This window comes from Equus quagga, chromosome 16 (genome assembly GCF_021613505.1).
Source record: "Equus quagga isolate Etosha38 chromosome 16, UCLA_HA_Equagga_1.0, whole genome shotgun sequence".
NCBI classification, from domain to species: domain Eukaryota; kingdom Metazoa; phylum Chordata; class Mammalia; order Perissodactyla; family Equidae; genus Equus; species Equus quagga.
The window spans coordinates 2,987,344-3,057,424 of record NC_060282.1 but is presented as its reverse complement, the minus strand read 5'-3'; positions in this window follow the sequence as shown (position 1 = coordinate 3,057,424).

Here is a 70,081-nt window from a genome sequence, read left to right as displayed (position 1 = left end):
CCCACTCAGGCTGGGGCCGAGGCACCAGGCGGGGGCTGCCCGAGGGCTGCGAGGGTCTGCAAAGCCCCTGTGGGTCAAGGCCACCTTTGTGGGAAGCCTTGGGCCAGGCCCTGGCTGGCACTGATGCCCATGGCCGTGTGGAGTAGGAGCTGTAGAACTCAGGGGAAACTAGGGGACTGTTCTGACCCAGAACGTGGAGCCGCGCAGGCTCCTTATGGGGAGAAGGACGGAGGACGGGGTTCTGTGCTCCCTGCCGACAGGGGCCCTCCCTCGATGTTGACACTGAGAAGTGGAGGTGAGGGCTGGGGTGTCATCTCCAGGGCAGACAGTGTCCTCCAGGGGCTGACGGTGGGGGCCTGGGCCATCCGTGCCCTGAGAGAGTGGGAGGGAGGGTGAGAGGCAGAGACAGAGACAGAGACAAACAGAGAGAGATAGAGGCAGAGAGACAAGGAGACAGGGATAGAGAGAGATGAAGAGACCTGGAGACAGAGGGAGGTGGGGACAGCGATAGAGAGGGAGGCGGAGGAGGACCAGCGGAGGGAAGGCCCGTGGAACAGCGAGTCTGTGCGGCTCTGCCGTGAGCTGGCCGAGTGGGCCTTTCCCACGAGCTGTCAGCCCTTGCTGTTTCCACCTGAAAACAGGCACTGAGCCTCGGGGATTCAGAAGAACTCTCCTTGAAGCCCAGAGTGTGAGGAGCAGAGCCTGGGTCAAAGGGTGAGGGAGGAGGGCAGGCCCCAGAGGAAAGAGGGGGCTTCCCCAGGGCTCCTCTGGGGCCCTCAGGGGCTCTGCCCTCCCAGCCAGATGTGCTGGTTCTCTCTCTCCCCACCCTACGCCCCGCAGCTCCCCCACTGCCTCCACCCCGCCCCATGGCCATTGTGAGCACTGGCTCTGCTGTCAGACTGCCTGGAGGCAAATCTGGGCTCTCCAACCTCCCAGCTGTGTGACCTCAGGTGCCTTAATGACCTCTCTGTGCCTTGGTCTTTGAATCATAGCTATTTTGTAAGCGAGGGCAGAGGCCGGCCGTCCACAGTCGCCAGCGCCCTGAGCCCCCTCTTGCTGGCCTCCTGGCTCCTGGCCCAGCGGGGTAGCTGTCTGAGGTACTGATCCAGCTGTGTTTGGCTCTTCTCTATCTGGCCTCACGTCTGGGGACCAGGGGCCTGTCTGCTCAGCTGCCTCCACCTGCCTGGAACCTCAAAACCTCGCCTCCCTGGCCTGGCAGAGCCCCCAGCTCCGCCCGTCCAGCCCCAGAGACGCAAAGCTGCAGCTAGGGCGGGAGGCCTCCAGCCCTTACCTGCTGCCTCCCCCTCCGTGAGCCGGTGGGGGGCCGAGGGGTGCAGGCCTGGGATGGAATCCTGGCTCCCTTCCTGGCTCTGGCAGATTTGGAGAGCGCTCCCCCTCCCTGGGTGTCAGTTTCCCCACCTGCAATGGGGCAGTTGGACTCAGTGACGTTCAGCCCTAGCATTATTATAAGTTCTGGCATCTCCTGGGTGGGGTGTGCACGGGGTGGGTGTCATCTGCCCCAGGCCCCACCACGGACCTGAATTCCCTGAATGGTACCCAGAGCTGGCTCCATTCCAGGGTCCAAGCAGCTGGGAATGTTGGCAGGAGCTGCAGGGCCGGTGGGCTGCTCCCGGGACCAGCCTCCTCGTCTTGCTGCCCCACGTGGCACTGCTGCAGGGCCGTCCCGGGGCTCACCGCTGAGCCGTCAATGCAGGACCTGTCAGGGAAGAGAAATGCTGCGTCTGGTTTCTGAGACTTTCCTTGATCTTACCTTGCAAGAAAAATAGAAAGAAAGAAACAGCAAAGGGGGGCTAGAGAACGGCAGATTTGGGAAGGGGATTTCTGAGGGGACAGCATGAGGCAGGGGACGGGGCCTCTGCTCCCACAGGATGCTCTTTCTGGAACATACCGCTAAGCGTGACCCCGTACAAGTCGTACCAGCCAGCTATGGCCCCGGAACACTGTGTGACAAGGTGCCCCACAACTTAGCGCCTTAAAATAGCAGCATTTATGATTTCTCGTGAGTTGAGGGTGGGTCTGATGGGTCTGCTGATCTGCTGGACTCTCCGTGTCAGTCGTGTCTGACGGCTCTCCCTTCTCCCTATAATGACACGTGTGTGTGGGACGTTGATGGGGACGTGAGTGGAATAAGTCAGCTGTACACTTACCCACACAGCATCGACACACAGGAGGCGCTCAACACACGTATGTTGAAGGAACAAGTTACTCTTTTCAGGCTCGGCCCAAGTCTCACCTCCTCCAGGAAGCCCTCCGTGATTGCTCTAATTGACACGGAGCTCATCCACCTCCCGAGAGTCAGGGCAGCATGGCCATTCAGAGCACAGACCCCAGAGCCGGGTAGCCCGGGGTCAAATCCTGCCTCACCCCTTCGCAGCCTCTCTGTGCCTTAGTTTCCTTGTCTATAAAATGGGCAAAAATATAGCAATCCAAGAGGGGCTTAGCACGTGGTAAACGCTTAGGAAGTGTTAGATCAAGTGAACGAAGCCAGACACAAACGGTTACATGGTCCACTTATAGGAAATGTCCGCAACAGGCAAGTCTGTGTGGACAGAATGCAGACTGGTGGCGGCCGGGGGCGGTGGGAGTGGGGAATGGGGAGTGACTGCTTAGTGGGTGCAGGGTTTCCTCTTGGGGTGATAGAAATGCTTTGGAACTGGGTCGAGGTGGTGGTTGCACGACACTGTGAATGCGCTAAACGCCACTGAATTGTCCACTTTAACATGGTTGATTTTGTGTCGTGTGAGTTTCACCTCAGTCAAAGACAGTGGGCTATTCTTCCTCCCCAGACACCCCCCAAACCCTGATGGAGCACCAGCACTGAGCCGGGGAGACAGGGCTGGACAAGACAGATGTGGTTCCTGCTCTCACGGAGCTGACGTTCTGGTTGTTCATTTATTCACTCAACAAACTCCTGGATAGGTTTAAGAACGTGCCAGCTCCCGAGGTGACGCCCTAGCCTGACCCCTGATTGCCCTCAGCTTACCGCTGACTCTAAGCTTCACTGGCCTTGAAGCCGCCCCTGCCTGGTGTTTGTGCCCCTGGACTGTGGCCCCAGCAGGACCCAGGTTGTCCCAGGACACATTCCCTATCTTCCCCTCACTGGTCCTGCTCAGGCCCGTGTGGCTGGATCCAGGGGACCCCAGAGCTCACCTGCTGGATTGCACTGAGCACGGCTTACCACAGGCCTGCTGGCCAGGCGGGATTCCCAAACCCGGCCCATGGCTGCCCTGGCGCCTCCTAGTCCCGAAATCCAGGGTGGTCCTCGGGGCCCTCCTGCTCCACCTCCTCTGGGCCTGTTCCGCGGTTCATGACTCAGCTCCGCGATTGTGCTGAAGTGTGCGGCGTTCTATTCTGGGCGTCTGGGATCCTGTTCTGATTATACTACTCGTTCCTGTGATCCCACTATTTTACTCCATGATCCGGGCATGCTATTCCGTTATTATCGTCCATGAGTCGATGATTCTCCAGGGCCCGGGGAGAAGCGCTCGGAAGCGGGGGCTGCAGGGAGAGGAAGGGAGGGATGGCGTGTGCAGACGCAGCCCCGTCGACCAATCCTTGGGCAGTGTGCCTCCCACGGGCCGGGTCTCCCGGCCTCGGACAGGCTCTGGGCCGTCAGGGGGTCGTGCCATTGCCTCCTGCCCAAGGAGGCCAGCAGCCTGGGTGGCGGGTACAGATGAAGCCTCTCTGGTGGAAGTAAGGGGTCTGCGCCCCTATATGGTGCATGTCTGTGGGGTCCACAGAGTGGCCTCCCGTGCCTCCTCCTCTGTCACCTCCCAGCATCACCCCTCTTCCTGCTGGGCACAGGGCCCTGCAGGCTTGTCCCACCCGGAAGCGATAAAGACCTTCGGGTGCATTTTTCTGGCTGGTCTCCCCTCCCTGGGCTCTCCCAAGGCGTTAGGAAGAAGAGCGAAGCCTGATGGGAATCTCTTGCAGGGTGCAGGCTGGTCCAAGCAGCTGGGGCGACGAGGGGTGGAGATGCCTGGGCAGGGCCCTTCCTTGGTGGCTCGGGAAGGCCGAGTCTCAGCTCCCAGGCACAGCTGGGTGTCTCGCCCCCCTTGGCCAACACCAGGGACCCCAGCCAGGACTGGTCCTCCCACTGCAGCCCGGCCAGGGCTCTCTCTTTCTCCCTGCCTGCTGAGGCAGCCTCCTGGCTGCTCCCTGACCTTGATCCCAGTCCGGAGGCCACAGCTGATGTTTCCTGGGGGGTTTTCTTGGAACCCAGAGCTTCTCTCCAGGGGGAGCTTCAGGCTCGCCTGCCCTTTAGATCTCTGCCCAGTCTCCACTTTGAGCTGTCTCCTTTTGGATTGACAGGCGGACAGTGTCAAGGAAGGTACGGGACTAGGAGCTTTAAGAAATAGTCTTGTCCCGGTTCCTCTGGGGGCTAAAGTGACGTGACTTCCCTCTCCAGCCTCGGTCTCCTCCCCTCACAGAGCTGGTGCCCGGGCGCACGCTGCCCAGCGGTGAGCGAGGCCGCCAACAACTCCTTCGTCTCCCCTTGGGGGTCCCGGCCAGCGGCCCTCCTCGTCTGGGAGGCTGTGCTGTCCTTGCATGGGGACCGATGGACACGGGTGGACAGAAGTCTGGCCTCTGCATCAGGGTGGGAGCTCCCATGGGACGAGGCTGCCTGCGTGTCTCGCTCCTTCTCCTGAGAGCTCTCCTGCGGGAGGCCACCACACAGGGATCCCTGTGCCAGGGAACCGGCCTAGACACTGGGACCAGGAGTGGCCTCAGCAAGTGGACCAGCAAGTGGACCAGGAGAGAGGGGCTCTGGAGGCGGCTGTGTTGCCCTCTGAGGGCAGTGCAGGCCCCATCGCTGGGGCAGGCCCAGCGTATATGGTCACCAAAGGCTGTAGGGGTGGGACAGCCAAGTGAGTGAGCTGGAGGGCCCAGGTGGGAGGGGAGAGGTGAGTGAGCGGGAGGGCGCAGAGGAAGCGGGTGCTGGAGCTGACGCAGCGTCCCCGGCATGGAGAGGTAGGGGGAGGAGTCAGCCATGAGGACCACGCGATCCGGCAGCTGTTGCTAAGAGCCACTGACGTGTGGAAGAGAGACAACGGCAGGCTCAGGTCTGTTAATCATCAATTTAACAACTGTTGTGAGGGTCAGAAGGCGTCCTTGGCAGCATCTGAAGAGAAGCTCGTCTCCCGTGGTCGGGGGCGGAGTGAGTTTGGAGATGAGGCACAGAACTTAACCACGAGCAGGCTGCATTCTCAGGGAATAGTCCCCGCCCCCACTGGGGTCTGACAGGGAGGCAGTGGGCCCAGAGACTGGGGGCATTTCTGGGAGAAGCACTGGAACCCCAAGCCACGGGACGCCCCTGCTGGAAGATGACTCAGAGGCGCCAAATGAGGCAGGTGCATGGGAGACCGTTTGTCCTTCCTGGATCTGCCCACCATCCCTGCGCGCGGGTCAAATCTCAGAGAAGCTGGCCTGGGGGAGTGCTGGGCCTGGTGGGTGGGTATTGATGACATGACCAGGAGGGGTGGGGCCTGGCCAGGGTATTGCAGGTCTGGGGAGAGTGCCTGGGCGAAGTGGAGAGGGTGGGCATGGAACTGGATAAAGGGGGCTTGCCAATCTGGGGACACTCTCCCGTGACACTGGATTTCAGCCCCTGGACAGACTGGCCTCCGACATTCCCGGATGGTTCTGGAAGCTTCCAGTTAAATTAAGTGGAGATGCCAGAAATGCCATGGCAATCTGCAGAGGATGGATCAGAGGCTCAGAGAAGCAGGCACACCGGGACGGTTCCACTGCACACGACCGGAAACCCATAGTCTGCTCCCCAAGGGCATAAGGACTGCACTGGTGCGGGCACGATGTCGTGGAGGAGATGGCGGTGGCCGTCCTCGGTAGCCGGGCGGATGGTGAGAGATGCTGCTGCAGCCCAGGGTGACGAGGTGTGAAACTGCAGAGGCCGGAGCAGCTCCTCCCTACAGGAGCGGGTAGGGGTCCCCGTGGTGGGCTGTGGGCGGCCGGCACCCCCTTGCAGGGGACTGTGACGGTGGCTCCCAGAACACAGTGCTCTCGGGGCAAGAAAATTGGGCAGCCAACAAGAAATATGCTAATATATAAAATCTAAAGAGGTGAAGAATGGACAAGCAGAAGCTGACGTCAGCTGCCCTGTTACCAGACGAGAGGAAGTTCTCAGACCCAGAACCCATCCATGCGAGCGGTGGGCACTGTGACCCATGGCCCGTGTCTACAGCTGTGGTGCCCGCCATTCCCAGAGGGGCTTGGCTGTTCCCTCAGGAAGCCACTCCCTGGGGGGGGCACAGGGTTGGGAGGGTGCTGGCGTAAGGTTGGAAGATGCTGGTTTCTGGGTCTCCGAGGTGCCGTGCTGATCCCTGTTGAGAAGTTAAGAAGGAACATGTCAGGGCAGGTGCTGAACATGTCTGTACAGATGTCCACTGGGCCCACACGCCTGCCCCCTGTGGTCCTCCCCTTACTCTGAGCGTGGATGGCAGGGGTGTGCGTGGTGTTGGCAGAGTCTGACATTGATTCTTTGCCCCGCAGAGCATGCGCCTGCCTTCTACACCCTGCCCCTAGTCCTCTGACCCTTGGAGACCCCGTCTCGATGGCCCCTGTTTGAGTCCGCTCTGCCCCTCTGTGCCCCGCCTCTCTCTGTCACCATGTGTTCAGGAGTCTGCCTCTGCCGTCCGCCTTCCCCATCCCGTTATCCTCAGCGTCGACGCTGTGTGGATGCTGCAGGCATCACGGAGCATCTGTGGCCCTTCTGCTGGTCTTCAGACTGTGCTCGTCCTGACTCCTCCCCACCAAGTCTGCATGCCCTTGGGCTGACCTCTCCCTCTTGGACGTTGCTGTCCAGGGCAGGACACCGCCCTCAGGACCTCTGACCAGAACAGAGCAATGGTACCATCCCGGCACGTCCTGGACACCACCCTCTAGCTTCGGCCACTGTCTGGCCCTATTGACTCCTGAGCAGCTGGCAACGGAAACCCTTAACATCTTTTCCCTCACCGAAATTGGGGTTGATTCAGTGCCCTGCTACAATTTGGCTGGGGACCCCAGGTTTAGTGCACATGTTGGGGTGCACGTGTGGGTGTGATGGGCATCTATCTGGCCACTGTGTTGGGGTGTCCCCCGCTGTGGGAAGCATTCCCCCACTCTAGTTACCATTGTATTGTGACAAGGTCTGGCAATGGAAGGAGAATCGTGCAAGGCACTTCTCTAGGGAACATACTTCTTTAAGCAGAGTCCTTTGTCCTCCTTTCTAAAGCCTATTACTGATTAACGTCTTCCCTCTGTCCTGGAAACATTGTAAAAACAGGCAGAACTAGCAATAAACATATTTCAAAGAACAAACAGCAGCCCCCAAGGAGGTGGGGGTCTATAGTCCGTTAATTATGCTCGCTGTCCTCCTAACTTCTTTGCAGACCCTGAAACTGTGTAACCTCTTCCTAAACAATCGATATGTCTGCTGCACATCTGGATGTAGATGACCACCTTTGATTATTACCTTTAGTCACGCCTGCCCCTCATCTATTGTTCCCATGACGACAATAGTTAGACCACCTCGTGTGATTTTTCCCTATATAAGTGTACGCTGTCCCCGAAATAAATTGGACTTGCTTGCAACTGCGTCGAGTCTCATGTCTAGCACCTACACTTTCGCCGACGCCGTCTCTCCCGCGGGAACCTGGACTCTGCCGAGGCTGGACCCCGGCACCCCGCTGTGGTCACCAGATGACGGGGGGATCTCAAGAGCATGGTGTCCTAGTCCTCGTTCAGCCCGAGCGCCCGGCCCTGTGCGTACTTCTGTGGGAGCGAGGACGCACGGGCTGCCCACCGAGGGCACGCATCACGGGTGGGGCCCTGCTCCCTCTTTCCTCTCTCCAGCTGGGCAAGCAGGTTCATCCCCTTTATTGGCAACCCGAATCCAAAACGTGCTGAGGACAAACCCACGTGGTGGCCTGCACGGCCTGAACTGACGCATTCGGGGTCTGTCTCTCCCGGTAGGAATATTCCCGGGTTTGGTGTCAGAGCTCTCAGTGTGTGTATCCACGGGGCTGCTGTGTGACATACCTGCACCATATATTTTTCTAAAATCTAAAACATGCAGGATTCATGTTCCCTCTGGCCCCGGGGTTCAGATCAGGGATGACGGAGGTGGAGGGACAGCTGTCCTCCACGGGTGGCGGGGCCGCTGGGGACCAGCAGAGCTGGTGCAGGCGGGCACCATCTCAGTGACCGCCCTTTCCCACGTCCCTGCTGTCAGACCCAGCGGGCCCCTCCTCAAGGTTCTCGTGTCCCGGAAGCTGTCTCAGCCCCTGGCTGCCTCCCACAGGGGCCTGGGCTGCGGGTGAACAGCCGGTGCCCACGTCCACGTCCCTGGGGACCTGCAGGAGCAGGGATGGAAGTTTGGGGGGCTCAGGGCTGTCGTCCACGCTGGTGGCCCCAGCTCCCCGTCCTGCGGGTAAACTCCGGCTCCCTCCCAGCCCGACGAAGAAGAGGTGATCTGTTCGCTTCCCCGGGGGTTTACAGCTAAGGAGGATCCCCCCACTTTCCCACGGCCCCCTCCTGGCAAAACTGAAGTCCTCACTGGGTCCATGGAGGTTTCATCCTTTGCTGGTCACCGGCACAGAGGTAACTTTTGTCATTTGCGGTCACGGGGGTGAGTCCTGCCATGGTGGGCAGACCCTCGAGCCGACTGCAGTGCCAGTGGCTGTGGGTTTTTGCCTTGACATCTCTGAGCCTCAGTTTCCTCGTCCGTACAATGGGGCCCACAGTATTTCTCTCCCCAGAGGGTGTACATCCTGAAAGAGCTGCATGTACAGTGTGGGCCCCTGTGGGACCCCGGGTGGCCCGCAGCACTGGCTCCTGGTCCTCCTCCCGCCTCGTGCCCGGGCCCGAGTTCTGCACTCCTGGCATGTGCTGTGCGTGTGGCTGGTTCAGCTGAGCGTGTTTCTGTGCGAGGCCAGTGCTGGGCACAGGTGAGTGTCTGAATTCCGGGGACCCGTTGTCCTCCCGTTTCGGTCCCTCCACTTGCCAGCTCTGTCCTCTCCCCACCCAGGAGCCCGCGCCCCTGCAGAGACGGGCATTTTCCCTTCACACAGCCCCTTTGGTGAGATCTACGGGGCTCGAGCCTACCCGTGCATCTCCTGCTCTGCGTCTTCTCACCGTCTCGTGGATCTGATTCTCTTTCCCTCGGCTCAGGAAGCCTTGCCGCCTCCGTGGTGACCTCCTCTCCTCGGAACGCTGGGGACCCAGCCCATCACTAATCATCGGGACCAGGGAGGTGCCACCAGGGAATGGGCCAGTCTCGCAGTGACCACACTGCACATCCACACCTCGGGGTGGACGGACGAGGGACGTGAGGTGGCAGCCTGTACTGGTGGCCATGTGGGCATTGCCACTCCTGGGTGCTGACTCAGGGCCCCTGTGTGCCACGCTTGGTCCTGGAGGAGACCCCAGCTCGTGCCCTGATGGCTCCCGTGCAGGGAGTGCAGGCTGGGAGAGGGGCTCAGGGCTGTGGGAGCAGCTGAGGACGGCACCTGTCCCCGGCACCCGGCAGGAATTCAGCACTATGGGAACTTGGGCTGTCAGGTGGGAGAGGGCCCTGCAGGTGCGGGGACCAGTGTGAGCAAAGGCAGGGAGGGGGCGCCACTGGGCGCAGCGTGTGTCCATCGGCAGACACTGATCCAGTGGCCACCGCAGGACAGGCCCAGGGGGTTCAGTGACAGAGCAGAAGGCCTGCCTGTGCGGGTGGACCGGAGTGAGGGGAAGAGCTGCCCTGGGGAGGGCAGGGTGTGACCCCCTGGCTGCTGTGGGGAGGGGGGCTGTGGGAGGTGAGGGTGGGGCGGAGGCTGCAGGAACCCAGCTCCTGGCTCCCCGGTCTGGGTCTCAGCCTGGCCTGGCCTGGCCCACCCTCCTCAGTCTCTCTGTCCCCAGAAGTGCCCGGAGGCCAGTTAGAAGGCAGTGTGCGCAGTCTGGAGGGGCTGTGGAGGGAGAGAGCCTCCGACACCAGGGCTGATGGCACTGGCGGACTCGTTTTCTCATCACAAGATGCTCTCCACCACCCCAGCTGGAGTTTTCGGAGCCCTCCCTCCCAAACGGCTCTTTCCATCACTAAGGTTCCAGCATGCCCATCTCACTGAGTCCTCACGACCGCCCAGGGCAGTGAGCACCTCTCTCACCCCATTTTACAGATAAGGAGCCTGAGACCCCTTGGACTCAGTGGCAGAGCCGGGATGGGGCCTCCTGCTGTCCGACGGCCAGTCCTGTGCTTGGCCTCCCCCCTAGAAGAGGCTGCTGGGGCCCCGCTCAGGCCAGCGCACAGGAGGTGCTGGATCCCGTCCTGTGGGCCCGTGTGCCCACCGATCACGGGACTCCAGAGTGGAGGGGGCCATGGCCCTGACCCCAGAGCACCCCAGAACTCAGAGAGGCAGCCCTGGCTCCTGCACATGCTCTGGTGGGACCCGGGGGCAGGAGACCTGGTTCCACTCTCAGCTCTGCACATATTCTCTGTGAAACCTGAACGACCCTGAGCCTCGGTGTCCTGGTCTGAGCAGTGGGGCTGCTGGATCTGCTGGGGATCAGGGCCACTAAGCACCCAGCCCGGAGCCGACCAAGCAGGCGCCTGGCGGGGTTGCGGGCTCTGTCAGCGCCCGCTCTCCTGTGCCCTAGATGAAGATTCATCATTCCTCCCATCTTTTCGGTGACATTTAATCTATGCAGGGGCTGGCGGATGCTTTATTTTTGGCCCTGGCTTTGATTAACAATACCCTTTGGGGAGGGTGTTGTTAGCTGCGTCCCCTGGGAGTGGACTTAAGAGCAAATATTACTGTTTCTTATCAGAGGCATCTAGGAGCTTCTGCAAAGCCACCTCCCTCCCACGGAGAATTCCAGACCCTGGCTGCTTGGCGCCCCGCCAGAGGAGAGCCTTGTTCCCTGGGAGGAAGGAGGAAGCCTGGCCTGTGGGCGTCCCACCGGTTCCGCCTGGACACGCTGGGTGACCTCGGGCAGGTCCGTCCCTCCCTCTGGCCTCGGTTTCCCCATCTGATGCTTGCGAGGGTGGATGACAGGGTCTCTCCTGGCCTGACATCTTCCCAGCTGCTCCGGGAAGCTGACCCTCCTTCTGCCCCAGGACCTCCAGCTGAGCTGGGTGGTGGTGTGATTTGCATAGGATTTGCATAAATTTGCACGCAGATTTCACGAAGGCCAGGTCTCCAGGCATTTAAGAAAATTTCAACAAACAGATGGGGCAAAATGCCTGTGATCGACCTGGACCCCAAAGGCAGTTTCTATGAGGATTGTCCTTCTAGTGTCCTGCAAGCTGTGTCCCCTGCATTTTGTCACTTGGGCCCCTCGTCAGGGCATCAGGAGGGGTGGGGGTGGGGTGTCAGTGTCCCCTGGCCTGGCTGAGGCTGCTGGGCCTCTCTGATGGGCCTCAGGACTCCCCGAGGGTTGCCCAGCAGGCCAGGGTGGAGGGGGACTCCTGGGTCCCGAGGTCAGGACACCCCGGGGGAGCATCCAAGACCCTCCCATTTCTGCAGAATTCCTCGCTCAGCGGCCCCCAGAGTGGGAGAGATGGGCCCAGTAATTCAAGTCCAAGCTGCCCCCGGCCCCCTCCCGCCCCTCCTCCCCGCTCCCCACGGGAGGGCTCCCTCCTCTGAGCCTGGAGTCTGGAACCTCCCGTCGTCCGCCGTCCCATCTCGTCAGTTTTACTTCCTAAATGGCTCTCACACTTCACATTGTGAAGCTGAGCATCACCCCCCCACCCAAAAAAAACCCAAACAAACACAAACCCGACACTCCACTGGCTTCTCCTTGCTCTCAGAATAAACACAAAACTCACATTGTCAGCAGCCTCCTGCAAATGGTGGTCCCCTTGGTGGGCAGTCTGAGTTCTCTCCTCCCTCGCCTCCTCCCCAGTTCAGCCGCTTCCTCCCCTCGTGGGGCATTTGCACGCGCTGTTCCCACTGGAGGAATGAATGAATGAATGAATGACTGCGTGCATGATTCCCACCTTAGTGTCAGACAACCCCACAGATGCTGGCTCCCTTCCCCTCCCCTGGTGGCCCCCCGCTGCACAGAGCAGGTGGCACGGCCTGCCCCAGAGGGACCCAAGGCTCTGCAGACCCTGCCCCCAGGGACAGCAAATACGGCCACGTCAGGAGCCTCCTGTTCCGGTCATTGTGGGGGGCACATGCTATTAGAGGCCTTTGTTTTGACAGCCATGTTTGGCTGTGTATGGTGTTGTGTTCACCACTGCTGGTGGCAGAGCCGTGCTGGTGGATGACATGACACTGCTCCAGAGACCTGCCCCCACCGGAGTGGTGGCCGTGGAGCTGTGGCCTGGCGTAGGGATGGGGGCAGTTGGCTTCTGGGTCTCTGACTGGGCCAGGCCGTGGGCGGCTGCCATCAGGGGCAGCACGGCACCCTTGGCGGCACGGGCTGCTGGTGCCGGTCCCCTGGCAGGTGCAGAGCCAGGGCCAGCGTGCCCCGTGGTTCAGTGTCAGCAGGCACCTGCCCACGAGGCTCGCATGGGGTCAGACAGCTCCCTGAGCAGGAGGTCTTTCTGCAAACGGTAGCGGGGGACCCGCAGGCTCCCTGATCATGTGGAGGGAGCTTCCAGGTGGCAGCAACCGCAGCTCAGAGGTCCCAGGCTGGGCCATGGGGCAAGCTTGGTACTTTCAGGGAAAGACCTTTCAGGGTGCTTTCAGGGGTCCGTGTGGCCATCCCTGCTTCCCACCTGCTCAGGTGTCCCGTCCTGGCGCTGGGGCTGCCCCCACACCCCTCCCTGGCCTTGGCTGAGAGCAGAAGGGATGCACACTCCTGCCGGCGAGCACTCCCCTCCCCCTGCTGCCTGCACAGTGCCACGGAGCAGCCAGCGGTGAGGTCCAGACGCACCCAGTGTGCCCTGAGCGCGGGAGAAGAGCCCTGGGGCACAGCTGGGGCTTGCTGTCGCTGCAGCATTGCCCAGCCCACGCTGGCCGGGGCAGGGGACAGAGGAGCATGGAGAAGGGGAGGCGCCAGGCTGGGCGAGCTGGGGACTCGAGGGTGGGGGTAGGGGGCTGAGGCGTCTTCTGAAGGTGACAGGAGCCACTGGAGGGTCCCGAGAGGAGGGGGATGTGCTCAGACGTGATGGTTTGGGAAGATCCCTCTGACTCGTGCTGCGGACTGGCCTGAGGGGCAAACAGGAGCGAGACAGTGGGCAGGCGGTTACCGCAGCCCCGGAGGGGGCAGGAGGGGCGGGAGGGCCAGGTGGGAGCAGGCACCGGGGCGGGGCATCTGGGGTGCGCCTGAGTGTGGGCTGCGCAGTAGGTGGCTGGACACACCAGCCTGGAGCTCAGGGTGCGGGCGACAACCCACTGCACCGTAACTGGTCCCTTGGGCTTCTGTTGGAGGCCTGAGGGAAGGAAGGGACCTTTCAGAGTCTCCCCCTGTCCATCAATCTCCCTCCCCTCCCTTTGCCAACCGCCATTCCATCACCTCGATGTCCACATCCCGGCACAGAGTGGGCGAGCGTGGTCCGCTGGACTCTGCTCCCGGCCCCTAATTCCTCCTCACCGGCAGCCGGTTGAGCGGGTCCCGGAATCTGAAGGATGGAGATGAGCTCACATGGGCCGTCCGTCTGTCTCCTGAATCTGGCTTCTCCCTCCCTCCTGCCGTGGGCCTCTGCACATGCTGTTCCCTCTGCCTGGAATGCTCTTCCTACCCCCCATCCTGGCCTCCTAGTTCAGGCCTGACTTCCGCACAGCTCTGGGCTCAAGCATTACCTCCTGAGGAGACCTTCCCTGCCCTGTCCCGTCAGGTGCCTCGCTCGTCCCAGGCCGCCGACCCCTTTCCTCACTTGCCTGGAGGCAGGCTCGCTCCTTTCGCTGACATGATCTCCTAGACTGTGGGCTCCGTGGCGGGTGGGGGGCTGTTTTCTGCCTCAAAGGTCCAAGCCCCCCACCTGGCTCTTCTTGCCTTGGAAGAAGGGCTCTTCACGCCTTCCTGCCTCCCTGCATGAGGGCTGGGGTTGGTCCTCTGGGAAGGGCGAGGCTGGGCAGGGGAGGCCTGGGGAGTCTCCCTCCGGCTCACCCTCGCTTCTGCTCAGGGGTTTGGGGTTTGCTCTGCACCTTGGGAGCCGTACTCGCTGGTCCCGGACGGGCGGGTGAAGCCAGTGTCAGAGCCCATGGGGGCCTTGGAACACGAGCACACGATGTGGGGCTGGCACTCCTCCCCCATCCCCTTGCACTGTGCCCCAGCCCCCCAGGCTCCCTTGCCTCTGGTTCTTGCTTAGGTTTGGCCCCTGGGCGCCCCAGGCCCCTGCGCCTCTCTGCTGGGCTGCCGTTCGACCACGGGGGGCTCCTCCACAAGGCCTCGCTCCCGCCAGCGGCCCTCCCTTTGGCCCTGGTGACTGCTCTCTCTCTGGTCCTGCCCCACGGGATGGGCTCCACCTCCCGAGCTGGGGTCCTTCCCCCTGGCCTCTCCTCCGGAAAGGGCCCTGCTTTAGACACTCTTGAGTGACTTCGAGCATGCCCTCTCTTTCCCGTCAGGACCCCGGCCCACGTGCCCACCGGTGGCTCTGTGACCCGGGCTCCTCCTCTGAGCCCGAGCCCGAGCCCGGTGCTGGGCCTGGAGCTCCGCCGGAACCCCCTCCAGCCCCTGCTCCTCGGGGCTCTGCAGGGAAGCGGCTGCCAGGGAGGAAGGTGGTGGCTGCTGGGGGCTCAGAAAGCTTTTCCCCAGAGGAAGGGGGACATCAGAAGATGAAGGGCCAGGCCGCGCAGCCAAGGCCTCAGTGAGCTGAGATCCGAAGTCTGGGATAGGAAGAGAGAGCCGGGAGGCCAGCCGCCGCCTTTCTCCAAGTACAGTTAGCCGTCAAGGTCAGACGCACAGGCCCTCTATGAGGGGCGCAGGGGAGCAGAGCCCCTGATCTAGCCTTCTGCCTCCAGAACTAGCTGCTGTGTGCCCTGGGGAGAGCCCCTGGCCATCTCTGAACCTCATTCTGCACCAGCAAATGGAAAGAGGGAACACTCCTGGGGTGGCAGTCAAGGTCAAGGTCAGGGTCAGGGGTTGGAGAATCTTTCTTGTAAAGGCCAGACAGTCAATATTTCAGGCATTGTGGCATACTTAAATGAATGGGCATGACAATTTCAGTAAAACTTCACTTATAAAAACAAACAGTGGGTCAGCTCTGACTCGCAGGCTGTGGGCTGCTGACTCACAGTCAAAAGGACAGGAACTCCTTTGTACGTGCTCCAATCCTGGAGAAATAAACACCATCCTTCAGTATTCCTGCCACGACCTTGTCAACAGCATCCCCCAATTCATCTCCCATGAACAAACTTATCCTTAGTGGGAATATTGAGGAGGGCTTCCTGGAAGAGGCGATGTCTGAGCTGCCTGGAAACACAAGAAGGCACACTGCAGGTTGGAGGGAGGGGAGAAGGGGATTCCAACTGGAGACGTTTTCTGTGCTAAAAGAAGGTTGGTGGTAGAGGGAAAGGGTCGGCAATTTGCAAATTCGAGAGTGAGCAGGCTGTCAAAGTCCCCGAAACCGTGATGAATGCGCCCGGGCTTCCAGAGCCGGCCCACGCGCTCCTGAGCGATGGTGATTTATGACGGCTGAGATTTTTCTTAAGCCAGTGGTTTTCGGAGAAAAAAGAAAGGTCACAGTGAGTTAGGCCTTACATATCTTATCTTGTTCTCCGCCAGCCGGCAATCCTGAACTTGGCGGAGCCCGTGGGAGTGTGGGCTGCGGGAACGTTATTAATACCCAACAAACAAGTGCAGGGGTCCCCCTGACGGGTATGTGGCTGGGCGGGGTGCTGCTCTTTTTCTCGGCGTTGGTGATGGGGGCAGGCAGTGGGGGTGGCTCCCCGCAGAGCCCAAGGGCTGAGATGAGCAAACCCAAGCTGAGCTGGAGGAGGAGGCCGCTGGGCTGGGGGTCCCGGGCTATCGTGGGGAAGAGAGAGGTGAGGTGGCTGTGAGTGAGGAAGGCGGGCACTGCCTCATGTCCGCCAGTGGTGGGACTTGGTCCTGGTCCCTGCTGCAGCCAGGCTCTGGAATAGCTGTGCCAAGCCCTCCACACTTGACATGAGTGGGCGGGCTTGGTTTGAGCCCTGGCTCTACTCCTTTCAGGCTGTGTGACTCTGGGAAGCTTGCTCACCCTCTCTGGGCCTTGGATTCCCTGACCACCATAGCACTCATTGCTACTCGTTCCAAACAACGTGGTCTGTCTGGTTATGGGTTGTCTCTCCCACCTGTTCTCGGCTGGATCCAGTGCCCAGAATGTGCTGGACGCGTGGTAGGTTCTGGACATTTCTCTGTCGTTAGATGAAATGGAATGAGTGGAGGTGTGAGGGTGAAATGAGGCACTCCTGGAGTTCGGAGGACAGTCAGGAAGGCTTCCTGGAGGAGGCGGCCCCCTTTGGTACATCTTCTCCCCATAATATCCGCTGCCTGCCCAGAATGGGGCTGCAGGAGGACACCCAGCTGGTGTAGAAAGAGGGGTCTGCTTAACCGATGGTTGGGGGCTGGCTTCTAACCAGCCCGTGGGGCGGCGCAGCAGCTTTGAAGGTGGCTGTGAGAGGAGGGAGGGGCGCCCCACTGGCCTGGACCCCTGGACAACACTCGGGCTGTGGATGCCCTCGCTCGGTGCAGCACTGGGTCTCCGGCAGCCCCTGGCATGCTGAGACCGGTGGGGCTGGGGTTGGACTGTAGGTTATCTGACTGGAGGGCCCGGAAAGAGCAGCCCGGGAGCCTCGGAAACAGGCCAGGGAGGGAGGAGGCCCGGCTCTCAGGAAACAGCTGGCCAGCCCCCCTTGCAGGCGCTCCCGCACTGCTCAGCCGGGCTTCCCACGGAATTCTGGGGAAAGGCCCCTGGGACCGTCGTGGGGAGATGGCCAGCCCTGGTCCAGGCAGATGGGGACCCCCAGGCCTGTGCCTGCCACGGCCCTGTGGGCTGTGCCTGGGCCCTGGTAGGGATGGAAGATGTTTGTCCTCCTGGTGTCTGGAAACATCTCTTCCTCCCAGGCCCGGCCCCGGGGCCTTGGCACATCCTGCTGTCTCCTGCTCTCCTTGGCTGCCGTCTTCAGCTCTCGCCCTGTGTCCTGTCTGCTCTGGTCCGCCTGCCTGGCCTGGTCCTGTCCTCTTATAGTGCCCTCCCCCCAAAAGGGGTATGTCCACCTGGGACCTCAGAATGTGACCGTTTTTTGGAACAGGGGTATTTGCAGATGTGATGAACGTAAGGATCTCGGGATGAGACTGGCTGGGAGCGGCGTGGGCACTAAGTCCAATGACGGTATGCCCACGCGAGAGGCAACAGAAGGACACAGATGCCCAGAGGAGAGGCCACATGAGGACAGAGGCGGAGGCTGGACAATGTGGGCACAAGTCGGGGGACGCCTGGAGCTCCCCGAAGTCGGAAGGAGCAGGAAGGACCCTCCTCTGGAGATTTCGGGGGGACAACGGGCCTGCCTGTACCTTGATTTTGGAGTTTTGGCTTCCAGAATGTGAGAGAATATGCTTCTATGTTTTTGTTTTTGAAATATTAATTCTGGTAAAATATACATAACATAAAATTTACCATTTCTAGGTGTCCAGTTCAGTGGCACTAAGTACATTCACATTGCTGTGCAGCCGTCCCCACCAGCCATCTCCAGAACTTTCCATCTTCCCAAACTGAAACTCTGTCCCCATTAAACATGAGCTCTGCCCCCCCTACCGCCGGCACCCACCATCCTACTTCCTGTCTCTGTTGGTCTGACCGCTCCAGGGACCTCACGTGCACAGAATCACACAGTATTTGTCCTGCTGTGACTACCTTCTTTCACTCAGCCTAACATCCTACAAGCTTGTCCGGGTCACAGCAGGTGTCAGAATTTCCCTTTTAAGGCTGAAGAATATTCGGTGGTAGGTATATGCCACACTGGTTTTATCCATTTGTCTATTGATGGGCGCTTGGGTTGCTTCCACCTTTTGGCGATTGTGAACGATGCCGCTGTGAGAGTTGGGTGTGCTGCTACAGATCTGTCATTTCCGGCTGCCCGGGCTGTGGCGGTCTGCTCAGTAGTCCTGAGAGGCGGACACGGGCTCCAGGTGCCCACGAGCCATCCAAGACCTGGGTTGTGATGTGGTGGAAAGGGCATGGGCTCTGGTCCGACCCTGCACCTTGGGGAGGGGACGCTGAGCCCCGTGAGCCCTGAGCGCTGAGACGCGGGTGTGAGAATGGATGTGATGAGGGCTCATGGGCAGCCGCGGGCTCATGGAGGGTGCCTCCAGGCACCAGGAGGAAGACGACAAAGGAGGAGGACCGGTCCCCGCTCAGGAGGCTGAGCTTCATTGGGGAGCGCAGGAATCCTGACCGGGAGGGCGAGGGGAAGGCGGACAGGGAGGCAGCGGCCCAGGGCCAGGCGGGGAGGCCTCTCCTGGCCGCACCCAGTGGCACCCGGGGCTTCTCTCTGTTGGGAGCCTCGGGCAGCAGGTGAGGAAGGAGGAAGCGCGTTCTCCACGCCTGGAGCTGACGGCTCACCGGGTCTCCGTGGGGTTGGCATCTCCTCGATGGCACCAGCTCCTTGGAACCGGAAAGGCAGTTTCCATCGGGTCAGGGAAGTTGTTCCTGTTTTCCCGACCAGGGCTGAGACTGGGGTGAGGCGAGCGAGGCACCGGGGGAGGCGTGTAAGGTGGCTCAGTTTCAGGTGCCAACCTCGCCTTGCCCGGCCCTGGGAACCAGCGCGGCCTTGAGCTCCAGCCCTGGCTGCCCTCCCTTGCCCTGGAGCGCCAGCCGGCCTGCTTCTCTCGCGAGGGCAGCCCGCTTGCCGTCCGACAGGCTGTGCTTATGGGGCGTAGGCTCTTCCGCTGCACAACTCATGGGGCCCCAGTGCCTCCCTGGCTGCTGCCCTTGGGAATGCGGCCCTGGGTCTTTCCTCGCTCATCGTCTTCCCCCCACTCATGACAATCGGCCGTGTTTCCTGCTTGCAGACTTCATCCACATGGGTCTCTCGATCAAGCTGAGATGCAGATGGACCCCCTCCCCTTTCTTTCGACAGGTTTGTCCTGGCCACCCACCCAGGGAGACGGAGTCTAGCCTGGTTCCCAGAGTTTGGGCAAAGACCGATCAGTGGCCTGGCGTCCGAGCGAGGACGTGCAATGCATTTTTGGAGGAAAAATGCCTCTTCCTGGATCTCCCCCAGCAGAGCCTTCCCCATGGGCGGGTTGGCTGTGGAGCGAAGGTGCAGGGACCTGACTCACGAGGATGACGGCAGGGGCTAGGCTCCGCAGGATGACAAGTGGGCGGGGACCATGGGGGAGGAGAGGAGGGCAGCCTGACCTGCAGGCGGCGGGGTGAGGGGACCTGGGCCGGGCGGGCAAGGCAGAGCTGTGGGCTCCACCAACCAGTCTTGGTCCCATCTGTGTGACCGCAGAGTGGCTGTCACTGCCGGTCAGTGCAGCTCAGAAACGAGATTCCAAAGGAAGGGGTCTGGGTCTGGGGGCTGGGGGTGGAGCCGAAAGATGGAGACCACGGCCTAAGTCCCTCCGCCCATGGGACTTGTCAGGGACGTCGGCCACCTGAGGCCGGCCAAGCGGGTGGCGGTTATCCAGCCAGCCCAGATTTGTTGAGCACCAACTATGTGTCTTCAGGCCTGGTGCTGGGTGCCAGGTGACAGAGCGGACCCTCCGGACGCCATTTCCACATCCTGGAGCCTCCGTCCTGGAGGGGTGTGTGTGTCCTATGGTATGGTGACGGATGACCAGAGACCGAGCGGCTTAAACCAACAGACGCTCCTTCTCCTCCAGCTCTGGAGGCTGGAATGTGAAATCGGGGTGTGGGCAGGCCCAGCCCCCCGGAAGCTCCAGGTAGGAGCCTTCGTCCCCTCCCAGCCCTGGGGGTCCGGGTGTTCCTTGGCTTGTGGCCACATCCTTCTTGTCTCCGCCTCTGGGGTCCCACGGCCTCCTCCCTGTGTCTGTGTGTCTCACTCTCCCCTCGCCTTCTCATAAGGACGCTTGTCCTTGGATGGAGGGCCCACCCAGGTATTCCAGGTGGGAGAGCCAGCGTAGGCGGTTGCGGGAGGCTGGAGGCTGAGCCTGGGGGCCTCGACATTCTGGGGCGAGGCTGGGTTTGGGGTTGGAGTTGGGACTGAGTGGATGGGTGGTTGGGGCGCAGTTGGGGTGTAGGCAGAATCAGAGAATTCAGGCAGGACATCTGGGTTGGAGACAGGCCTGGTTGGGGGGAAGTCACAGGTTGGGGGGACTGGGGATTGGCTACGGTTTTAAAGTTGGGGTAAAGATGTGTCCAGGTCGATGGGGAGGCAGAAGTGAGGAATTAGGCATGGTTAGGTCAAGTGCCATAGAGGCCTGAGTTACAGATGAGAATATGGATTCTGATTCAGTCTGTCTGTACTGGGTTGGCCCTGGTGTGACAATCAGCCGCTGTGGGAAGCCCTGCTCTCAGCCTGGTTAACACTGGCCTGCGAGGGTCCTTGGACATCCTGAGCTTGCTTCTGCCCCAGGGCCTTTGCACTTACTGCTCCCTGACTAGAGCACCCTTCCTCAGCTCCTCACGTGGCTCTCTCCTTCACCATACTAGGTCTGAGGGATTTCCCGACTTTCCTGCCCAGATGGCACCCCTCTCCTCGTGACCACGTTACTCCACATCTCTCAGCCCTCTATCTCCACCTGAGATGCCTGGTGTTTGGCTATATTCATCTATCTCTCCCATGGGAATGTGAGCTCCTTGGGGGCCGGGGCTTTCAGACAGTGCCAGGCACCCGGTGGGCACTCAGTGTCCACTTTTTGAGTTAACGAACGGAGAATGACTTCCTGCATCACTCCACAAATGTTTATCGAACGTCTCCTATGTGCCAGGCACAGCTCTAGGCCCTGAGATGAGACACAAAGACGAACAACGCCAATGCGGCCCCTGACCCCGTAAGATCACATCTTAGCAGGGAGGGTCAGAGGTGAAGAAATGAGTAACTCCTGGTGCCAAGGTCAGGTGGCTGGAAGAGCTGCAGAGAAAACCAGACCTGGGGGGGAGGGCGGGGTCAGCGGTTCCCGGAGGCTGTCGGGAAAGGCCTCCCCAATACTGGACCTTGAACCAGGTGGGGTGAGGGTGCCGGGATGAGGGGTGACCGGAGGTGAGCAGGGAGAAGGGGCATGAGGAGGGCTGGTTCCCAAAGGGAGGCTGCGTGTATTCAGTGGGCGATGCCTTCAAGAGCCCCTCCTTCATGGCTCCGGCCATTTCCGGCTTGGCCCTGGACTTGACCCCTGTGTGTGGGTCCACAGAGGCACGGCTTCCCCCAAGCTGATCCTGAAGCAGTGGGCTTAGCGCCCGCACCCTGCAAACCTCAGAAGGACCGGCCTCCTCTGTCCTTTTGTTGTAATCATCACAAGCTTCCTTTGTTGCTGCCTCCAGGTAGCGGCTGAGACGATGTGTCTGGAAGCTCCGGCTTCTGAGCCTGTGTTTCTGCTCCAGACCCCGTGTCCTGGCGCCAGACCAAGGAGGCCGCGAGCCCCTGCTGTTTCCTGCCTGGCCGAGCGCCCGCTCCTCCGGGATCCCTCGCGCCCCTCCACGCCCTGACGCTTCGGCCTCCTTCTCCGCCTGCCCTGACCGTCGGCCGGCAAAGGCACAAGATAGTTTTCTGGATGCCTCCTAATTTCAACTTCCATCCACTGCCTGCTGGGGGGTCTGGCTTCAGGGCAAGAACTGGGCAGGTGGCAACCTCAGCAGAGGCTCCGGAAGCTTCTGCAAGAGCACCGGGCTTGTCTTTACGAGGGACAAGCAGGCCCTGGCCCTCCCTCATGTTGGAGCACAGGTGAGCTTCAGGTGTAAGAGGGTCCTAGGCCCAGATTTGACTCCTCTTCAGTTGGTAGGGCTCCGAGGGAAGTTGAGACACAGAGAGGCGGGGGGCCTACTGGGCTTTGGCCTGTCGCCCACCCAGGTCTCCAGCCCCGCAGCACACGATGGGATCCCAGGAAGCAGAGGGGCTTGTGGGCTGACCTGGCCTAACCTCCGTCTCTGACAAGGAGACTGCGGCTCTCAGTGGGGCCGCTGCCGACCCCTGCCCGCCTCCTGGTCTCACCCTGTGGGGGCTCTGTGCCCTTGTGGGGCCGTGGGAGCCACGTGCCTGGGTTGCCCGCCCTGTCCCGTGCTGCCTCCGCCCCAGATGGGCCAGGTACCCTGTCTGCTCCTGCTGCCTCCCTCTCCTCTGGCTGTCCCTCCTCCAATGCCGGGGTCGGCACTGGGGGTCCAGGGAGGCCTTGCAAAGTCCCCAGGCCTGTGGGGAAGACAAAGGAGAGACTGCAACACGGAGAGGGGAGTGGCATCCAGACACCGGGCGGGAAGGAGGGTCCTACCCCGTGGTCCTGACAAACGGGGCACCTGGGAGCTGGCTGCGGTCAGGCCCAGCCCGGGGGGCCCTAGGCTCCACTCAGGCCCTCCCATGTGCGTAGCCCCCGTGGCCCCTGTGTGCCTGCTTCTGAGCCACCATGAGCGTCCCCAGTCAGGGAAGTGGGCTTTCAGTTGGTCCTTTGCTTGGCTTCCAGGTGGACCTTTAAGTCCGGGGCCCAGACATGTGAGCCTGTCCTGAAGGGCACCGCCCACCCTGCCTGGCTGGGGTCCGGCCACCTCAGGAGTAGGTCGGGACAAGACAGTGGACGCTGCCTGGCCACAAAAATATCTCAGTGGACTGACTCTGGACCCTGGAATTAAGCTAAAAGCTGCTGCGATTGATGTTTTCAGGAAATAGCATTCGGTCAGAGGCAGGGAGATTTTTTCTCAGTGGGCTCCCTTTCCATTTTTTTGGGTGCATCTTATTGATTTCTGCACTGAAATAGTGCTTTCAACGTTTTAAAATAGAATCCTAGGTGAAGGGATCCCAGACTGGGGATTTAAGTGGAAATTGACACGGCTCTTCATAAAATCACCTTAAAAACAAGGCTCTTGGCTTTGGACGCTGACCCGGCGCCTCCTGCCCGCCCTTCACTTGCTCCCGCTCCCCGGTCTCAGCTTTTGGGCTAAAATAGTCACTCGGACTATTGCTCACTCGGTTCCATCTTTCAGCTGTGGATATTTTCTCTTTTCTCTGTTGCTAGATGTGGTGGGAGAGAGAGCGAGGCCGCAGCTCAGACCCCGGAGTTGCCTGTGGACAGTGTGGTGGCCAGCCGCTCCTGCCCTCTGCCATGCCCCCAGTGCCCGCGACAGTGCCTGGCTGTGCCCAGGAACCTTAAGGGAGGCGCTCCTGCTGGTGGCGGGCTGGGCGCGCTCTTCCTTCTCCAAGGGCTGCTTTCTGCAAGGTTCTGTGCAGCCGCTCGTCACCCTGATGCAGCTGCCGCAGGAGACCCTCCTCCCTCCACTGACGTCCCCGGGCTTGGGGTGCTGGCTCAGCCCACGACAGTGCAGGGTCGCCCCATCCTGATCCCCCGCTGGGCTGAAGCCTCTGTGTCCTCCTCCTGCCTCCTCCTGCTGCTGGAGTGCGTTCTGGCCCGTCCCTGCCACCCAGGCCCGCGGCCGTCCACATCCTCCTCAACCCGTCCTGTGTCTGGGTCTGTGTTTCCTCTCTCTGGTCAGTCTCGCGGCCTCTGCTGCTGCCCTGCTCAGGTCCCAGGGAGGCCGGAGCCAGCTGGGCTGTGGTGGGAAGCGCCCCGGTCCCCCAACTGGCCCCTCTGTGCGACCCACTGCTCTGACTGTGGTTTTAGTGTCTACAGAACCCGTGTTGCAAGCACCTGTGAGTGATTGGCCCACAGCCTGCTCGTCCTCACTCCTGCCTTTCCTCTCTCCGCCTTTTCTTGCTCCTAAACCTTCGCTGGCTCCCCACTGCCCTCAGAATTCAGTCTGGCTCCCTGGCCTGGCGTTTAATGCCTTGAAGGCTGCGGGCCTCTCCTGCTGGTACCCCTGCGTGCAGTGCCCCCAACACGGCATCATCCCTCCATTGGGTCAGCATCCCCAGTCTGTTGGCCACCCCCGTCCAGATCACATGGCCCTTCTGCTTTGCAGCACCGGCCCTTCCCTGAGAGGAGATTGGTCCCCACAGGCTGTGCACTGCCCCTGTCCAGCCTGCTGGGGGGCTGGGAGCATGCCCAGGTGGGCAGGGCGCCTGGTGGTCCTGCCAGCCCAGCTCCTTGCCCAACCAGGTACTGGTGGCAATGACCAAGTTCCAGAGGGCAGTGAACATGCCTGTGGGTCTCTGCACTGCCCGGAGAGGGTCCCTTGTGTCCTTTGACCTTGGGACCACTTTCCTGGTGGGTTGTCTTCCTGCTGCCTGATCCCTCAGCTCCCTCTGCCCGGAATCCCCCCAGCTGGCCAGAGCCCCCCCGTGCCTGGAGCTCCCTCCCCCCGCTTGCTTCCTGCCAGCAGCCTTCCTGCCTCCCAGACCCTCTGCCCTGCCCCCTAGTTATGGCACTTCCAGATGTGGGCCTCCAATGATCGGTCTCTGAGACCCCATGCAGGATCTCCCCACCTGCCGACCTGCCCCCCTAACCTGACCCCGTCCCTGTGGTTTGGGGCGTCTGCTCCCTAACTCCACACTGGGCACCAGAAGAGAGGAAGAGAGGGCCTTGAGGGGGCCAGAGGGACTGAGAAGGGAGGGAGGGACAAGAGGGGAGGAGGCAGGCTGTAGGGGGGGGGCGCAGGAAGCAGGGCAGAGGTGGGAGCTGAGAAAAGCGGGGTGTAGGAGGGGAGAGAGAGATTGCTGCGGTGGGCACAGCCCTGTGGAGCCCACAGCCTTTCTGGGGGGCAGCACTGTCCTCCCCATTGAAGGAGCCCCTGTCCAGGCTGGGCTGGGGGACCATCCCTCTGCCAGCCTCTGAGAAGCCGGGGGTGAGCTGGGGCGCAGGGCACGGCAGACGCTCAGCCTCCTTGGGGGACCCTCCCAGGCCCCTTCAGGGTGCACGTGGTCCCCGGCCTGGACAGCCGGCCCTGGGGCCCCTCCCCACGCCCCCCTCCCCAGCAGCCTCGCTTCTCCAGCTTTCACTGCACTGAGGATGGAACCAGGCCCGTCAGCTGGGGCCACGTCTTCTGAGCAGATGCCAGTGAGATGTTAGCTGTTCCAGAGTTGCCAATACATAGACTCTCTCTCCTTTTATTTAAAATGTGCAATGTCCCTGCTTTCTCCTCTTCTCCCAGGCTCCTTTTCTTCCCACGGATCGAGGCTGGGCAGTGGCGGCCATGACCACGGGTCCAAGGGCCACTTCCTGCCCTGTGCCCAGTGTGGGAGGCTGGAGGCCGGGATGGGCTCCCAAAGGGGCTAAGCAGAACCGCACGGCCCCACAGGAGTAATGAGGACACCCCAGGTGATGAGTGGCTGGGCCCACAGCAGCTTCCTGAGGCCTCCAGGGTGCAGGTCTGAGTCCTAAGTGATTAAGTTGTGACAACTGTGATTTTCAAACAGGGAAAACTTTCTGTGACTTGTCCAAGGTCATGGTGCAAACAGAGAGCCCTCAGGGGGTCCCTGACCCCTCCCCCCGGATTCTTCCTGGAGCCTGCAGGAGAGAGTCCGGCCCACCCACAGGGCCTTCTGACCTCAGGAGCTGTGAGCTAATAAATGGGAGCTGTTCTGAGCCGCCGAGTGCCGGCCAGCGATCTGCATCGACGGAGAACCAACAGAAGACCCACGCAGGCTGAAGGCAGTGGGGCGGGTTTGGACTCGCATGTGCTGAGCTTGGGGGTTTGTAGGAGTTGGGGGGGCGGTGTTGGCAGGCAGCCAGACGCTCATCCACAGTGCCTGGAATGGACCACGGAGTCTGAGCTCAGAGTGGGTCCCAGAGGGGCCGAGAGCGTCCGTGGAAAAGCCACATTGCCACCAGAATTCCCAGCTCCACATGAGGACACGGGGTCAGGACGTCCACAGGCGGCCCTTCCTCACCTAGAGCCCCCGGGGGGTGTGAACTGGTGGTCGCCACCCACCCTCCCTCCAAGCCCTGCCGAGGGAGTCCCTGGGCCCTGGGGCGGTCGGCCCTGTGGGGTCCACGGGGTCCGGCAGTGCCTTTCTTTGCCCTGTGTGCCGGCGCGGCAGGCGGGTGCGGGAGGGAGTCACAGGGCTCAGCAGGGGGACTGCCGTCCTCTCCCTGATACCATGGTAGCAGAAAGTGGCTCTGTTCACGCGGATCGCAGCAGAGTCTCCGAGCCCGTTGCTTTGAGCCTAAAAGGCACCTTCTGCTGGCAGGAGCTTGGTCTGCCCACCCCCGGCCAGTTTCCCAATTCCCGGGGGTTTCTCCTGCCTCTCCCCGTCCACTCCTCAGCCCCATTGTTTCGGCTTCCCCTTCAGAGTTGCCTTCAGCTCTGCCACCAAATAGACCAGGGCCGCTGGGTCCTTGCTGCTCAGAACCCGAGATTTTCTCCGCAGCCGTGGGAGGCCTGAATCTTATCAGAAACGGAGCAAACAGGGTCGCTGGAGTGGTGACCTCAGGCGTGGAGAGACTGTACAGGCACGTCTGCCCCCCCTTGGCGGGGCCTCTGGGCCTGTCCGGAAGGGAGGCAGGCTCTGCGGCCACAGGGGATGTGTCCTGTGGGTGCCGGGGTGTCGTTGAAGGCTGAGCAGGGAGTGACACGTCAGAGGGGCTTTTCAGGACGTCCAGACTGCCAGCAGGTGGTGAGCAGGGAGAGTGTGATGGGGAGGCTGGTGTCCTGCCCTCCCCACCCCCCTGCTGGAGCCCGAGGCCTCCACTTGCTCAGCCGCCAAGGCAGAGAAGAGCTGGGGCTGGCCCTGACCGGGTGGGGGGGAGGTGGCACCAGCCTTGATGCCGTCCCAGGCTCCACCACCATCCGGGCACCCTGGTGTGCCGAGTGGCTGGGCCTCCTGGCCTCTGCCCAGCTTGAGCCGAAATGCCTGGCACCTCACCCCCACCTCCCAGCAGGGCCCAGGCGGGAGGCGAAGGGGCTGCGGTGCAGGGCAGCCTTGGCAGGACTTGCAGCCAGAGCACAGGCATGAGTTGCGGTGGGAAGGGTTGGTGGCTGGTGGGGATGAGAGGGAGGGAGGCCCCAAGCTGGCCTCCAAGGCTGGGTGTCTGAACTTTGCCTTCCTGCCTCACTCCTTTCTGTTAGGCTCCTCACAGTGCATGCCAGGGACCGGGGAGCAAGGAGAGGTCAGGCCCCCTGGGACTGTGGGAGTAGGGTAGGGTGGGGGAGCAAGCTGCAGGACAGGATCCAGGCAGGACCTTCCCCCTCCAGCCAGGTCTCAGCCCCACTGCCAGCAGGTCTCCAGCATCCGACTCTTGATCCATTCATCCGGACAGATAATAATGGAGCACCTACCATGGGCCAGATGATGGTCTCCTGGCACATTAGCGAAGAAAAGAAGATGGAGGGGAAGCCAAGGCCGGGCCGTGAGTAAGAGAAGGTCTGTAGCCAGAGTGGAGGGTGGCCTTGCCGGTCAGCATCGAGGAGGCAGGAGCCAAAGGGCTGGTTCTTCCTGTGGATGGGGCCTCGGGGTGCACGGCGACACCGTGAGTGACCAGGCCTCAGACACGTGCAGTCTAGGCTCCCACTAGGGTTTGCAGGATAAAATCCAGGACATGCAGATCAATTTGAGTTTCAGATCATCAACGAATCGATTTTCAGGATAAGTATATCCCATCTAATATTTGGGACATACTTATACTAAAATATATTTGTTGACAATCTGAAATTCAAAATTTCAAATTCCTATAGTTTTATTTGATAAATTTGGCAAACCTGATTCCTCCCTGTTTAGAAAAACTAGGAAGAGATTTGGGACAGGGGCTCCCCTGGCTCCCGTGCTGGGGCAGGATGGCAGGAGGAGAGCAGCTGGGAAGAGGGTGGGGTGCAGCATGGCTCCCCCACAGTGGGGGGCTATCCTGACGAGGACTGTTTCACACTGGTCTGTGGTCCCTGGGGGAGGGTCTGGGCCTCTATTTCACACATTTTCCCCCCCAGAAATGGCTCCTAATCGGATCGAATGGGTGGATTTCCCACCTGATTTGGCCGAGCCACTTTTCGCATGTTCTTCTGGGAATCAGGTAACTCCGAGTGTTTCCTGGCTGCTCTCGGTCACCCGGCTTAACCAAATGTGAGTCCCTTCTATTTGTTGGAACAGAGCAGACTTGCTGTCTCGGTGTTGTGGGGTTAGGTGTCTCGGTCACCCCACTCCCTGCTCTCCAGCCAGCCAAGGTGGACGGCGCGTGTCCATGTGCTGCAGACCCCAGCAGACCTCTGGAGGGTCCTGGGCACAGAAGCTGGTGGCAGCGCCACTCTCTCCCTCCCTTTCAGTGCAACGTGCCTTTTGTGGTTTCCACGTGTCCTTCCTTGGGGCGTGCTCCACCCGGAGGTCACTTAACCCTCACCAGATGGACCACACCCTGAAAAGCATCCTCTGGGTGGTCAGCAGCGCTGCTCATGGAACTTCTCTGTGACCCGCCCCCCTCCCCAGGCACTTGGATCCCAGACTCTCCCTCTCCCACGGTGGCCGGCAGCATCGGAGATGGGGCTGCCTGTCAGGAAGGGCCCCTGGGTGACCACAGTGAGGAGACCCCCGTCAACCCTCGGTGGGCACAGTGTCAGTGAGAGACAAACTCCTGGCAGTCGGGGATGCTCTTGTTACCATGGCATAAGCTAGCCTGTGCTGACCGACCACCTCCAGAGGCACCGGGTGAAGATAGCGCCAGCCCGTGGCCTGGAAGCTTCTAGAATGATGGCCTCTTCTTCCCAACAGATCTGTCAGCAAATCTCCAACCGTAGCATCATTGAGCGAATCAATGCTGAGAAAAAAATGGGCAAATTCCAAATAATTGAAAAACGATCTGAAATACGGACTCCACGCACCACCACTAATGAAAATCTCTCCCTTGGTACTTAGACATGAGCGGAGGTTGGCACATTATATGAGCTCCAAACAAAGAAATGCCTATGCTGGGGGTGTGCACTTTAGGGTTTTGGGGAGCACAATGAAAATGTTGGGAGACGGCAGCTGTGGATGGCTCAGAACATTCTGGAATGGATGAGGCCATCCTGTTATTCCACAGCCTGGGAGACGGCGGTCTGGAGGAGGAAGGGGCCCGTGGGATGTGATGGACCCCTTGCATTGTGGCATTTCTTAAGTGCTACGGCCCCAGGCTCTCGGTCTCCTGTCACTTGGAGACACCGCATTGTTCTGCCCCCTCAGGCTGTGCCTTGGGTTCGGGGTCCTGACCAAGGTCACCTCTGCCGCATGGCCTCGCCCGGAACCCTCCCTCGCTCTCCTCTCCCTTCTTCCAGCCACACGGATTCCTCCCCATGGCTCTCTGGTTTCATCACAGTTGTCAGAACACGTGTCCATCCTGTGCATGGTTTCTGAGCCCCTACTGGGTGTCAGGATGGGGAGATGGACGAGTCCAACATGGTGGCTGCCCCCGGAGCCCGTCCTCTGACCTCTTATCCTTGTGGCCCTTTCCTACCACTGACACGACCACACGAAGACGGAGCCTTTCATCCACGGTGTCTCTGCCGTTTTTATCCTCCTTATCTCACTTGATCCTGTGTGCATACACAGGTCCACGGTTTTTCTAATTTCCTATAAAGCAGTGCCAACCTTTTTCTCAAAGAAAATCTTGCATGGGTCCCAATATAAAAGAGATGTTAAGTGAATCCACTTAGGGTAGCAACATGGACAGACCTGGGCAGATGCCTGGCCTGCACCTGTGCCTCAGTTTCCCCCATGGGATCGCTGAGGCCCCCCACAGGCTGAAACCTCGGGGAATCCCTTGAGGTCAGAGGCTGTGTGACTGACCCATGTCCCCAGTGTCCCACATGCAGCTGGCACCCAGCAGGCGCTCAGTGTGGTGGGCTCCGTGCAAACACTGATGGTGGTACCGTGGGTGCTTTGGAGAGCCTGAGGGGCCACCTTTGGTGCTGCCTTAGACCTGGGGAGGGCACTGTGTCTTTGAGGGCCCCAGCTGTCGGGGGGTAGTTGGTGGGGCCAGGGGACAGGCTCACCTGAAGCTCACACTTGGTTTTAGGCCATGTTCCAGGTACCTCGGACCTGGCATTCCCCACCAAATGTCCCCAAGCCTAGCCCGTGGCCCATGTGGGTTTAGAGCTGGGTCTGTCTTCTGGAGGGCAGACCAGCCTGCAGGCATGTATCCCTGGGCCTGACGGAGGGCAGACCAGCCTGCAGGAGTGTGTGTCCCTGAGACCGAAAAGTGTCCATGGGCAGTGTTTTGAGAAGATGGACATAGCTTGGACATGCAGTTTGGGATGTCTGCACACACAGGCACAAAGTCCTCACAGCGTAGGACGGGCCTGGGGTGGGCAGGTTGGGGGGCTGGAGTCTGGGCCCAGCTGCCCTCCGTCCCTTCTCCCGGTGCCTGATGGTCTTCCTTGCAGCCTGAGCATCCTGACCGGAAAGCCGGCCTTCCACGAGGTTCTGAAGGGTCTTTGTTGAGGCTGGAGAAGAGAACGTGTTTCCTTTAGCAGCCTGTTGGAAGGTAACACCCTGATGACTGACTCGGCCTACTTACGCGTGTGGACGGTGGGCCTCCACGTGGACGCTTGTCCTGGCCCCGAGGCTGTGGGTGGGGCCGGCTCTGCCCACGTGCTCTGCCTTCCTGGCTGCAGTCAGCACAGAACACCCGCCTCGGGCCCCTGTGCTGGGCGGTGTGAGCCACGCCTGCACTTCACAGCTTGCCTTCCCGCCCACCCCAGGAGCTCGCCTGGATGACAGGGGCACCTGACTCGTGTCCAGAGTGAGGATTCGTGGCGTTGTCGGCACCTGTTATCACAGGTTCAGATGGGTGAGCCAGTTGCCGTGCTGGGCCGCCCTGGGAAGATCCCGGTGGGATGGGGCCAACGCACAGGGCCTGGCGAGGCACAGACCCCTCCCTCCTCTCCCTGGACGTCGGCCACGGCCCCCATGGTCACTCTGCAATCAGCCTCCGCATTAGTCTGCTGGGGGCCCCTTAAATCCCACAGACGGGCGGCTTAAACCCAGGAGTTTACTCTGCACCGTTCTGGAAGCTGGAGGTCTGTGGTCCGGGGGCCGGCATGGTCAGGTTCCTGGTGAGCCCTCTTCCTGGCTTACAGACGCCACCTTCTCGTGCTGTGTCCACACGTGGAGGGGAGAGAGGAAGCAATCTCTGCGATGTCTCTTTTACAAAGGCACTAATACCGTCCTGGGGATCCCGCCCTCCCGAGCTCGTCTGACCTGATCACCTCTTTCTCCAAATACCACCGTCAAATGGGGGCGCACAACTCAGTCCACAGCAGCCTCCTTCCCTCTGAGTCATCTCTAGTTTATCTTCCAAAGCATCTTCGTACACGCAAATCTGATCTGTCATTCCCCAGCCTAGAGCCTGCCCTAGGCTCTGAGCCTGGGTTCCACGGTCCGGCAGTCAAGGCTCCCACAGCCGGCCCCTGCTGCCACCAGAGGCAGGAGATGAGGCCCTGCCAAAGTGGCGGCTGCGGCTTCTGAGATGAGGTCACAAAAGATGGTGACTTGCCCCTTGCTGGCCCTCTCGCGCTCTCTCAGAGCCCTCGCTCTGGGCGCCAGCCTCCACGCTCCAAGCTCCCTTAGCAGAGGCCACACACCAGCCAGGACTCAAGGCCCCTCAGTCCAACAGCCGCCAGAAACGGATCCTGCCAAGAGGCGTGTGGAGCAGATCCCCTCCCTAGTGGAGCCTGGAGAGGACAGCAGCCTGGGAGACCCTGGGCAGGGACCCCGCTGGGCTGCACCTGCTCCCTGGCCCACAGGAACTGTGAGACGATTCGTTGGTTGTTTTGAAGCTGCCATGTGTTAGGGTCTTTGTCACACAGCAGGGGTAGCTCACACATGTTCCAGCTCCGGGCCTCACTGTGGGGTTCTCGCTCACCCTGTTCCTTCACAAGTTGTCACCTCCGTGCCTTGGTTCCTGCTGTCATCCCTGCCTGGAAAGCCCTTCCCACTTCTCCTCCCCGGTTAAGACCAGTGCACTCTGCATCCCGCAGAGCAGACATCACCTCCACCAAGAAGTCCTCCCACGTGTCCTCCTGCCCCGGGCTGGGTTCCCCTGAAGCCCTGGGGGTGCTTGTTCCCAGGTAGCCTGTTCCCTCTGGAGACCCACGGGACAGAGGAGATGAGTCTGCTTCTGAGGTCCCTGTCACCACAGCGAGTGGCCTTGGGAAGCGCCACGGGCGGTGCAGCCTGGGGGCTTGGGCTCATGCTGTGTGGTCTGGCTGCGCGGTTCTCCTGGGGTCAGAATATGAGTACCCTGAATAGGAAGCCCCACCCCTCCCACATGCACGTTCTTTCCCCCACCGGACCCTCCCCAGAGCTCCGAGAGGGAGGGAGGGAGGCCAACGAGTTGGAGTTGATTGATCAAATTCACATTCCTTATTGTGATCCCTGTGTGGCACGTGTGTGTGTGTGCGTGTGTGCGTGTGTGTGTGTAGACGAGGGAGCGGCCGAGGCCAGGTGGGGGTGAGTAAGCAGTGGAGATGGGGTGCGACCCTGGTCTGTCTGTCTCAAAGCCCCTTGCCTCCCGCCACACCCCGCAGCCTCTCTGTGGAGGGAGGTCTTGCTAGTGCTTGAGGCTGGAAGGACTTCCCGGGTCTGGGCCTGCGCCGTCTGCAGCCATGCACCCCGGCCCGTATGGGCAAAGGACACTGGTGGCCCAAGCGGCTTCAAGGGCCCCTCACAGGCCGACCTCCCAGCACACGCAGCCCTGGGGGGTTGGCCGTCCTGAGCTGCCCCGTGTGTCTGGGAAGCAACAAGGTGATTCCCATGGTCTGCACCATCTGCAAGACTCGAGGAACCTGGGCTGGCCCTGCCGGGCTCCCGCGTCAGCTCCCTGGGTCCCCACAACCTCGAACGATGAGGCAAATGGGCCACTGAGAGTCCCGCTGGGAGAAACGGGGTGCCAGGATCTGAGCCAGGTCCGGAGACAAGCTTCACACCACAGTCTGATCCCCTGGATGGGGGAGCGAAGGGCCAGGGGAGACTAAATTAGAGGGGGGCGCAAGTGTCGGGCTCAGGATGCTGCCGGGTGACCCCTCTCAAGAGCCGTCTGTGACACTGAAAAGTCGCCGGTCCACCCGTGGAGGGGTGAGGGCCCTCGGAGGGTCCTCCTGAGGCTGCCCAGTTCGGGGTCCACGACCACCCGGGCGCTCACACTCAGCTCTGCTTGGCTGCCTTTCCCAGCCCGGTTGAGCTGCCCCCAGGGCCTCAGTTTCCCCGCCAGCTCCTGGTCTTCCAGTCTCTGTGAGGCCGAGGGCAGGGCGGTGCTGGGCGTTGTCCTCCCCAGGGGCCTATCTCTGCGACCCATCCCGCCCCAGTGCCCCGTCCCCCGCGTCCACCTGGGACCCCGCACCATCTGGAAAGTGGGGCTCTGAAGGGAGAAGAAGAAAGATTAGATATTAATTTAGTTCGAGTTCTAATCGTCTGGAGAAACTGCTTACGCACTAACACGGATTTATTTCCACTTAGGGCCAGTTACACTAATTCAAATCCGCTTTAAATATTAAAACACTGATATCGTGAATCAGATAATAAAACGGACTGAGGGATCCAGGCAGTGGGAGGAGGCTGTGCCCCAGCTGCCTCCCTCCGGGGATGGCTGGGGTGAGGGGCGCGCCCCTTCCCCGTGACCTTGACCTTGGCTGGAGGAGAGTAACAGTCACATCTCTCTCCTCCACCCGCTTGAGCGTCACTGTCCAGCGTGTAGTGGGTGGCTCTGACAGCGCTGTCACCACTGCCACCCCCAGGTGGACCTCTGGGGTGCTCACCCATCATCCTGATGGCCACTGCCCACAGTCCACGGTCCTGCCCCATCACTACCTGCCCCAGGGTCGGGCAGCCCTGGGGTTGCGTGCCATCCCCTGGGAGCTGTGATCTGCTCATGGTCCCCTGAGGTTCGAGGCTCAGGTTCCCCCCATCACACGGGCCGGCCCTGGGGTGTGGAGGGAAGCTCAATGTGGGACACGAACGTGGGGGCCAGAGGGCGTGACCTGCTGCTGACCTCGCTGCCATCAGCTTTGTGGTCACCATCGTTGGCACCTGTCACCAGGTCATCCCATCGTCCCTACCATGCTCCAGATTGTCGCTCAGGCTGTGCCACTCTGCCCTGGCGTCCTGGCCACAGCAGGCTCACAGGCGGCTACAGAGGTCTGTTTGAAGGGTCAGTGTGCAGGGGCTGACATGGCCGCTCTGATCCCAGTGCCTCGGGGTCTGTTCACAGCAGGTCCCATCCTTTATGGGTTCAGGGCCTGGCCCAGGGGAGGTGGGGGCACTGGCGCCCACCCCAAGGAGGCAGTCGGATGGGCGGCATCTAGAGGCCAGGGTTGCCGTGGCTGGAGGGGCTGCACGTGCAGCTTTGCCCCGGGCCACTCTCCAGCCCGTTGGAACATCTTCTCCAGCCTGAATTGGGTCTAGTCCCCCGGCTGCGGCTGCTGCCCTGCACACGTGGCACTGTCCTGCTTCTTGGGTAAGCCGGTGCTCCGTTATCCCACTGACCTGCTGGCTCCTGCCCGTTAGCTGGCCTAACCCGTATCCTCCAGCAGCTTCTGCATGCACCTTGGAGAACATCCCAACAGGCACGGCAGCCCCTTCGTGCAGCTGGCCCCTGGGGGAGTGAGCGGAGGTCCCTAAGAGGGGCCGGGTGCGGACAGTGCTCAGGGGGTTACCTGCTGAGTTCCCGGGTCACAAGAGCAGCTCTCGGGGGGCCTCTTAGCTGCCTGGCACACCTGCTCCAGCTGCCCCCAAGTCCTGCTCTCGATGTGGTTGTGAGCGTCTTGACGGCTTCCAAGATGATGGCCTGAGCCTTCTGTCTCCAGGACCCAGAGTAAATCTTGGGTTGGACGCAGGGCTCCATCAACATTTTTGGGGTGAGGTGATGCTCTTTCTGCTGCCCAGAGGAGGGGCATGATGATCCCGTCCCCGGAGATGTCCAGTAGGCCTGGCGCCATTCCTGGCATCTCACGAGCACAGGTGCCTTCTGTGAGATTCCAGGTCGTGATCTCAGTGCCGGAACCTGACAGGGCTGACTCGGGTCCCCCAACCCTAGGCTGTTCAAGGACAGCCCCTGCAGGTTCGTGGCCCCGACCTTCCTCCCAGCGCTTCTCAGATGCTCCTCCTCACGCCACCTGCCATGTTTCCCGAACAGGGTGCCCCCAAGCAGGGGACCCCATTCCCCTGGGAGGAGGCGTCCAGCACCTCCCGCAGGACAGAGGCCATGCAGTCATTGTCTCTGGTTCCAAGCTTAGAGCACCGGCTCTGTAAGCCGGGGCGCCTGGCAGGGTTCTCAAGACTTCATTCATTCCTTCATTTATTCACTCATCACTCAGCCAAGCGTCCAGCTATGAGCCTGGTCCTGTGTTAGGTCCCAGGAATCAGAGGTGGGTTCAAGTCACCGCTTTCAAGGGGGAACAAGGAACTGATCATGAGGGCAGGCAGGAAGGCGTTACAGGTGCCACAGCACCGCGCATGCGGGCCCAGGAAGGTCTCGCAAAGGACACGGGTCGTGGGTGGAGGGAGAGAGCAGGGGACGGTCAGGCGGACTGCTCCCACGGCCGGGGCTGCTGCCACCTGGCAGGGTGGGCGGGGCCCTCACTCGGCAGCCTGTCAGGTCTAGAGGGCAGATGTGGGGCTCGCTCCCCCAGCATCCTCCGTGCCCAGTGCAGGCTGGATGCTCCATTCACACTTGAATGAACGAATGAACGAATGAGTGAACTGCAGGGAACGACCATGATCTGTGGCACCCAGAGGGAACATCAAGGCCAGAGGACAAGTGAAGGGAGGTGGACCAGGAGGAAAGATCCTGGGCCTACAGCCAGGCAGACCCAGTCTCCATCACAGCCATGTCGCCTGCTGACCTGGGTAAGGCCAGGGCAAGAATCTGTCGCCTTTTGGGGCCTCATTTCCGCATCCAGTGGGGGACACTGAGCTCTGTGTGGGCAGGGCCTCTTCTCTCTGGGTGAGGTTGATGAGGGGGAGCGAGTGCCAGGAGGTGGGGGTCTGAGTGAGGTGGGGAAGCCCTTGCCTGGCCGGGGGCCCATCTGGACGCATGACCCCCATGCTGGCAGAGACAGCACAGCGGCTGGCGGACGAGCTCCGCCAGAGGGCCGCCGGGGTCTTGTCCTCTCTGGAACCTTCATGCGCTGTGTGGCTCTGGGTGAGTTGGTTGCCTGTCTGGGCCTCGTGGCTTCAGTGTCAAGGTGGGCTGGGGGATGGGCTTCTCATGGGGTGGGCCTGGGCTCCAGAGCCCTTGACACCGAATCCTACCCACAGGCAGGGCAGGACGTGCCTTCCTCCCGGGCCTTGTTCCCAGGCTGGGTGGCGCTCGCTGAGGCTGTGCCCCGGGCAGGCTGAGTCCTCAGTGTGGGGGTGGCTGGATCCGTGGGCCCCATTTGCCAGCGGCCATGACTCATCAGGTGTTGACAGGGTGAGTCATCGGGGGAGGCGAGGAGTGGTTTCCAGGCTCCAGGCTGCTGGCCCAGAGCAAGGCTGACTGATGGCACATCCCGGGGGCAGCACAGTGCCAGCTCATGCACTCGCTGTCCCATCCCTGGTCCCCACTCTCCCCACGCACCCCAGGGCTGCTGGGGGAATCTGGGCCAGGAGAAGAGCTGGTCCTAGTATCCCATTGCACAGATGGACAGCCTGAGGTCCAGAGAGGGGTCCTGGGGGAGACAGGACGAGAACCCCAGACCCCACGTGGGAGTAGCCCGCAGGCACCACACCAGGAAGCAGGTGCCGGGGAGGAAGATCCCAGAACTGGCCTGTCTGCTACTCATGGTCCCGTTGGGTGTGGGGCAGGTCCAGGGTTACTTACTTTTACCTATGACCTGGGTGGGGGGCGGGGAGAAGAAGGAGCCCAGGGCTTGCGCCACTGCCCCGGTGGGTAAAACAGTGCTGTGGGCCTGGGACATTGGTGGGGTGACGTGGGGAGGAACTCTGAGAGGGGCCGGAGTGGGGTGTTGGGAGCGTCTCCACTTTCCCAGAACGGTTCTGCTGCCTCTCGTTTTCTCCAGCCTCCCAACCCCGCTTCCCCAGGTGCACTAAGGGCAGAGTCATGAGCTGTGTTTTGGGGTCTATTCCGGTTAGAATTGTGTGCTGCCCTTGTTAAGTCAGAGTGAGGAGCATGTAGGTTTATGCTCAGCAAACGTTCTTGGATGGAGGGACCCGAGAGAGGATGGGAGGGTGGGTGGATGGATGGATGGAGATACGTGGATGGCAATGTGGAGGAATATGTGGGTGGGTATGAGTGGGTGGGAGGTGGATGGGTGGATATATGGATGGGTAAAAGGATGTGTGGGCAGATAGATGGGTAGACGGTTTGGGGGACGGATGGACAGATGGATGATGGATGCACAGGTGTGGGGAAGACAGACGGATGACGAGTTGGTGGGAGAATGGGTGGATGGATTGGTTTGTGGGAAAGTGGGTGGGCGAGTGGGCGGGTTGAAGGACTCATGGTGGATGGATGGATGAGCTGGTGGAGGAGGGATGGGTGGATGGAAGGATACATGATGGATGAATGGATGGGTGGGTGGACGGGAGGATGGCTGGGCAAATGAATTTTGGGTGACTGTGATGATGTCTGTGACCTTTCCAGTGCTGAAACTTTAGGTTTCCTCTCCGATTAGCAACTAGATACTTGGTGGGTCAAGTGCATAGCAAAAACCCTGGACTGGCAGGTAAAGCCCTGGGCTTAATTTTCACCCTGTCACTGTGTGACTTTGGGCAAGTTGCTTACCCTCTCTGGTCTACAAAAAGAAGGGGTTGGAGTCATTGGCATCTAGGTTTCATTGCTTTGGTGAAGTTCTAGGGCAGTCCCGCCCCCTCTGCCCTCTGCCCCTCCTCCCACTCTCCCTGCTGGGCAGAGGTCCATTTCTGTCTCCCTCCTGCACATCTCAGACTCAGGGCCTTCCCGGGGGGCGGCGGCTCAGCTGGCCTGTGGTGAAGCCTAGCAGGTGGCCCTGCTGTGACGCCTTCTGGAGCAGGGCCTGTCGATGCCAGCTCCCCGGCCAAATTTGGACAGGTGCCCGGCCTGGTTGTGGGGTTGTCATTGCAGTGCTGCGGGGGGCTGTCTGTGTGTGTAACCTCTGGGCTGAGGACGCAGCCCCCTCTGGGGCCCCAGACAACCACCATCTGGCCGCGGTGGTCAGTGGTCGCTAGTATAATGTTCTTCTCCTTCTGATTTGGTAAAATGGAAGTGCCAGCACTCACCTGGATCTGCTGCAGGACGCTGGCCCACCCTGGCGTTTGCCTCCCCCGCGCCCACCGCTCGGCCATCGTTCGAGCAACCGCAAGGATGTTGCCCCAACTGCAGGCTTAGAAAAAGGAAGAGAAGCTGACACTTCTCGGTGACAATTCTAGAATGGTAGCAAGAAGAACAACACAGACGCCGTGGCTCAGAGGCTGGCCGCGTGGTTCCGGGCATGTGTGTTGTGTATTGGAGCAGACCGGGGTCCTCGGTGGTAACAGCTTGAGTCTGGGGGCTCTGCCAGCCGGGCCCCCCTCCCCAGGCCTGCTTCTTGGTGCTTGGGTGACCTCGAGACAGTATCCTCTTGTGTAAATCGGGGAGAGTGTGACTCCTCCCAAGCTGGTTGTGAGGATGGAAAGAAGGAATGCCCACTAAGGGTCAGCCCAGCGCCTGCCACCGTCTTATCCTGACGAGACCTTTGTCCCTTCCTTCCAGTCTGCACGGATGCTGCTGGGTGGGGCACGCAGACCCACCAGCCGGATCCCTTGGCCTGGGCCCTGTGATCCTGGTCCTCTTGCTGGGCCCCTGACCTGCATCTTTGGCCTCCTTGGGGCCGAAGGCCCAGCATGGAACATCACAGGCCAGAGACCAACGTATTTGATGAGAGAGATTGGGGACCAGGAGACAAGGGCTCACCCCAGCTGAGTCCTGGGGACCAGCCACCTCCCTGTTCTGGGCCTAATCTCCCCATTGAGAAATGTATGTGGGAGGAATTGCATTCCCCACATTCCTTAGATCCCTTTGCGGCCCTGCGTTCCTGGATCTAAGACGGGGAGAGGGAAGGAAACACAGGTCACACCACCCTCGGCGCTGGGGCCATCGCTCCAGCTGCGTGACGCAGGCATAGTGACATCCCTGGAGTGGCACCCCTGGAGTGGACACCTTTTGTCATTTCACAGGTGGGACCGAACACCACAGGGCGATGGGTACAGCCAAGGCCAGGGCTGGGAAGGGAGGAGTCCTGGGTACTAGTCCCCATCAGCCACACTGGGAGCCTGGGGTCAGCAGCTGCTGCAGGAGAGGGTGGCTCTGAAGCCGTGAGGCTGGCCTGGAGGCTGAGGAGGCCGCTGGAAGGACGTCACTCATGGTCCCTCCTCCTGGGTGATGCCTTGGCTGGGCACGAGTTTCCTCGGAAGGACAGTGGCTGGTGCCGCCCACCCCCGAGGCCCCGTGGCTGAGCCTGGCTGGGGCCCCAGGTCACACTTTTGCTCCCACTCCATGCCAGACATTGTTCCTGGCCAGCCTGAAGGAGGCCTGGCCCACCCTGGCCACTGTGAAGCCACTTTCCCTCCGTGGGCCTCCCGTCCTCACCTGTGGTGAACTGGTGGTGGTCGGGCAGGGGGCCGGCCGGGCACAGGGGGCGCGACTCTCGCATGGTGTCGGGTGAGGCAGGGTCATGAGGGACAGGCATGGCCGGGATGTCAGGTGCAGAGGTGTGGAGAGCGAGAGCCAAGGCCGGGGTGGGGTGCTCCGGGAGGACTGAGGGCTTCCGAGGGGCCTGGCTGCTGTGCTGCATGTGGCGGCTCCTAACGATCCATCCGTCCTTAGAAAACCAGCCCCACCAGCCCATGCTGTGGCAAAAGGTTTGCATCTTTGCTTTACAACTTTTTTCCTGGGGAAATGTGACAAACAGGCTGGGCCCAGCCCCACGGCAGGTCGAGGAGGGAGCTGCCGCTGCTCACCCGCTGGGTCTGCACGGTGCAGGCCATGAAGCCCAGGGGGGCTGCATGGAGGAGGGAGTGACAGACAGGAAGCGGAATGCGGTGAGACCAGATGGAAGGGGCAAGGGGCTTCGGCACAGCCTGGAGAGCATCTCAGGCTCAGGGTCCCTTGCCAGCGAGGCTGCTGAGGCCCAGGGAGGAGCAGGGCTTGTGGAAGGAGACCCCCACTTCCCCCAGCCAATCGTCTCCCCATGAGGTGGAGGAGTTGCCTGGTCACCTGGGGTGAGTGGGCAGAGGGTCTGAGGCTGTGACTGCCCCCGCTGGCTCTCTGGGTCCTGGGGCTGCTCTGTGACCTCTCTGAGCCTTAGGGTCTGACCTGGAGCCCCGCCCTGGGCTTGTGGAGAGAATTGCTGGGCTGCCATGGGCCCCTCTCCCTACTGGGGGCCTGGTTGGCCGTGTTCTAGGGTCGTCCCCGTGCCGGGCAGCCTGGCTCCCGGCCAGCCTCTGGGTGGCAGTGGTGGCCCAGCTACTTCCCTGCAGCCGGGCTCTGCCTCAGGCCTCTGCTCCGAAGGCCCCACCCGCCAGTGTCCATGGGGGCATTTCCGGAGCTGCCCTGCCTCCAGGTCGAGTGGGAGGCGGGGCCGTTGGATGGGGCAGCGCGGCCACAGCAGCCTCTCCCTCTGCTGGAGCTCATTGCCGGGCTGGGCTGCCCACCAGAGGGTCCACAGGCCCCGTCCCACCCGCTCTGTCAGCAGGGACTCGGCACGCGGCCCTCAGTCCCAGTGGAGCTGCCTGAGTACCCCCACCCTTGTTCTGCACGTGTTTCCTCCTGTCCCCAGCATCCAGCTCTGCACTGGCACCGCAGAGGTCCTTCGAGAACCAGAGAATCTTGGAGAATATTCCATGGCATCCATGCCATGGATGCTGCAGCCTCAGCTTGGATGCCTCCCCTGATGGGGGCTCATTACCTTCCGCTCCAAGGCAGCCGGCTCCAGGCAGGGGTAGTCTGCACACAGTTTGCTGAGTAAAGGGCTGCAGACCCTGTCCTGTGACCTCCCCCCGCCGTGGGAGGAGCCGACGAGGCCACCCGTGGAGGGTGCCAGGCCCTCGCTCTCACCCTTCCTCCCCGCTGCCTTTCTGCTGTGAGAATGTTGCCTGAGACCAGCCCAGGGCTCCCCAACAGGCCCTGCCTCTCTGTCAGCGCCAGCCCTTCAGGGCTGTGTGAACAGTGACCCCCTGCCCATCAGGGCTTATGGCCAGGTGCAGGAAGATACCTACTGCATGCACACGGCACAGCGAGACCGTGGTTATGAGATGGGCGCCCCAGGGGAGCACAGGGTTCGAGGAGTGGGAAGGGTGGCCTTTCCACCTGGAGGTCAGGGAAGACCTTGCAGGGAAAGTGACCTTTAAGGTGAAGAGTCCTCAGGTAACATAGGAGCAGGGGCGCAAGTGCCTGGAGCAGCATGGGCAAAGGCCCTGGGGCAGGAAGGAGCTGAGAGTTATCTGTTAAGGTTGGACTCAGAGCTTGTGAGCCGAGAATATGGGGTCCTGGGGGCGCATCCGGGAGTTTGGGCTCCGTCCTGAGCGCACGGAAGCTGCTCGACGGAGCTAAAGGATCGGCACTGGGAACCAGCAGGGAGCCCGGCCGGTGGAGGGAGGAGCTGCCCCTGTCCACCCCCCTTGCTGCCTGTCTGTTGACACCGTGGGCCTCCCGTGGCTCCAGGGCCCGCAGGGGCCACCACCAGGCCCCGTCCCTGTGGGCAGCTCCACCACGCGACGTGGCCTGCACCCCTGCTCTGGAAACGCCACCTCCAGTCCTCCCCTCTGCTCAGGCCAGTGGCCTTTTCCTGCTGCTGCCCATCTCTGGGTGTCCTCCGTGTCTCCCAGTTGGTTCCTCTGCTGTTCCACCCCTCCCCGTGTGAACGCTTCCTGCAGTCACGTTCCCTCTGTTTGAAAATTCTGGCATGTTTTCTGTGTCCTGACTGGACCCCATCTCACACCACTCTCCTTTTTTTCTTAAGCTAGTTTGAGTTGGGTACATGTCACTTGCAGCCCAAAGACCCCGGACTCCTGGGCCTCTGGGCGTTCGTGAAGAGGTTGGAGGAGGGCGGCCCCGATGTTGTGTCTCATCTACAAGGGAAACGCTCTGGTTTAAGGACTGTGACCCATTAGGGCGCATGAGAGAAGACATTTCCTGTATTCAGGCGGCTCCCAGGACTCCTCAGGGAACCCTAAAGCAGGGCCCAGGGGCCCCCACGCAGGGCACAGGTTAGCAGGGCAGGGGCGACAGGACTATCGATGCTGGCGTGGCGCAGGGCAGGGAGTTTCCAAAATGCCGGCCAAACTGCCCGCGGTCCTGGGGCTGGGGACAGGTCCATGTCTGTCCTGCTTGGTTCCGTCCACCCCCCTCCACCCTCTGCTGCTGAAGCGGGGATGACGGGTCCCACGGGGGACTCGGAAGACGGCCGCAGGAAGGGACGGAAGTGTCCCCTCATCCATCTGCTGCCTCATAACCAACCGCCCCGACTGGGCGGCTCAGAGCAACCGAGATCTATTACGGCCCACCCTGCTGTCCGTCAGCTGGTTTCTTCTGCTCCAGGGGCGTCAGCGGGGTCACTCATGGGGCGTCCGTCAGCCAGGAGCTCCACTTGGGCTGGAATGCCCAGATGGCCTCATCCACGTGAGGGTGGGCCCTGGTGGTCACCACTGGGCGGGAGCCCAGGTGCCCTTCACGTGGCAGGTCTCTCCTGGGGCCGTCCTCCCTCCAGGTGGCGGGTCTCTCTCTCACGGAGCTCCCATCAGACAATGGTCAGTGGAGCTTTTCTGCCTGGCGCTGGCCTCTAAGAAGGCGAGAGGGGACAGTGCCAGCACCTTGAAGCTTGGCCTCTGGAACTCATACAGCGTCCCCCATGCCACAGCTGTGGTCACGGAAGGTCACAGCCAGCGCAGATTCAAGACAGAGAAACTAGACCACTTCTCTCAGTGGAGTGGCTACAGAATATTGTGGTCATGACTCCCCGATCTCTCGTGGGAGGGGAGAGGCCAGGGCTGGCATACAGACCAGGGGGCCACTGAGGGAGGCTCCCCACCCCTTGGGGAGGATCCCCACCACCTGCCAGGCCAGTGATGGCTTTGACGTGGCGAGAAGACGTCTGGGATGTGCTTGTGGACAGCGGGGTGTGATTAGGGAAAGGGGATGGCAGCAGAGAGATTTCAGAGGCATCTTCATTCATTCTTTCATTTGTTCATTTATTCATTCATTCTGTATGTATGTGTGTATGAGGCAACTACCAACTACCAGGGGCCAGACCCCGGGGAACAAGGCACGGCCCCTGCCCTCACACGGCTGGTGTTCTGGTTGGTGGGAAGAGGCAGATAGACCCAAGCATGTAATCCTGAGTGCTCGAGGACGCGAGGGAGAGCAGCAGGGTCTGAGACAGGAGCACCAGAAGGGATAGTCTCGGAGGGCTGCCTGGAGGAGGAGACAAGGACGCAGCAAATTCAAAGAGGATAAGGGGCCAACCACCCTATGAAGAGTGTAGGGAGATCCCGAGGTTATCTGAGGTTTCAGATACTGGCAAACTCTTTGGGGAGACAGAATGAGAGGGAAGGAGCTGTCGCAGCTCAAAGGTCATCACTCATGTTTGAAAATGTTTCCAGAAGTGAGTTTGTGTACATTGGAGTCTGTGTGCATGTGGAATTGAGGTTAAAAGCAAGTGACCTGTTTCTCTGGGGGACACGGCCTTGTCTGGGCCTCCAGCTGAGGTTGGCGAAGCTTGCCAACTCCCTGTGGAAGGGTCGGTCATAGCCACAGAGGGAGGCGATGCTCCGTCAGGGCCTCAGAGACAGTGTTCCACTAGGCCACGAGCTGGGTGCCATGAGGACAGCTGCAGGGGTGGGACTGGAGGAGTGGCGGCTGCACGGGCCCCGCCCCCCACCCTCGCCTGGGCTCCCGCGGCAAGAACGTGTCACTCCGGGAGGGGACTCAGGCTGTGGGTGTGCTCTGCGGTGTCCTCGCGGGCTGTGCCTGGGAGGGGCAGCAAGGACGGAGGGACCAGCTCAGTGGGCTGGCAGGGCAGCCGTGTGCATCTGGGAGAGGGAGACCCCGGGCACACGGCATGGATGCTCAGCAAGACCGCATTTCCCTGGGTGGCAGGTCCACACGGCAGGAGCACCTGAGGTCGTCTGGGGTGTGCTGGAGCTTCCCATGGCACCGGCGTCCCCCAGGGTGGCGGTGCCGCCTCGTCAGACTGGAGCCTCCCCAGCGCGTGGCTCTGCCTCTGCCATCAGCTTGGGGCCTCCCGGAGGTGGGGCCTCATCGCCCCGCTCAGGTGAGAGGTGTCCGAAGCCACGTCTTTACGCTTTTGGCTGCACGGGGCTAGGACTGCATCTTCTCCATCCAACCCGGAGAATAAGCACCCCCCTCCTCCCCTGCCTCTTTTTTTAACTTTCCATTTTCCTTAAGCAAATCCGCCTCCTGCTGCTGGTCTCTTGGTTTGATTAGAGCAGTCACATCTAAGCTTGAAAATACCCAAGTTGAGGGAAGAAGAAAAAGACCACAAATAAAAAAAAAAAGAAAAAGGAAGAAAACTCCATCCCACAGTTGTCCTGGCGGAAGATTTCCTTATCTCCCGGCCGCAGTCTGCTGGGCTGTGCGTGCCTAATAACCCAGCAGATCTTGTCCTTTGCAGAAGAACATGACAGCCTTTCAGGCCGGCAAAGCCCTTCACGGTGGGACTTTTCTCCCGCGTGGCCTGCCCCTTCCTTCGTGGTTCCAGCCCCCGGAGCGGGGTCTGCTGATGCAGAAAGAGACAGGCCAACGAGGCTGCAGCTGGAAGAGGGGAGGACGGAGGGGCGTTGTTCACCGGTGGTCCACTCGGGGCCAGGCATTGTTCCGGCACTGAGTATGCACGGCCCACGTAGGCCTCTTGGGAGCTCTGCAGGGCAGGCCTAACAGACCCATTTTTAAGATGAGGAAACAGGCTCAGAGTGGGGTGGAGGCAGCCAAAGTGGAGCACGCGGCCCCTTGAGAAGGCTGGAGACCCAGAGTCAGAGAGCCTGGGCCTGCCTTCACCTTTCTCTGGACTCAGTTTCCCCACCTGTACGATGAACAGCTGGGATTAGATGATCCCTAAATTCACAGGGCCCCGTCTGGGCACAGAGGGAGGGCAGCCGGGTGCCAGGCTCGGCTTTCAAGTGTGTGCCCATGGGAGGAGCGGCTTTGGACAGAGGGAGGGCCGGGTGCTCGCTGGGCCGTCCACCACCAGAGCTTCCTTTGCACTTTTGAGGAGCATTTACCTGTCTCCCACCCACTTAGGCAAGTCGCTGAATCTCTCTGAGCCTGACTTCCTCATCTGAAAGACGGGGACAAGGATCCTTGCTCTGAAGACCGTCGTGCGGCTTTGCAGGGTTAACAGGCTGGTGCCCAGCACACGGGAACTGGGGCGCCGGCCCTCACTCTGCTCCAACGCATAGCATTCAATTAAAAACAAAATCCCCTGCGGCTCCACTTGCTTTCGCTCCGGGAGATTGCTCTCGGTGCTGCAGCCCAGAGCATGAAGTGGTCCTCCGCTCTCCCTTCCGCTCACCAGGCCATTAACTGAGCCGGAGGAGCTGGAATTGAAGTGCAGTACGGAGACCTCGAGAGGGACTGAAGGGGTCTTGCAGGAGCAGACCCCAGATTGGAAGATTTCCCATTAGGAGGGGCTGATAAAGTGCAGGGTTTAGTGCAGAGATGAGAGCGATGAAGGGAGACATAACTGTGAGCCAGCACGCCTGGAGAGCCAGCGGGGGGAGGGTGGGCACTGCTGTTCTCTGTCTTCAGGGGCGGTGGGCCAGGGGCAGGCGAGGGGCCCTGTAACCTGACCATGTGTGTTCCATGTCAAAGCTGGGGGTGGAAACCTGCGGAAGGGGAAGATGCCGCCTCTGAGGGGCCAGGGGGCAACACGTTCTGGGAGGCGTAGGGGAAATGCCTACGTTTAGCACCATGGACAGCGGCCACGCGCCCCACACCTTGGGGACCTCCCATCTGTTGCCTGGTGGTGCAAGCCATCTTTAACCCAACCAGCGTTGACTTCCCGACAGTGCACTAGCTGCAGCCCGGCTCCCAGGCCCTCTAGGGCTGGTGGGAGGAGGACAGGGGGACAAGAGTGACTTGGAGTGGTGGACGCCGTGGTGGGAGATGCAGCAGCCCCCAGGGACAGTCAGAGAGACTGTGCCAGAAAGAGGAGGCCTCGCTCTTCAAGGGCGAGCACGTGGAGCTGAGGCGTCTCCAGCTGGCCTCCTCCGGAGCAGCTGGACGGCCGTCTGCCACGTCGACTTGAGAAGAGGTTTTTGCTCTGGGTGGGCCATGGGGCCAGAATCCACTGGAGTTGCTTCAAGCCGATCCAACCTGCAGCAACCACCAGTGAAGTCAGATAACTGCTAACTTGCCAATGGTAGAGACTAGCTAAGGGGCCAGTTTTCCTGGCATGGACCATGTTGGCATTTCCATAGATGATTTTTTAAAAAAAGGCTCAAAGATGAACAATTTCATGGTCTCAGGTCTCAGTCTCATCCTAGTGGAAACCAAGTGACTTCCCTCTCCCACGGACCACCTCTGGTCTCGGAGACTAAGTCCGAGCGATGGTGACACTGTCGGGTCCCTGCGTGCATGGCCTGGGGGCAGGGGCCTCGTTTGTCCCGGTGAACTGGTTGACTGAGCCCTGTCTGGGTGACCTGGGTGCTGGGACGCCCAAACGGCAGCCTCAAGCTGGATGTGTGCCCAGGCTGGATTGGGGTGCAGCCCCGGGCTCTGCGGTGAGGGGAACGGGAAGCGGGGCAAGGGAGCAGGGACGCTGGGATGCAGCTGCTCCCTCACCAAGGTCGTCTCCAGGAGAGAGGTCCCACCAGGAGTCAGAACAGGAGCCCGGGGAGGAAGGCATCTGCCACATCCTTCCTATCCTGTCTCTCACTCAGCAAAGTGGCTCTCCATCTGTCACCCGGCCCCCCACCCCAGGGCAGCCTCTGGGGAAGATCCGAGTGCCCCCAAGAGGCTGCCTGGAGTCCAGATGGGGAAGCCAGTGATGGGGAGGGGCGCGTTCTGCTGTGACAGGTGGTCCACAGCCTGGACCTCACCCTGGGGCCAGCGGAGAGGGGTGTTAGGGGATGGGGCAGTGGGACAGCAGTCAAGACTCTCCACTGAGCAAGAGCACAGAGCCCGGGTGGGTGGGGCACGTGAATCAGGGAGGCCAGTAGGCTGGGTCCAGCTCAGCCTGATGGCAGGATCCTGTGTGAGCCGTGGGGCTGACAGTGGAGGGGCACCCTCAGCTCAGCTGGAGGGAGGGATGGGGGGCTTCCTGGAGGTGATGGTGCCTTCTAGCTTTGGCCCTGGCTCACTTTTTGCCTGGTGTGAGGAGGTATGTGGGCCCAGGGCTGTAGCATCTATCTGGGAGCAACACACAGTCTACCCTTTGTGGACTCCGGGAAGGCACCCTGGCCATCTCCTGCCATGGGCAGAGGATGCTCTGGCATAAGGCCTGCTTCTGAGCTCGTGGGATTAACTCAGTGTTGCAGGGGTGAGGGTCCTTTGGCGCCTGGGAGCAGCAGAGACAAACTCGGGCCCTATTCTCCCTCTCCATCTGCTCCACTCTCCCTGACCCCCTTGTTCTCTCCTGCTTCCTCTGTCACTGGCCTGAGTGTTCTGGAATTTTCCTAAAGTTGCCGTCTCTTGAGTGCCAGCTCTGTCTCGGGTCCTGAGCATTGCACCTCCGTGCCTTGTCCCCTCATCCTCACAGGCACCCTCCGAGTGGGCGCGGTCACCTCTGCTTTGGAAATGAGGGGCAGGAGGTCGAGCGCAGCCGGACGTCTAGCCCTGGCTCACCAGCTGGTCCCGCCGGCTGAACTGTTCCTCCACTTTCCCTCCGACACGGCAATCGTACCACGTCACCCCGTCTCGCCTCCCCGAGATCCTTCTTTTGAAAATAAGTACGAATTGTTATAAATAGTGTTGTAATAGCTATAATCGTTGTGGAAAACTCCCCTCCTAGACTGAGTGGAGAGAACCGTGTGATGGACTGCACCCGTCTGCACCCGCCGGTGCCAGGACCACCACTCGCCTTGCCGCCTGACTGTTTTGAGGCAAATCCCAGGCTTCATCTCACTCTCTCTCTTCCCATTTCAATATGTGCCTGTAAAACACAAGATTCTTTTAAAAAACATCACCACGATATCGTTGCCCCTAAAATAGCAATGCAGGCTCAGTATCCAGCACCCAACGGTGTTCGCACTGCCTTATTGGCTCGCTTTTTTTTTTTTTTAAAGCTTATTAGATTCCGGATCCAAATAAGGTCTGAGCATCACATTTTCTGACGTTAAGCCCTCTTTTCACCTATGGATTTCCTTTCTTCTCTTTTTTCTCCCTTATAACATAGTGGTTGAAAGCTGATCGCCTGCCTGTGTGTGTCCGCCTCCCGGATGTGCAGCTTGTGCCTTTGTTGTGACGCTGTGACCGGTGGTTGGGCCTGGAGCTGGTCAGATTGGGTCTGTGTTCTGCAGGACAGCTTTGCAAGCGGTGCTGGGCTCTCCCTGCAGCGGCACAGCGAGCCTGGTCTCTGGTGGTGTTGGCCACCGGGGTGAGCGTCACCTATGTCCGTTAAGTCCCTCGGAAGTGCAAGATAGTGATTTTGTTTCATTTTTCTCCACGTACACAACAATTTTTACTGACAGTAAAAAGTGATAGGCTCACCTCCCTGTCCTCACTTAGCTGCTTCTCCAAGATGCCCTTGCCAACATCCTGAGCGGTCCTTCCAGATCTTTCTCTAGGCACAAGCAAACATGATGCCGTGTAGACACCCAGCTCTGTCCTTTTCTTTACAAAACAAATTGGAACACGTTCGACGCATTGATCTGTAGCATGGTACATCCGCTTAAAGTTATAAATTATGAACATTTTCCACGCCACCACACAGAGATCTGCGCATTCTTTATCCACAAACATCGCAGGGCGCATCTCTGAAAGATGAGGGCTTTTAAAACACAGCCACAGCATCATTCTCCCCTAAAGGAAAGAACAATAATTCCTTAAAATTATCCAGTGTCGGGGCTGGCCCGGTGGCGCAGTGGTTAAGTTCACATGTTCCGCTTTGGCTGCCCAGGGTTCGCTGGTTCAGATCCCGGGTATGGACCTACATACCACTCATCAGGCCATGCTGTGGTAGGCGTCCTGCATATAAAGTGGAGGAAGATGGGCTCAGATGTGAGCTCAGGGCTAGTCTTCCTCAGCAAAAAGAGGAGGATTGGTAGCAGATGTTAGCTCAGGGCTAATCTTCCTCAAAAAATAATTATCCAGTCAGAGTTCAAATTTCCCAGATTAAACCATAAATGTTTTGTTATATGGTTTTTATTAAAATTCTTTTCAACACAAGGTGCACACATGCAGCCAGTAGGTCTCCCCGATCTCTCAGTCTATAGACGCCCCCTCCTTCTTGCTCTCTTTTTTTTCTTTGCAATTTATTTGTTGAGGAAACAGGTCTTCTGTCCTCCGAAGCCTCCCAGCCTGGACTTTGCTGATGTGCCTGGGGTGTCGTTGCTCCTGCAGCTCTGACCTGAATCTCCTGTACGTTGAGGAGCAGCGTCAGGTGTCGCTCCCTCAAGGGGTACGGCGCATTCCACCTCTCTCTTTCACGATGCTGGCGGCCAGCCGCTGACAATCACTGTGCGCGTCCATTGGTTCCCGGGACGTGCAGTTGGAGAGGGCGTACGTCAGGGACATGTCGATTCTCCCCCTTTATTTACTAGTTTTCAAAACGATGAGCTGATTTTCTTGCATCCGCCGACTGCCACTGAGGTTTTCCTCCGGTCATTTGGACTCAGGAATTTGGACATAATTGGTGCGTTTCAATTTGTTGCGGTTTTAACTGTGTTGATACTTAAATTGCCCTCCTTGCCTTGTGCAAACCTCTTCAACTTGATCCCGGAGTCCTGCAGACCCCCCGAGTCTCCGACTTTTCTCTGCTCTAAGACGGACCAGGCTCCCAGCCCCAGCCCTGCAATCAACGTTTCTCCCGGTAGCCCGGGGCCTTTAGTTGGAAATGGCATACAGACCGTCATCAGGCTGGCGGGGGCAAAGCTTGGCTCCTGGATTGCTCATTGTTCCTGAGCCTTTTGTTAGACAGGCTAAGATTTTGTTATAAAAAGATTTAAAAAAAGTCAAATTTAGGCTTACAGTATTTTATTCAATTTCTTGACTTTGTATCTCCTTTCTCTTACACTGACAAAGTCGGTTCCTAATAATTAAAGTAATAATGTTTTTACTGTATCTTTACGTAAATACAGTTTCAGAAGAGCAATACCGATATTGCTAGTAACAATGTGATTACTGGGAATCATTAGAGAGTTTTCTTTTCGTCCAGCGGGCGTAACCCTTGGGAATGCACACCACCACCATGGTGTTTTAAACCCACTTCAAAGGATCCCGTGTTGTTATGTTAACAATTCGATAGACTGTTAGCTTCAGTGATTTTGTTTTGCTTTTAATTTTTAGAGATTGTTCTTTTGTAAATTTAATTTTGTTGCACAATTACGCAGAACGTTGGCCTGTCGCAGTCGGGGAAATGCCAGCTTCCACCCATGTCCGCGCCGTCCTGTCTCAGCCTCCTTTTAGCTGTAGATTTTTTTCTCCTCAAGTGTTTGCTCTGAAGTTCCATTGTTTCTAACTATATGCAAATGACCACGCATATTCTTTTCCCCATGTTCTTGGCTCTTGGGTGAACGCTGTGCATCGTCTGCATACTTTTCCCCCCTGTTTTCCTCCCTGATCACATATCTTGGTGCACACTCTGCACCCGAGGTTGGGTAGGGTCACACCCCTCTGTCCCCAGCACCTGGAGGGGCTGGAGGCATCACGGGCGGGATTCTGTATTTGCCAGATGAAAGGAAGGAGGCTGTTACCGGGGTGCCCTAGAACACTGGGAGGAGAGTCCTCAAGCCGCCCTGGAAGAGGCAAGGAAGGCGCCAGAGACAAGAGGGCTGGAGCGGGGTGAAGGACGAGCAGGGTCCCCAGGCGGATCGGTGAGGGCAGGTGGCAGCCCTGGGCGGGGCTCCACGGCCCAGCAGGAGAGCTTGGAATCTGCGCAGGGTGCAGCTCCTCAGCTGGAGGAGGGTCCTGGCTGGAGCAGGAGGGGAGAGCAGCTGCAGCTGGGGTGCCGGACTTGTGTGCCGCTCAGAACCCAGGCTCTGTCGGGCACTTGGTCGCCCACGTGGTGCAGATGGCAGAGGGACCCCTCCTCTGCGCTTCAACGTGCTGTCTCCAGCCCCAAAATGTGCCTGGAAACGCAGTCAGTGTCTCACTCTCCCTCGGAATATGCTCGGCAGGGAGGGGACTGTCTCCCTGCTCAAAGGGCAGCCCCTCAAAGGTCCGGGGTGTCCCCAGCCCCTGGCACTGCCGACATGGGGGAGGCACGCTTCTGGAGCCCGAGACCTGGGCTTGAATCTGGACTCTGCCTCTTCCTCCATCTATTGCGTGGGCTCGGTAGGTAGCGAGTTCCTCATAGAGTTGGGGTGGGGACCTGGGGGCCCTGAGGGCAAAGCTCTTTCCCTTTATGTGGCCGGAGGAGGGAAAGGGACCATGTGTCCGGACCCACACCACTGCCCACCCAGCCTCTCCGCGTCAGGTCCTGAAAGGTCAGATGTGCTCACGTCCTCCTCTCACCCCTTTGGCCAACTCACGGCTGCCCTTGGCTGAAGGCGCGTGGGGCCAGGAGGGAGACAAGGCAGCGGGACATGGGGTCACCCCAGGGAGGGAGCAGCGGGGGAGGGCAGAAGATGAGCATTTCCATGTGGGAGTTTGTGTTCATTTCCAGTGCTGCCATAACAAAGTACCACACACTAAGTCCTTTAAGACACAGAAATCCATCCTCTCCCAGTTCTGCAGGCTGGAAATCTGAAATCAAGGCTCCTTTCTGAGGCTCTAGGGGAAGAGCCTGCTGGCCTCTTCCAGCTTCTGGTGGCTGAGTCAGCTGGGACGACATGTGCTGGGCCCAGCCGTGCACCAGGCACTGCTCTAGCTGCTTCAAGGGTCTTACCCCATTAAGCCTCACAACAGCCCTGTGAGTGGGCTGCAGTTCAGAGAGGGTAAGGAAGCTGCCCAAGGTCACACAGCATGTTAGTGGCAGAACCAAGCTTTGAATCTGGAGCCTGTGCCCAACCACACTTCCTGTCTCTTTTCTCTGCTCCCCTGAGCTCAGACACACGCAGCCTCTTGCATGCAGCCCTCCTGGAATGTGATCTTTCTCACTTTAGCCACAAGAGCCACCTCTCCATAACAGAAACTTGATCCCGACTGTCCAGGCTCCCCAGCCTGCCCCCAACCTGCTTTTCTGGCCTCAAAGACTGTCGACCCATCCTTTCTCACTGTGGAGACCTCGGGGTTTCTCCCTGGTCCTAGGAGATCCAGGACCCATCCTGTGCCTTTGTAAAGGCAACATCCTTCCAATTCTCAGCTTGCAACTCCTACACGTCCCGCGATGCCCTGCTCAGTCAGTACTTCCTCCTCAAGCTCGCCTTGGCCCTTGCCCGCATCAGCAGAATTAGTCACGGCCCCCGCAGCTCAGGCCGTGTGCAGCCTCGCCCCATGGGAACCTTCCTGAGCTTCCACTGTCCTCGAGTGTAAGTGGGGTGATAGCGTCATGCCCCCGACATGGGGATGCTGTGGGCGTCGAGTGATTATATGGTGTCTGGTGGAGGGGCACCCAGTGAGGACTGATTACAGCAACAAGAATAATGGCCACGGTCTTTGTTTGTCCCTGTGGTCTCAGAGCCCCCGGACTGCGAGCATCTGGGGCACAGTGAAGCTCCCTTTTCCTAGCTGCATCCACGGAGCTGGAGACCTGGGGAAAGTCAAAGCCGGCTCTGCAGGCTCTCGCTGCTCTGCTTTCTCCAAGCCACCAAGCTGAGGGGCTGGGACTCAGTGGCAGACAAGGCTGGGGGGAACCCAGACGTCTGGAAGTCTGCTGTCATGGTCTGCAGACCCCTGGCCTTCTTGGTGTGGTGTGGAAGGCCCAAGGGAGGTGTGAGCTACTTGGGGGGGGGCAGCGTTGCCTGGGGGGACCCCCTGGCTTCTCAGCTGGCAGGCAGGATGAGCCTTTGGGAGCCCCGGGGGACTCGCTTTCCCCACCTGCAGCTCCACTTGTTCGTGTGTACAAACACCCCATTCCGTCTGATTACAAACCATTAGTGCAATTAGGTTAGCCCCCCTCCACGTTCCGGGGCCTGGAGCCAGCTGTGTTGGGGGCCAGGGATAGAATAACAAACAGCTTCCTCCAGAGGCGGCGTCAGCTCAGCTGGCTGTCCGGGGCTCGGGGAACCCTGTCCCCTGGGGCTCGGGGAGCACAGGCTCTGGACTGTCCTTGGGGGAGGCTGCTGCTCTGCGCCTCCTGAGACTAGGCTTGGAGGCGGGGTGGGGCCAGGGCTCAGGCGAGGTCACCCATGGGCTTGAGCCTTCTCCTCCCAGTCCTGTGCTGTCACCACGCACCCCCCCCCCCCCGCCTGGAATCTGTCCCCTCTCACAGGGTTCCCACCCTCGGCCCTGCTGCCCTGTGGGGCCTGGTAGCCCTGTGCTGTGGGGGCTGTCCTGTGCATGGTGGCATGACAAGCAGCATCTCTGGCCTCTCCTCACGAGCTCATAACACTCTCCTCCCCCAGGTGACAAAGAAAAATGTCCCCTGCTGTTGCCAAGTGTCCCCTTGGGGGGCAGAATTGTGCAGTTGAGAAACAGCCTGGACTGGCTCCGGCATTCGGCTGGACCGTCGCCTGCCTGGCCTCGCGTCGTCACTGCTGTCTTGGCTTTGCTGCCTCATCAGCTCCGTGTCCGCTCCCTCTGTCTGCTCCCGCCCTCCTCTCACTTCTATTCCAGCCCGCAGCCCGCAGCCTTTTAAGCCCCAACACTTAGTCACCTCTGGCCCTGTCACCCCCAGGGGTGCCTGAGTCAGAGAGACCCCACGCATCGCGCCCCTGACCCTCCACGCTGAGCGTGGCCCCAGCCTGCTGGACTTAAAAGGGCCATTTGAGCTGTGTACTTGAGCAGGAGAAAGAAGAGAGGCTGCTGGCTGTTTGTTCTGGGAGTCGGGAGTGAGCGCGGTTCTTCAGAGCCTGGCTGGAGGCATCCTCCGTGCGCTGCCCGCCCGCCCCGCTGGATGGATTGCTTCCTGCTCCCTGTGTACACCTACCCTGAGCTGATTGCCCAGGACTCTAGTGACCGTGTCTCACCAATTCTAAGACAAGGCCTTTCCCACATTTCATCTCCCCTGAAGTTGGGGCACGTCCTTCGGTGCTGGGGTCTTACGGTTGCGCTCGTCCGGGTGGTATTTGGGACATGACTGCCGCGGCCGCTCATGTGTGAACTTGCACTTGGTTGTGGCTTGTGGGGGACTGATAGCAAATTTGCACGTGCTTCTTCCTGCCGTGCCTCCCTGCGCTTTGCAATGTGACGGCTGCTTCCTCCAGCGAGAGGTGGCACTTGTCCCTCCGGGGACCACCCTTGAGGTTTGCCTGGGCATGGGGGTTTTGGGATGTGGGACTTTCAGTGCCAAGGCCAGGAAAATCCCAGGCAGAGTGAGGAGAGCCAGTCATCCTCGTTGCCCCCCATCCCTTGAATCGGGGTTGGCCTTGTGCCTCACTTTGGCCAATAGAACGTGGCCAGTTGAGTGCCGATAAACTGGCTCCCCCACGTTAATACTTTGACCCCCTGATAGGCAGCGTGTCCTGATTTCCCTGGTGTAAGTACTCCCACCAAGGCTGGTTTCAAGCCACCAACGAGACCTCATGGACGTGGAGTCAGGCAGAGACGCGCACGATCACCCCGGCTCGCCAGTGAATGTGGTGGGCGTGCCCTGCGTGGTTAGAACTCAGCCTTGATGCTCCATGAGCTTCTGCTCGCTCCCCGGGACCATCCCCAGCTAGCCTGCCGGGGGATGGGACCACGTAGAGGCGGCCAACTCGTCCCGGTCAGGACCATTCCAGACCAGCTCTCAGCCAGCTTCCCCCTAACCACGCGAGAGAACTTGACCCGGACCAGCCGTGCTGCCCACTCAGCTCACGGCTGACCTCGGATGCGTGAGCGGCCGCAGAACCACACACTGATCCGCAGACCCAGGGACTCATTAAATTCTATTGTTTTAAGCAGTTGTGTTGCTCTAATTGTGTTGTTTCAAGCAATCGTTCACTTCTGGGGTGGCTTGTTATGCAGCCACAGCAGACGGATACGAGGCCGTTCACATTGTTCTCCCTTCAGCAGAGTGTTGGTGTTGTTGATATGTTACGTGGGTTGAGTCTAATTGTCATTTAAAATTACTTCTGGAAGTTTCCCCTCTGACTCTGTGTGGGACGGGAGTTATGACTTACATGAGGGGCAGAGGCAATGTAGCAGTTTCCTCTTTTATGTTAGTAAAGCGAGCGTTCATCTTTGAAGAAATGACCGCACTTCCACGTTTTCTTTCTTGCAGGCAGGGGCCTTGGCTTTCTCGGCACAGGCCTGAGAACCCAGGTGTGTGACAGAGCAGACACAGTGGGTCCCAGCCGAGAGGGTGAGTAGCCGCAAACTTGGGGCCCATTCCTTGTGCTGCTGGGGGACCTGGCGCAGGCTGCTCCACCTCTCTGTCCCTCTGTTTCTCACTCAACTCACCCTCAGCAGCCCTGAGCCTCAGCAGAGCAGAGGTAAAACCTACCCATTGTACAGATGGGGAAACTGAGGGGGCTGGAGAGGTGATGTGACCAGCAAGGCCGGCTTCACAGGTGGGTGACCTGGGCAGTCACACGGTGCTCCACGCTCGGAAGGGCCCCACACCTGGTTTAATGCTCTGTTGTTGCCATGTTGAAATTCTTAATTTTTAAGCAACGGCCCTGTATTTTCATTTTGCACTGGGCCCTGTGAGCTGTGAAGCTGGTCCCAGGAACCAGGATTCCCAGGGGACTTATAGCAGGACCAGGCTTAGATCCAGGCTCTGGATCCAGACCTGCTGCTGGCTGTGTGAACCCGGGCACGTTCCCCATGGAACTAATTACAGCGCCAGTCCCCAGGGCTGCCCTCACCTCTGTGGCCTGCCCAGGTAGCACTCCTTGCCCGGGCCCGGCAGGTCATGCATGCTTGGTTCTTGGTGGCCACTGCCCTCTAGCCTGTGGTCTCCCTCCCAGCAGGGCCGAATGAGCTGTCTGTGACATGCTTTGTAGACGGCTCAGCCCCAGGCCAATGCTTGTGCAACGATTATCATCACTGTCTGTATCACAGTGAGCCGCGGTGTGGACAGGTGTAGAGCTTGGAGCCAGAGAAGAGGTGTACCTGACCACCACCGCCGGCTGCTTGTCTCCCACTTGCCCCCAGGCAGGTGACCCTCCTGGGACCCCTGAGGCTTTTGCATCCCAGGCCCCAACGTTCAGACTCCAATTCTGAGGAGCAGAGGCAAGGGGCTGACCTTGAGTCAAGCTGGAAGGGGAACGGCGCTAACAGACGTTTATTTCTGAAATAGAACTGACGATCTCGACAACTGGTTATTAAGTGGGGGAGAGGGAGAGTTATTTCAGGCCCAACATCAGAAAAGCATTTTCCTTTAAGAGCTTTTCCTGAACTTTTCACACCGGCTTGGCTGTAAGAAGCGGAGGCAGAGAAAGCAGCCCGGCTTCCCAGGGTCCCTGGAGAGCAATGACCAGACAGGCCGGAAGCCGCGGCGGGTGACATGGCATCTTGTCGAAGTGACTCTGAGACCCTGTCATGTGAATGCGGGATCCCGCACTGGGGCCCACAGGGAAAGGGCTGTGCCTGGGCACCCATGTCCCGCCACCCTGCCCCGGGCACAGGTTCTTCAGACGGCAGGGGCTAGGGTTTATGTTTATAGCTGGGGCCAGGGCTCAGCCTGCGATCATTGCCAGGGCCTAGCCTGTGACCAGGTTCATGGCTTTTTTAGCCTATGACCAAGATCAGGGCTCAGAGTGTGACCAGGATAAGGGCTCAGAATGTGACCTGGATCAGGGCTCAGCATGTGACCAGGATCAGGGCTCAGCATGTGACCTGGATCAGGGCTCAGCATGTGACCAGGATCAGGGCTCAGCATGTGACCTGGATCAGGGCTCAGCATGTGACCAGGATCAGGGCTCAGTGTGTGACCAGGATCAGGGCTCAGCATGTGACCAGGATCAGGGCTCAGAGTGTGACCAGGATCAGGGCTCAGCTGTGACCAGGATCAGGGTTCAGTGTGACATTCTGGGGAGTAGGGAATAGGATCAGGCACCAATGTGAGGCTGGGAACCAGGGTGTGCATCCACCCTGAGGTCCCTCTGGCCACTGTGCTGAGCCTGCCCCCTGAAGCGCTGTGCAGGCTCAGCTTCCTTCAGCACCCTGGGCAACTCTGGGAGAACAGGGGTTGGGAGGTTTCCTGAGCATCAACTGAGTGAATGAGTGTGTCTGCAGAGTGATTTCCTCTCTGGCTAATCCCCTCCTGTCTCCTCCCCTCCTTGGCTAATGGTCTCTGGATGGAGCTGGGAAGCAGGAGGAGGGCGGCACTTTCAGTGGGATCCAGAGCAAGGATTTTCCCCCAGACTCCAGGAAGAACCCAGGGCTTTCGTCTTCCTCACCGGGGCCCTGACCATGGCACCTCGACCCTCCTCGGGGGTCATCTAGGTGCTTCTGGGGAAGGAGGGGAGAAGCAGCAGATGCAGTTGCCTTCAAGGATTTTGTTGGCACATCCTCCCATCTTCTTTGGATATTTGCCGTGAGGCACAATTATGCCTCTTTATTAAAACCGTTAATCAAAGGAAAATGCAAAAACTAGAAGAAACAAGAGAGAAGATCAGTATTTGGAGGATGGAGTCGTCCTGGTGTTGGGTCCAAATGTGTCCTTCAGGACAAACCTGGGCAGAATAGGAAGGGCCTCCTTTTCTGAAGAGAGGGTTTCTGCCTCAGTTTCCCCATGGTGCTCAGTCTGTGGAAGGCCTAGGGTTAGATGTTTCTGAATACACCCATGTGTCATTTAATGATGGGGACATGTTCTGAGAAACCCATGATTAGGCAATTTCATCATCGTGCAAACGTCACAGAGTGTACTTACACAACCCTAGATGATATAGCCTATTACACATCTAGGCTAGATGGCCCTGATCTTGTAAGATCATTGTCCAATATGTGGTTCATCGCTGACCAAAACGTCCTTATGTGGCGCATGACTGTAAGGGTAACAGTGAACAGGTTCGCAGAACTTACCGTAGTATCTCAGGTACTACTTAAGACCTTATGAATATCAACCCACCTCACAACAACCTCTGAGGCGGGGACTATTATTCTCTTCATTTTACAGATGAGGAAACTAAAGCACAGAGAGGCTACATAGGTTGTTCAAGGTCACACAGCAAGTAAGAGGCAGAGCTACGTTTTGAACCCAGACAGCCTGGGTGCATATTACCTGACAGTCCCTATTAATGAGCACCCACCTGGTCCTGGGTAATTTCACAAGTCCTTTCAAAGTCTGTCCTCATTGTAATACTATGAGGCAGGTATTGTGACTTCTATTTTACAAATGAAGAAACTGAAGCCCAAGGCCACGTAACTAATACATGTGGCCTCAAAACTCTGGTTGGAATGGATCCCAATATGGTGCAATTTCTTCTGCACCTTATTACTTCTGATAGCTAATTCTGGTTTCTTATTCTGTGTTACTTTGGGCAAGACTTTCACACGTCCACTGAGCTTCTCCCTCCTTCAGCCTCACATTTATAGATTCTGTCCTCAAGGACTCCCTCAGTGTCTACACCATGAGGAGCACGGTGTGGAGCCCTGGCTCCCAGCCCTCACAGAGCACTGGGAGAGCACTGCAGGAGACAGAGCCTGTGAAACTCGATGTGCTGTAACATCATCAGTGCTTTGAACAGCTCCACACAAGGCGCCGAGGAATCCTGGATGCAGGGGCATCCGAACTGACCTGGGCTGGGAAGAGGTCTGGGAAGGCTTCCCAGAGGTGGTGACAATTGGAATGGCCTGGAGATCATTCAGACAGAGGCTAAGCAGTAAGGTGGCATCAAATTCCAGGCAAAATGAGGACAAATGCATGACAGTACAACAACATAGTCAACAACAGCATCAACAACCCCAACATCACCATCATCATCACCATCATCATCATCATCGTCAACACCATCATCATCATTGTCATCATCATCAACAGCATCATCAACATCATTGTCAACAACATACTCAACAATACCAACATCATGATCATTTAACAACATCAACAACATTATAAATAGCAACATCATCATCATCAATAACATCATCACTATCAACATCAACCATATCAACACTAACAAGATCAACAGCAAAATCATCAACATCATTGTCATCAACAACAGCACCATTATTGTCAATAACAACAGCATCATGAGCAACAGCACCATCAACATTAACAACTTCATCATCAGCATCAACGTCATCAGTGTCTTGAACTACAACATCATCAACAACATCATCAATGACATTATCAACATCCACAACATCATCCTCAGCAACAACATCCACAACATCCTCGTCATCATTGTCATCAATGACAACAACACTAAAATAGCAGCGGCATCAGTAACAACAACAGCCACTCACTGCGTGTTGTAGTGCCAGGCTAAAAGGTGTTCCCAGATCATGCCATTTTTGTCCTCACCACAGACCCGTGAGGTAGAGCCTATCATTATTCCCAATACGCAGATGAGGGCTTTGGAGTTCAGAAAGGTCAAGTTAATGCGCATAAGGTCACACTGCTAGGACAGGGTTGGGATTCAATGCCTGTCATCAGGCAGTAGGTTCTGTCATCAATGCCTGTTCAATCCACAATCTTCACACACGACCAGGGGCTGCCAGAATTTCCCATCTCCCTGGACCTCAGTCAGGGAGTGATGAGTGAAGAAAGGGGAGTGAAGCAGCCGACAGTTCTTTTCACAGCTACCCTTGTCAATCCTGTGGGCTCTGCCAGGTTTCAAGTTCCATTGAAACTGCAGCTTGAGCAGAGACAAGGGCTCCTCTGTGGAAGGAACAAAGCCCCTGGTGCCCTACCCCGGACACAGCCCTGTTTACTAAGAGTGAGAGTGGGCAAAGGACTAACCAGCCCTGTTCTGACAATGCCCTGCTCCTCACCACTGAGAGAACTTGAGCAAAGCATGCTTCTCTCTCTGTTCTTCAACTTCCTTGTGTAAAATGGGCATCAATATCTCGTCCACGGTCAAGCAGTTTCCTGATGGTCCGAGGAGACGACGGACTCAGAGGTGCTCTGAAGACTGCAAAGTGCTACCCAGCGACCTGCTTCCGTCTGAAAAGGCGGGAGAGGAGAGGGGAGGAGGTGAGTCTTCACTGAGCACTTACAGGTTTGTCAATTTTATTGATCAGTTCAAAGAACTGGCTTTTTGTCCATTGATTTTCTGTGCTGTTTTTCTACTTTCAGTTTCATTGACTTCAGCTCCTGTTTTTATTATGTCCTTCCCTCTGCTTGCTTTCAGTTTATCTACTCTTGTTTATCTAGGTTCTTGAGGTGGGAGCTTGGTTATAGATTTGAGACTTTTTCTCTTTTCTAATGTAAGCATGTAGTGCTATAAAACTCCCTCTCAGCACGGCATTAGCTGTGTCCCGCAGGTTTTGATACGTCGTATTTTCATCTTCATTTGGTTCAATGTCTTTTTTTTGTTTCCTTTGAGACTTTTTCTTTGAAGCATGGATTAAGTAGTTTCCAGCTGTTTGGAGATTTTCCTGTTGTCTTTATGTTATTGATTTCTAGTTGAATTCCATTGTCTTGGAGAAAACAGCATGATATCAGTTATTTTTAATTTGCCGAGGTTTGTTTTATGACCCAGGATGCAGTCACTCTTGGTACCTGTGCTGTGGACGCTGGAAAAGAATGTGTATTCTGTTGTTGGGTGGAGTGTTCCATCAATGTTGATCAGATCCTATTGGCTGAGGGTATTGTGAGCTCTTCTATATCCTTACTTATTTTTCTGTATAGTTATTCTATCGTTGGGAGAGGAGTGTTGAAATCTCCAACCATAATCATAGGTTTGTCCATTTTTCCTCTCAGTTCTCTCAGGTTTTCTCTTCATATGTTTTGTGGCTCTGTTCTTGGTTCATATCCATTTAGGGTTGCTTTGTATTCTTGGTGCACTGACGATAATGTAAGCACTCCTGATTTCTTTTGATTAGTGTAAGCATCATATGTCTTTTTCCAACCTTTTACTTTCAATTTACCTGTATTGTTATCTTTGAAGTGAGTTTCTCATAGGCCTTGATTAGTTGGGTTGTGTTATCTAATCCACTCTGTCAATCTTTGTCTTTTAATTGGTGTGTTTAGGCCATTTATATATAATGTAATTATTGATTACATTAATTATTGTATTAGTTACATTATTATTATAATAATTACAATAATAATAATAATTGTAATAATTACATTAATTAATGTAATTATTGTTAGGGCTTAAAATGGGCTGCCATTTTACTTTTTGTTTTCTCTTCTTCCCTTTGAGTTTTGTTTCTCTCTTTTGTTTTTCCTGCCTTCCTGTGGGTTACTTGAACAGGTTTCTTTTGGTCCTGAACTAACAGCTCTTGCCAATCTTCCTCTTCTGGCTTCAGGAAGATTGTCCCTGAGCTAACATCTATGCCAATCTTCCCCTATTTTATATGTAGGATGCTGCCACACCATGGCCTGATGAGTGGTGTGTAGGTCCGCACCCAGGATCCGAACTGGCAAACCCTGGGCTGCCAAAGTGGAGCACGTGAACTTAACCACTCAGCCACAGGGCCAGCCCCTCTGTGGGGTTTTTGAGTGATTCTCGTTGTATAGCTGCTTTCATGTCTGCTCTAGGTGTTACAGTACACATGCACAACTTACCAGAGTCTCCTGGTGTCATCATTTCACCAGTTTGAGTAAAGCGCAGAAAACTTACTTCCCTTTGTGTCCTATTATCTTCTCTTATTTAGAATATAATAGTTTAAAATATTTCCTGTACATAAATTTAGAACCTCAGACAGTGTTATAATATTTGCTTCAACTGTCAAATATAATTTAGGAAACTTAGGAGGAAAAGGAAAATGTACCGCATTTAGCCATATTTTTGCTCTTTTGGTTGTTTTTTCTTCCTTCTTGACGGTCCATGACTACTTCCGTTACTGTTTCTTTTCTGTCTGGAGAAGCTTCAGCCATCTCTTAGCGGAGGTCTGTTCACAAGACAAATTCCCTTAGTTTTCCTTTACCTGAGAACGTCTTGATTTTCCTTCCCTTCCTGAAGGATCTTTTCACTGGATAAATAATTCTAGGTTGACAGCTCTTTTCTTTCAGTACTTGAAAAATGTTTGTCACTTCCTTCCAGCCTCCATGATTTCTGATGAGAAATTCGCTGTCATTCTAATTGTTTTCCCCAATGGGTAAAGTATTCTTTTCTGGCTGCTTTCAAGATATTCTTTTTTTTTTTTTTTTCATTTTCAGAAGTTTCACTATGATGTGTCTTTGTGTGAATTTCTTTGAGTTTTTTCTGTTTGGGGCTCTCTCACCTTCTTCAATCTGTATGTTTATGTCTTGTCTAATTCATGAAATTTGCAGTCATTATTTTTTTAAGTACGTTATCCACCTGCTCCCTCTTTCTGTCTTATTCTGGGACTCTGATGACAGGAATCTATCATTATAGTCCCACAGGTACCTGAAGCTCTGTTACTTTTTTTTAATGTATTTTCTCTGTGTTGTTCATACTGGGTAGTTTCTATTGTTCTGTCTCAAGTTCAAAGATTCTTCCCTCTGTCCTCTCCATTCTGCTGTTGAGCTCATCCACGGAGCTTTTGAAAAATTTCAGTCAGTGTATTTTTTAGTTCTAAAATTTCAGCTTTTTTTCTTTGTGTCTTCCATTTCTTTGCTGACACTTCTCTTTATATTTGTTACAGGCTGTTCGTAATTACTCATTGGAGCATTCTGTGATGGCTGCTTGGAGCAGTTTGTCAGATAATTCTAACGTCTCTGTCATCTCGGCGTAAGTACACCCTAATCTTACTGCGATGATGAGGGATTCGACTGAACTCAGCCCAGCCCAGCCCAGCGCGAATCCGTCATCTTCAGAAGCTTCCTGGACAGCGCTCCCTCTCACTCCTATGGGAAGAGGGAACAGCATGACCTCGAGAGACGTTACCAAGAGTAGAGAGTGGTGAGAGACACTCACTTCTTCCTTCTTCTTCCTTAACTCAAAACTGGGCTCCACACGGCAGGGGACCTTAGAGGGACTATGGGCTTTTCATCACTATGATCATCTTCAACACTATCAAGTCATCATCACCATCATGATCACCATTATCACCATCATCTTCATCTTAACCACCAGCGTCACGACCATCACCATAACATCACTATCATCACCATCATCACCACCATGACCACAATCATTATCATCACCATCGCCATCACAAAGACAATACAACAACGATAACAAGAAGCGTTTGTTGAGCGCTTACATTATTTAATTTCCTTCTCACCATAACCCTGTGAGGGAAGAGAGATTGTCTTATCTTTTTTTCAGGTGAGAAAACTAAGCTCAGAGAGGTAAAGTATTTTTCCTGACCTCACACACAGCTAGCTAGTGGTAGAGCCAGGATTCAAACTCTAGTCTACCTGATGCCAAAGATTTGGCCCACCAGGAGCTGGTAACTGAGGCCCTGAGTGGGCTGGAGAGTGATGGCTTTATCTCTTTTGTATGCTCCCCACTGTGGGGCCACACCCACCCTTGGCCCGGCGTTGTCCAGGCCCCCCACCCTACGTTTACACGTACCAGCAGAGAGGGAGGGGAGCCAGTTGCTCAAGGAAGGGCTGCAGAGCTCATCTTCAGATCCCCCGCCCACCTGGCTGTCCTGCATTCCTGCCCGTCATCGCCCCATTCACACGGATGCTCCTCCGTGGTCTCGGACCTTGTGGGGCCACATGTGCCTGGAGCTGGTTTCTCTCCCTCAGTTCATTCTCTTTTCTTCTGTTTATTTGACCTAATTGAAGGCTCCACATTTTCAGCACATAATGAGCATAAAAATCCTCACGTCCACATTGCAACAAATCGAGCCCCTTCTCCTCTGTGTCCGTCTGTGAAGTCTCAGGGAAGATGTCCGATTGGCCTCTGCTTGGGCCACACGACTGTGCCAGGGGCGGGACTGCGGACTGCCTGTCCTGGGTCCCCAGTGGTGAAGGGAGTGGGCACAGGACTGGCAGCCCCACCTGGATCAGAGGGAGAAAGAACACGTGTGCCCACAGGGCAGGCAGGCCTGCACTCAAGTCTTGGCTCAGTGACTTACGACAATGGTGTGAGCGCCTGCACACTCTGAGCCTCACTTTCTCTATTTTCAAAGAATAACAGTGACCACCTCCCGGGCTACTGTGAGGAGGCGGGGAAGTGCTCCGTGCAGAGTCTGGCACACAGTAGGTGCCTGCACCTGTAAGTAGCCCCCTATTCCGGGCCCTGCTGCATCCTCACCGATGGGCTGGTTGGTGTGAGGCCATCCCTCGCTCGGGGCCCCCTTATGAAGGGCAGGTGGGAATCCCTCTCATCCGCATTTGTAACATCAGATTCTAGCGCCCGCAGTCAGGGCCACCCCCATGCATCCTCGTCACGCCTGCAGCTCCGGGAAGCCAGAGTGCTCTGGAGAGGCCGGGCAGAGGGCCCATGAATATTTCATCGTGAAATTCCTCAGGAGAGCTGCTTCACAGGCAGCTCCCGGCGGAATCCTCGCCTCCCGGTGACTTATGTCTTTGCTCTCTCCCTCCCCTCTTGTCAACAGCGGATGTGCCGAGGAGCCCTTCACTGCTAAGTAGCTCGCGGTGGCAGAAAGGGAAAATAACGGCGGCTGACATGTGTCCCACGCGCCCCTCGCAGAGTCCTTTCACAGCCGTTAATCTGGCTGAGTGTCCCCACAGGACAGAGACGCAGGGGCGATGACGGCCCTGGTTTACAGACGGGGAAACAGAGGCATCACTCAGGGGTTAGGTAACTGCCCCCTCCTCACCCCAGTCCCTTCTCTACACACAGAGGGGAGTCTCCAGGGAGCCCACGCTCCTTGTGTTACCTCCCTACCTCCAGCCTTTTGGGGCCCCACCCGAGTCCTCCAGGAGACCCCTATGGTTGGCCTCTGCAGCTGCCCAGGCCTATTATCAATCCCGCTCTGTCCTTAGCGGCTGTGCTGCTTGCTAGCCAGTCTGCTCTCTGTGCCTCAGTTTCCTCACTCTACAAATGGGGTGAGTGGCACGTGGGGTGAGAAATGCATGTGGAATCCAAACCATCTTCCATTCCCAGTGCTGGATGCTGTGGCCTCCCTGGATTGTCCCCAGTTCCATGAGGAGGGGTTGCTGCCCTCTTTTCAGAAGGGAGGCTGACCTTCAGGAGGGCCCAGTGTCCCTGGAGGCCTGGAGGGGAGCTCCAGGGCCCGGCACGCATGCTGCGCCAAGACTGAGCTTCCCACGGGCAGTGTCTGCCCTGCTCATGCCAGGCCGGGCGCCCGGGGAGGAGGTGGTGCTCAGGTGGGCCCTAGGGAGGATGGGAGGTGGGCAGGAGGAGCACCAGGGACAGCCCAGGTGACCTCTGAGTCACATGGCTACAACTGGGTCTCGTGGGCTGCGCCTGGTCCCGATGCCTGGGTAGAGTGGCCCCATCAGTGGTTGCTTCTGGAGCTTCTGCTCCTGTTAATGCCTCCCGAGCTTGTGGCGGCTTTTTTTGATGGCCTCGTGCACAGAGTTATCAGTCCTGCCCCTGCCTCTGTGCCCCGAGCTCCAGGGCCTGGCATTAAGGATTAAGGGTCCCAGAGGGGCCACCTTGCCTTGGGTAGGGAGAAACTGGGCTTGGCGTGGTTTGGGAGACCGGGGTCCTGTGTGAGGGTATGTGGCTGAGGCCGTGGCAGCTCCGAGCTCCCGGGTGGTGGTGCCTCACAAACCCACGCTGCCGTCCAACCAGCTGGCCTCAGATCTGCGTGTCCCTGCTTCCCGGCTCTGTGTCCCCCACACAGCTCTGTGCACTGAGCAGTGACAGCCTCTGAGCTGAGGCTGCGGTGAGCTGGGTGGGCATGTGGGGAGATTGGCGTGCGGTCGCCTTTGTGGCGCCTGCTATCTGCAAGGTAGAACAGCATCCACGACCGCATGTGAGCCTTGGTTACTTCCCAGCCCTGGGCACCCTCTCCAGTCACTCGGGTCACTATTTGTGTGCATGTATGCCTATATGTGCACACACGTGCTGTGCCTGTGTCTATCTATGCATGCGTGCTCGTGTTTGTGTGTGTGTTTGCACAAGCATGTATGAGGGTGTGCACATTCATGCACACGAATGTGTGTGTCTTGTCCTCTTTCCTCTCCAGGACGGTTCCAACTCAGGGTTGCTTTTCTTTGTATCCATCCCTTTGACCATCACAAAAAAAAGCCAGGTCCAAATATCTAATAAATAGATAAACTTCAAAAGAAAAACGGACAGAGACATGAGTGAGTCAATTCACCGAGAAGGAGCCCAAATGGCCAGTAGTCACGCGGCCCCTGCCTCTGAGCCTCCGTTTAATCGACCTCGAGGCGCACGAGGCATGTCTGCTACATCAGCCCAGCGCGGGAGGGGAGGGGCGGGGAGCGGAGGGCAGCGGGCGGGGACCAGGCACCCCGCACTGTGAGGGCAGGGGTGCCATTGACATGGGATCCCTGGAAGGCAATTTGGTCTTGAGCTGTTGGAGATTTAAAACGCTCACACTCTCTGACCCAGCGATTTCCTCCTAGGATGAATCAGAACAAAATAATTGGACGCGAGCCTGCGGACGTGAGGGCAACGAGGTCGCCTGCAGTGGGCTCTGTAAGTTATTAGCCGCTGTGCAGTGCAAACCTGGCAATGAACCAAACGTCCGTCGGCGGAGGGGCGGTGAAAGGATGGCGGAGCCTCCGTGGAATGGCTCAGCGGCTGCTCTGTGACAATGGATCCGAGCTTCCCGAGGTGCAAAGATGTCCGTGGCAGGTAGCAGTGCACGTGAAGGCGGATCATGAGCAGCGTGTCCCAAACGGGGCCACTCTGTGAAATTCTCTCTCTTTCCCCATCACTCTCGCTCTCCGCACCCCAGCTCTGAATAAGAGTAATATAAAATGAGAAGCTTGAAAGCCTCTTTACCAACATTTTAATGGCTCTGGGCAATGAGACTGCCAGTAATTTTCTCTCACTGCATCATTCCTTCAGGTATTGTCTTAGTTGTTTATTTTATGTTTTTTGCAGTCAATGCTTATAACTTTAATAACCGTAAAAATGTTATTTTTATATTTTAAGTGATTCTCCTGTGCTCAACGCTGAAGGGGCCCTGTCTCCAGAATGCTCCCTTGACTCACCGCAAAGGAGGGAGAAGTCTATTTATGCCCCTTCTTGAGCACCGTTGGGCCAGGCTGAGTGGAGTACTCACGCAGACAATCTCATGGCCCCCAGGCAGCAGCTCTGGGAAGTCACAGTTATCATTGCACTTCATAGAAAAGAAAAACGCAGCTCAGAGAGGTTAAGTGGCCTGCCTAAGGTCACACAGCTAGGACTCTAGCCACATGGGAAGGAAGGCTTACGTGTGCATTGGTGTGTGGAGGTGGCAGTGCCTTCCTGGGGGCGCAGAATGGCTGGTCAGTGAGTGATGTGTCACTGCTCACTGAGAGAGGCTTCCTGATTGGCCTGAGAAACGTGCAGAGGAGGCGTCATGGCTGGGTGTGAGGGGGTCATCGGGAAGAGGGTGAACTGAGGAGCCTGGGGGCCCGGGGGAGGGATGGAGGTGGCAACCTGACCCCGGGCAGTGTGGGCGAGCGGGAACAGGCTCAGAGTCCTGAAGACGGGTCACCACATCCCTGGGCTGAGGTTTCTCCTGCAGGAAAATGGGGCAACAGCCGTGCCAGACCCGGCTCATGGGGCTGCGGTGAAGACTGTGGGGGACGGTGGGCGGGAGAGGCTGTAAGCAGGAGAAAAGGGCCGCCCCATCAGTGCGGTGTGTACACAGCACCCAGCCCGGGGCTGGCGTTAGCGGTGCTGAATGAACAGAGATGCCAGATCTTCACGGGCGCTCTGCCAAGCAGATCAGTGTGCATTGACCATTTACTCTCTGATAACTCTACAAAGCAAATGATGTGGCCCTACCTGATCTACAAGGACCAGAGAGGCTGAGAGACTGGCCTGAAGCCACACAGCTGATAGGAAGCTGCTATGGACTGAATTTTTTGTTCCCCCCCAATTAGGAAGTGCTACCCCTAAAATGATGGTCTTTGGAGGTGGGGCTTTGGGGAGACAATATGAGTTAGATGAGTTCGTGAGGTGGGGCCCTCACGATGGGATTAGTGCCCTTAGAAAAAGAGGAAGAGACATGAGATCTCACTCTCCACCATGTGAGGACCCAGCAAGAAGTCCGCAAACCCGTAAGAGGGTCCTCACCAGAACCCCACCGCGCTGGCGCCTCGATCTTGGACTTGCAGCCTCCAGAACCGTGAGAAATGCATCCCCATCCTTTAAGCCGCCCAGTCTGTGGTGTTTTGTTAAAGGAGCCCAAGCCGACTAAGACAGTGGTGAGCTGGGTTTGCCTCCAGCCCACTGGCTCTTAGCCCTGCATTGTCCTGCCGTAGCCGTGTGACCTCCCTGATGCCAAGAGCTTAGATGAGTCAGTGCACCATCCCGGGCCACCCAGATGAGGGATTGAGCTGAGCGCTCTTGGACATGTGTCTTAACCTCTCTGAGCTGCAGGCACTTAGCTGTGAATGAGGAAAATGGCTGCCTCCCCTTTCCCTGATGTCTCCGTGCATTGGCTGGGGAGAGATTTTAGAACATTACGCGAGTCCCCTAGCGCTGCCGTGACAAACTAGCACAAACTGGGCAGCTTAAAGCAACAGGAATTATTCTCCCACAGTTTCGGAGGCTAGAAGTTCAAAATCAAGGTGTTGGCAAGGCCACGCTCCCTCTGAAGGCTCTAGGCAAGGACCCTGCTGCCTCTTCGGGCCCTGGTGGCTCCCGGCTCGCCTTGGTGTTTCTTGGCTTGTGGCCGCATCACTATTGCCACCTCCATCATCACGTGGCCTTCTCCCTGTGCGTGTCGGGGCCCGGTCTCCAAATTTCCCTCCCCTTCTTTCCTAAGGACACCAGTACTCTTTCTCATTTGCTTTCTTGATGCAATTCACTGTGGGGTTTTTTAATTTTTAAATAAACCTTTAATTTTAGACTAGTTTTAGATTTACAGAGCAGTGCAAAGATAGCACGGAGAGTTCCCATACATCCCACTCGGAGTTCTGCTGTGACTAACATGTGGGGCTCTGCGGTGCGTTTGTTACAGTTAACAGATCCGTGTTGATACATTGTTGCTAAGCTCCTTGCCTTATTCAGATCTCCCCAGCTTTTTACCTACCGCCCTTCCTCTGCTCCGGGATGAGGCTCCTGTGGGCTGTGGCCCTTTCTCAGACATCCCTCATTTTTGATGGACTTGACAGTTTTGAGGAAGCTGCATGGTTTGCACAATTTCCCTGATGTTTTTCTGGTGACCGCACCGGGCTTGTGTGTTTCAGGAGGACGACCCCAGGGGTGAGGCGCCTTCTCTGGACATTCTGTCAAGAGCGCCTGCTGTCGACACGGCTCCCGAGTGTCCGTGTTGACCTTGATCACTGCCTGAGTCAGGATTGTCAGGTTCTCCCAATGAAAGTGACCTCCCGCCCTCCTTTCCAGACCGTGAGCTCCGGGAGGGCGTCGCTGGGCACGGCGCGCACCTGCAGACCGGGGCTCCCTCCCTCCCTCCAGGGTGGAGTGTCTGCATTTGTCAGTCGGGATTTTTTTGGTGTGGGAGGTTTGTGGATTCTTATTCGTTTATCCAATCATGTGTTTATGTCAGTATGAACTCAAGGATAATTAGTTTATTCTTTGGGCTATAATTTGTTACCACTTTATTTATTTTGTTGCTGAAATTGTTGCAGATTTGGCCCCTGGGCGCGCTCTCAGCCGCCTTTGACCGGCCCCAACCGTGTGCTTTGTTGAACGCTTTCTTGCTTCCTGACTTCCTGAGATGCTCCAGGCTCAGCTTGTCTATTTCCCGTCCCGGCCCTGAAATCAGCCATTTCTCCAGGAGACCTGGTTCCTTTAACTGGAGGACGGCATTAGAAACCAAGACCTGGGTGCTGGCTGTGCCTGTAGCTACTGGGGAGTCGTTGTTTCTAGGCTCTCTGCCGACAGAGCGAGGACATGCGCGTGTGTGCCCTGACCCGTGTGTGTGCACACACTGCAAACATCTCCAGGTATGACCATCTGCGTCTGTATTA